At 44.2% G+C, this 72,089-nt stretch overlaps 1 protein-coding gene across 1 annotated transcript; it reads right to left on the reverse strand.

The window, feature by feature from the left end:
* Positions 1-10,996: 10,996 nt before the first annotated feature.
* On the reverse strand, positions 10,997-45,577 carry lmo3 (LIM domain only 3). Its single transcript, XM_071917274.1, has 4 exons — positions 45,553-45,577; positions 43,001-43,214; positions 18,089-18,214; positions 10,997-11,102 (listed from the first exon to the last, which is right to left on the reverse strand). The coding sequence occupies exons 1-4, from the start codon at positions 45,575-45,577 to the stop codon at positions 10,997-10,999; spliced, it is 471 nt and encodes a 156-aa protein (XP_071773375.1).
* Between the last annotated feature and the right edge of the window lie 26,512 nt (positions 45,578-72,089).

The raw sequence follows: 72,089 nt of genomic DNA on the forward strand, positions 1-72,089 counted from the left end.
AGGAAAATCAATAACCTGGAGGCAAGCTAATTAACTGCTAATCATTCAGCGCCGTTTCAGCAAGACATAAATGTCGCTGTTATGAGTAGCCAAGTTAATAATAGATAAATCTGCCCATTTTTATTAAAGAAATTAAAAGCTTGCTTATCAGCTAGGTCAGAGGTTGCTGCAGGGAATCGGTGTTTAGCCTCAGAAATGATGTCCATATTATGCCAAGATTGCATTAAAAAAACTGATTAGGTATGGATAGCTTGTGATATCTTCTGGGCAACTTAAGGTATTACCAGATGTAGAAGCATATATCATCCACACAGGTACTTTCTGTGAGATCGAAGGCTTTGCTTAGATGTAAGTAATGGATGATGTCATCACAGGAGGTTGCTCAGTGTCTGCGCTGCAGTGATGTAACGGACTACAATAGCAGCTTGTGTGTCATCATTTCAACATTACACCAGGCCTAGGAGGCTTAGACAAATCTCTTCCTGGTAGGCAGGGACTCGGTACAGAATGATGTCAGCGCGCAAGTTGTGTTGCCAGCCCACTGACAGATCAGATTGCGGGGATGAGGGAGAAATCTGTCAGGGAAACATTCCTCATACATTGTGGAAATGTCACGTCTGCTGCCGGTGAGAGGCTGGGACCGGGATTCTGCGGCCGGGGGAGGGGGGGGGGAGCCCGGAGCCCGGAGCCGCCGACGGTTTCAGCCCAGTGGCAAAACCGGGATCTGGAAAAGGGAAAGATGGAGGCGAAGGCTAAAAAAAAAAAAAAAAAAAGTGCAAACAGAGATTTATTTGGCCTGTGCGTGGTGTGCTCTGGCTTTCACCCTGTGGCGCTCGCCAATCAATAATTGAACAGACCGAGGATAATAGCTACTACACACACCACACACTTTCTGAGCATGGCGAGAAAAACTCATTTGGAGGCAAAATAAATTGCCGCCCCGTATTCCAAAAGGTTGCTTACCTGTCTCCTTTCTGAGGGATGGATGGAGAGCGGTGTTGGTTGCGCACACATTAGCGTGCATGGCAGGCCTCTGTCAGTGCTTTACATATCCTCCAGCGCATAAACCGCTCATCTGCTTCCTCCTCCCACTTCTTGTCACAATAACTCTCGAAGCTTTGACCCGATCCCTCATCCTCGCAGATTAAAAAAAGCGACCCGGTCCGGCATCCCGGCGACGTCCCCATGGTGAGGCCCGCTTTACTGTGGCCATCCCATAATGAGATTGTGAAATACTGGGGCATAACTCCTTGGCAACGCACTCGGCTATGGAGTTTTTTATTTTTTTTCGGAGGCAGGTAGATTCTTGAGCTATATGTGCGGATAAAGATGGCACTGGAAAGGAGATGCTGAGCTGTTGGGGGATGACCGGCTGGGATTTGGTCGCAGGCTCAAAGCAACTTACAGTAAATGCGGTTGCACCTAAGGCTTATATGGCATCTGGGTGTAAGTCTACACACAACTTGATCAGGAGTCTCCCCCCCCAACGCCGCGCTGTAAAGTTGAAAGGGCAACACCAATTTACTCCCTCGACTGTACTGGCGTTTTAATCGAATTAAAACGCCCCTGTAGAGATTCATCAAGAAATCAAGGTTCGGCTTCGTGGAGGAAGAACCTGAAAGAAGAGAGGAAGACTAAGGGAAGGTGGGAAGCAGAGAGCAGAAGAGGGCTGCTCTCGCCGCTCTTATTTCTTTACTTTTCACCAACCTTGGCAGTGTATTCCAGTGAGCAAGGAGGCAGATTAATTTTTGACAATGGGATCGATAAAGAGATTTTTGCCCCCTCTTTCCCGTCTCCCTGACACAGACACATCTAATTTGTTGTTTATCTTGTTCTTATTGAGTTTTGAACATTGTTAAATCATACCTTTCAGCTGTTTAATTTCACCTCGCGCCCGGCCCACATACCCCATGAGCATACTGTCTTTTTTTATACGGTATCTGCACCGAGTACAGAAGAGACAAAGGTAAAGAGAGTGGAGAGAGAGAGAGAGAGAGAGAGAGAGAGAGGGAGAGATGAAGCCACCCACAGGGTGCTAAAAAATCTTTTCTCTCCATTATTTTGGTCTCTCCTCCCTCTCCTATGGCTTAGGTGCTCCTGCATGAAATGCTGATGTGGATCCCCCCCTCCCTCCCTCCCTCCCTCTACCTCCACCCCTCTCCCTCCCTCAGGTCTTTCTTCTCCATCTCTTCCCCGTGGCAATAGATCAGATTTCCTCCAGGGAAATCATTACTTGGCATCATTACCATTCCCAACACTTTTATCTACTACCCCTTGTTTCCTCACTCTATCGCTTGATTAAGTTTAGGGAGGGGAGGGAAAAAAAAGGGGGGAAAAAGAATACCTTTTAACGTCGGCCCCAATAAAGAGGTCTTCATGGAGTTGCTTTGATTGGGGTACTTTAAGGGCGCCGGTGTGTACGCCGTCTTATGGGACGGCTCCCTTTCCGTCAAACGTTAAAATAAGAAAAAAAAAAAGCCAATGTTTCCAAGGAGAGCCATGCAAAACTCCCGGTTATTGGTGGAGACGAAGTGCAGCAGATGTTCCAGTTCAACCTTTATTAGCAATGGTAATGAATTTAGCAGGCTGCTGACTAGGCGGAAGATGTTTGTTACAGCTGAACACCACTAGAAGGTTTATGAGCGAGGACTGGTGAGAGGAGGAAGTAACTGAAAGTGACTATTGTTCTCTGTGTTCTGTTGGATCTGGAGAACTGACTCTCCATCATGTACTGAATCCGAATCAGTTTTATTGGCCAAGGAAGTCTACGCATACAAGGAGTTGACCTTGGTGCTTCCATAGGTCACATTAAACACAGTGTATGATTTTGTGTAGAGATTTTGGGGAATTTGGTATATAAAAGCATAAGAATAGAGAAAATTCAAAATAGAAATGTAAGAAATAGGTCTCATTCTCTATAGAAGCACATGGTTCTCTGTTGGAACCTGACTGATTGCACTGATGAGAAGCTATGGATGTCAATAGAAGATCAAGTAGTCAATAGTAGAAAAAAAAAGGATACATACATAAGTATGTACAGATCTAGAGAATACTGCACGCTGCAAGGGGAAAAAAAAAGAAAAAAGCTGTAACACATGCTGTTGTATGCAATGATTTATGAATTTTATACACAGCACATACACACATTTTTTGGTCAAGCACTGATCGGCATTCAGCGCTTTGCCCGTAATTTGTGTAACATTTTGATTACAGTTCTAGCACAATCTGTGCTGTATTGTTAAGTAGCCCCCTGTTCGCTCCACATATATCTATAATTCATAAGCACAGTTTTGGGGTTTCTTTGTTGTCCCTGCAGGCAGTCCCAGGTAAGTCATCCTGCCTCAGTAGTGCTGTATGGGGCTGGGAGCCCCGGGGTGCAGCCTCCGGCAGCGACTTTGGCCCGGGCCGCTCTCCGGGGACGGTCCTGTTCAACCGGGCCGGTCCCTCTTTAGAGAGACAAACACAAACACTCCAGCCTCCTTCATCACCAGCCACTCTCTGCCTCTCTCTTTCTCTTTCGCTTTCTCTCACTTCCTCTCTCTCTCTCTCTCGCTCTGCCCACGTATCCGACCCAAAGTTGATTTACACCCAGGAAGTGCTGCATGTGGGCGTGCTTTTCCAAATTGCGCGAGCAGGGTCGGGGGTCAACGGCGGAGGCGGCCCAAAGACGCCTTTTCACGACTTCACGGATGTAAACACATCTCACCAAACAACAACACACACTCTGCCGGTACTACAGAGAGGAGGAACACAATAGGAGTCGTGCCGAAGCTGCTGAAGACAGATAGCAGCTGTGTAGCGCTATCAAAAGAAGCAGATTGTAATAGCTAATCCAAACATAGCTTTGTGATTTTACAATAGCGCAGACATCCTCCCTCCCTGTGGGACTAAATCAACACGGCAAAACAATCACAAAGTGTCACAACAATAACTCCCGAATGACAATCGAATCCGATGCTAACGCGAGCTAACGGTGCGGTTGTGCGGCGTTGGGGTGATTTCTCTGACAGCCACGCGATCCCACCGCCTCTCCCGCCACTCCCCGCTTTTGACGGATCAGAAATGAAGTTCCCTCAGCCTCTGCAGGGCCTCTGCGGGGCCACCTCGGCCTTTCAGGCTGGGGCTTGCCGGGGTATTAGGGGTGTCAGGTCCGTGACGGGACGGTGAGCGGTAATTACAGCGACGCCCCGGCCCCGTCAAGATCCCCACCCCCCACCCCCCTCCCCTGTGTCAGGAGGACAGCGGCGGGATTGGCAGGAGGAGCGGCAGCGCCCTGGAGTCTCCAGAGGACCCATTAGGACGGAGCGCCAAGCGGCCTGATCATGCCAACCCCCGCGCCTTCCACCGCGCAATTACCGCTATAGGCCCCCCGCTCATTTGTGGAGCTCACTGTTGTTGTTAGCGTCACCTCCAGTCCACAGCCTTCTTAATAACGCGCTCAGTAGCGAGAGCTCGCGGACCGGCAGTCAGGAGGGCGAGGCGTCGTGGGGCGAGTTAATGATGGGGGGGTTACGGCTTTCGTGTGATGTTACACGAGTTCTGATTGGTTAGAGGTATCCTGACCTTGTGGTGTTGTTGTGCACTGGAACTATTATTTGAAAAAAAAAAAAGAAAACATACTGCAAGCTTTGTAATTGCTTGAGTTTGAGCTCATAGTTTGGGTTGTCATTCTCTTCAATGCACAATCTGGAAGCATTGAAAAAAATGTATCTTCAGGACACAAGTTGCTACGGAATTAAAGATAGGACAATTTTCTACTGTTCTTTTTATTGTTTGATACTGACATTCTTCCATGCCGATTATGTGGTTTTATGTATGTATGTTGCACATATACCATGCGAATACATTTAATTGAAAGTTTGCGAGGGTGTGTACATAGGTAGGAGGCCTACTGCTTTCTGTAATTTCTCAAACTGCGCCTCTGTTTATCGCTGATACACACAATTCTCCTTAGATCGCCCATCTGCCCTGTTTGATTATTCTCATCCTCCAGAGAGAGAGAGAGAGAGGGAGAGAGAGAGAGCTGTGCCTTTGAGTCTCCTCCGCCATTTCACCCAACAAAATAAGACGTTTCATCGCGTGACGCTTCCCCGCCAAACGAGCTGGGTGGGTCGGAAACTGAGAGAAAATTGCCTTTTGAATAATCCGCTTCTTGATTTTTTCCTTTTTTCCTCCTGAAAGGTTTTCTGAAGGTTATTGTTGAGAATAATGCAGCTCCTGCCCCCCTGCAGATGACAATCATCTTTCCAATTTGTTTGAGATTAGGTCATATGGAAACGGCGCATCGTAAACACACAGGGTCGGCACGCCGGCGACGGAGGATGGGGAGGGTGGCACTGTTCCCTCTGCTCTGGGCGCATCCAGCCTTGATTGCCATGACACTGGCGGTGGGAGAAGCCAGGGCACAAACAAACAGAAATCCACAGATCTCTGTTACTAACTGGGAGAGAGAGAGAAGCCGACCCCCCACCCTCCTCCCGAAGCAGCATGACCAGATTGGATGTTTGATTTGCGGCTGGATCAGTAAACACACTACGGCTTCGGCTGTTTCTTTTGATTCAACATAAATCATATCTGAACAAACAAACAAGTTCTCGGCGTTTGAGATATCTGACGGCATTGACATCAGTACTGGCATCTGAGAGGAACATTAACATTTCTCTTAGTGCTACCAGAAGCCCCCGCTTTTATCAGTAGATTTAGGCCCGGAGACGCTAAAAAACAACACTTAAGCTAAGATTTTAGCGCGTGGTCTTTGTTGGTCAGCTGTGTGTGTGTGTGGGAGGTGGATTGCAGGTCCAGTAATTTCTCCTCGCATGGTTGGGCTGGTTGACCGAGGCCTTACGTCTGCATCTGGTAGAGGTTACCCTGCTACATCAAAAGAGAGACTTCAGAGACCCGGGAAACTGCGAATGCCTCCAGAATCCTGCATCTCCCCGAGCCATTTGCCACTCGCTATGCATCCCGAGTACACTGAGGCTAATGACAGGCAGATTCCTCACTGGCGATAACACGGCTAATGCATTCTCTGAATAGAAGATCAGTTGACTGGGTCAGATTAGTGCTGGAACACGTGTTTGAGATGCAGCTACACAATCAATGGTGTGCTAATTGTGCGTCTCGGGGAAATTTGCATCTTCTGCTATCTAGAATGTCAATAGTCACTGGGTTAGCTTGTCACGCTGCATCAAATGTCTTTATTTCACTGCGGAGGCTGCACGGCGCTATGAAGTTATTGTTTGAGGATTTCCCGGGTAATTAGACAAAATAATATGTTTGTGGTGCTGCTAAAATCTGCAGAGAATACATTTAAACTTGAGCAGAGTTTTGATGAGTGATGCTGCAGGTAAGCAATTTGAAAAAAGCTGTTGGTGAGACTTGTAGGTATTTCAAGCAAATACATCGTGAAACACTATGACCACTGCAAACAAATTTTGCAGCTGTAAAAAAAGAAGCAGCTCGAAACTGTTGATCGCCTCCAACCAATCGGAGCTCAACAGCAACTTCAGAGGGACATCAGCTTGGTGCACAGCAATCATTATCCATCCAATTATATATTCATTTCACTTTTTTCTTTTCTTTTCACGAAGCAAAACATGTCACAGTTTATCGGCGCTACCAGCCCGTGATTGGCTGATCGGCGGCGGCGAAACGGGCATTACAGCATCATTACTTAGGGCTGACTAATCTTTTGGAGGGGTGTTCTCCGTTGGGTCGTACACTCAAATCAGACCAAAAATACAAAAGTCCATTATCCCTGCAATAAAGAGCTAATGACCCAACAACGGGAATATATTTGCCAGAGCGCCCATCTCCTTGAAAGGGCCAAAGGATAAGGAGTCATTAAAGCAGTGTTATCTGGTCCAGATAGCATTGGCATGTCTGTAAAGATCATTATTTTTGCCCCTGGAGCCGTTTGGCGAAGGAGAGCGGGGCTAACTGCACACCCAGCGCTAACTCCAGGGTCAGCTGTAGCGCGGGGATGAAGACGCTAACGATACGCAGCCTGGCAGCTAATGCTTTTTCTAAATGCTCCTAATGACTGCGGAGCCTATTGTGGGAAGAGCTCGGGCTTTTCTGTTTTTCTTTGTGCTTCGTCAGCTCGCCGTTGCTGCCAGGGAGATGTTGCTTTTTTCATTTTCTTTACTTTTCTCAGGGTTTTTCTTCCACTTTGATTTTTTCGGGGGTGGGGGGGAGAGGGAAGAGGGAGGGGAAGAGCGGCACATCTCACCGAAGGCCCCCGTGAGCCGTGAGCTCGCCTCGATATTGTAATAAAGACTCTTAAATAAAACACAGTTTTTCGCAGTGTTGTGCCTCCCAGTTCAGCATCCCTTTGGTAAGGCTTGAGTGTTTATGTGAAGGGGATACTCCAACTTTCAGACAGGCACAAGGGAGCCGGAGGAGGCTGACTCAAGCTCAGACACAAGTAACTTTTTCAAGTCCGCTCGCTGGAGATAGAGGAAATCTTCAGCGTGGTTCACTGCACTGCTGTCTATTGAAGTCTGATAACCAGCAATGGAGTGGTAAATAAAAAGCGGGGGGAAACTATAACCTCCAGTCAGCGATCATCATAAGGGAAACAAGCACCGTAGAAACAGTAGAAACAAAAATAATTTATATCTTCAGAAAAGGATTCATTTGTGCTGTAACTTACATCAGTTTGAGACTAGTTAGACTGATATATGGGGCTGATATTGACCTTTTATTAAATGTCAGATATCAGCCAGTCAGTGTCTTCCACCTCTGACATGATGGAGATTCTGATATCAACTCATTTAATTGCTCAATAATGTTTTTTTTGTAAATGAATCCTTCATTTTAAAGCAATGTATCCTAGAGTTTTCCCTACCATTGAATCGGCCTTAAAGAGCTGCTAACCCTAAAAGTATTTCATTAGTCTGGATTTCACTGGAGAGTTTTAGTGTCCCATGATGGTCTAAATGCTGTTTCAGAGGCTTTTTCAGCCTGGCAAGAACAAAATTCTGAGGGAAATCCTGAATACTTGAAGTTTTGGCGTGAAATTGATCAAATTTGACACTGAAAATCAACAACTTCAGGGTAAAAATATCAGTATCGGCTTCCAAGAACCCATATAGGTCAAACCCTACTTGCTCAGATGTATGTCATATATACAGCGTATTTTTATGTCAGCCTAAAGAGGTGGGTAAACTGCTTCTATGCTTCTCCTGGGCCAGCAATACACATGATGACATGCACGCTTAGGCTTGTGCAACTTTATTTAAACGCTACCTTTATTCATCTGCTCGCATCCTAATGGGACAGACGCAGTGTGTTGCATCATTCCAGTGACAACAGCCAACGTGGCGGTAATGAAGCCAGTTTATCAGTGCGAGCCTCCTACAGTAAGAATCGGGGGTTAACATCTGACTCCAGAGCAGCCGAACCATAATAACACATGACACGTCTGCCATTACTGCGATTTCTCCCTATGGTTGCCACGCTTTCTTTTAATTTGACTAGGCTGTAATCTCCATCTACTTTGAGTGTTTTCATCTACTAAAGGACTTTCAACAGCTTGAGTCTAATCAAAGAGTTTCTCTCCCTTCTTTGTGTCTCTGGATAAGGAAATTCAATTAGCTTAATTGGCCTGGATATTATGCTCTGTAATGTGATGTGAGCATTGCTGTCGACAAACTTCACAGGGCACTTTAGAACCACCTCGCTAATTAGAGCAATAACTTTAATCCAAATGTTTTACCTCGACATTCCAGATGATACTAAATCGAAATCCAGGTAATTAGTTGAAACAACCCACAAAGAGATAGCTGCTGCCTCGTCTTGAAGGCTGCTGACGGCAATGTATAAATGAAGCGTTGGTTTTTCTCTTGTTAGATGTTTGACACATGACAGTACTAAAATAGAAAATCCAGTTTCTTCTGACAAGATGAAAAGCCCATTGTGTTTTTAGAGCTGAACAAAAGGAGGATTTAAAAAATAAGTCAATATCTCGTTTAAATGAGGAATTTCAGATGCCGTGAAACCCCCGCAAACCGAGCCTCCTCGCTCTCCTTGAGGCCTTGTTGAGCTCTCCTTTATCAGAACCAAACCGAAAAGGGCATTTTTACAAGGAGTAGAGAGACAACAAACTGAGGAAATGATTGCACTTTAGATCAATCATATATCATAGGCTGCAACATGGTCTGCTGGTTAGGGTAATGGACAGGGAACAGGCTTTCTGGTGGCTGGTTTGCATCTAATGCTGTGCCCTTGAGCTAGACACTTAACCTTAGTTGCTTCAGCAAACACAGCGCCTTATAAATGGATATGTAAAGTATGAGAGTGTAAACTTTCTTCAGATATAAGTCTGTGCCTGACAAATAGCCGAAATAACGGTCAAACTGACGAGGGAGAGGACAAAGGGAAAGGAACGACACCACACGCAACGGTAACACAATAAAACTGTATTACATTTGTGCTTAAAATTATTACAATTACAATATTTACAAGCGTTGTCCTAAAAATAAACATCTCATGCTGGATGACACATAGAAAGAAATCATTGTACAATAGCAAGCAAAAAAATGAATATTTCTTTTATGTACACCCACGATTTACAAATCAATGAAGGGTTTTCTTTACTTTTTTCCGTCAGCTGTTTTCCCAGCCGACAAATGATGCTGAGCCCTGTTGCACATGCTCAGATGCTTAATACTGAAAGATCAAAAGATTTTTCGTCTCACAAGAAAAGGACACAACCCCTCCGCGGCAGGGAGCTGCCGCGACCGAGATGACCGGGTCTTGAGGCGGGTGACCTGCCGCGGGAGTTCACGTGAACCGAACCGAAAGCCACGTTGAAAAAAAAACAGGCAGCCGTCCCGCAACAGAAGCCGGATGGCGGTTGAGAAAAAAACAGTGACTGAATTCAAGTATCAGCATGTCAAACGATGCCAATTTTTTTGGACAACAGGTGACGCAACTGAATGCTTTTATCAAATAAATACAGTGTACAAAAAAGTGTAACCAACCCCCCAACCAACCCCCCTTAACGCCTCTATGACGACCCTGCCTCCGGGAGCGCTTCCCCATATGTCGGCTTGACCGGTGTGAAAAGCAAGCTTTTTTTAATAAATAGAAAGACTGTCTCCAGCAAAAAAAATACACAGCCCTCCTTGACCGGAAACCCAGTCCAAACAAGGGCTGCACCCAATACACTTACAAGTAGGCTTGAAGGAATGCATTTTAGTAATAGAACTGACCCTGGTCACCCACCTGAAGAGTGACGCCCACAAATATTAGTACCGCCCCCGCAGCCATATACTGATCATCCCATAGCATTATTTTTTTTTTGCCGCTCTCCAGCTTACATTCGTTGTGTATTTACTTTGAGAACACACAGCAAAATGGTCATTATCTCAAAATTACATTGATTGACAACAACACCTTCCGCATCTTCGGTGCGTTTTAGATTCAAGTACCAGTCGCTGGACTGTGCGGTCGGGTGGGAACCCCGTCTGGCCTCGTGGGCTGAAGATGAGACAGGACTTGTTTTTGTTAAGTTATGGATTTTCCTTTTTTTTAAAATATTTTCCCCCCACACAATCGGTAGCAGCCGTTGGTTAGAAATCGCTGTAAAAGGCCGGTGTTTGGCGGCCCGGCAGGGAAGAGGCAGCATCCTTCAGTCACAAACAAACAAATGAACAAACTTTTTTTTTTTTTTTTCTTTGCTTTTGCGGAATTTTATACATGTAGTCCGTTGTCGGCTTCCGGGGCCTTCCCCTGCCACACTGCAGTCTCTATGGCTATTCTGTACAGCAGAGTGTCTCCCCTCCGAGGGAAGCTTGCTTGGTTATGTACATGTGGGGGGACAGAAGCTGGACAGGAGGCAATAGTGCTTTTTGTTGTGTGATTGCAAGCTCTCCTCCTTCAGTTTCTCTCCGTCTCCCACTCCCACCGCCGCCACATCCTCCTCCTCCTCCCCCTTCACCTCCTCCTCCTCCTCCACCTCCTCCTCCTCGTCTGCGTTGGCCTGCAGAGGTCAGCGGACCTGGGGAGCGTAGCCCTCCTTCATCAGCCCCTCCTCGTAGTCTGTCTGGCACAGGATCATGTTGTTCTTCAGGAAAAACTTGTCTCCCACACAAAACCTGCACGGCACAAAGAAAGAGATGGGGGGGGTTTATATAACCATCAAAGCAAGAATCTCATCATTAGTACTGAGCTGTAGGCTAAGTCCTAGCTTGGCCGCGTAGCTAGCTTGTGTAGTGTAAACTCTACCTTCGCGCGAACATAACCCCCCCTTCAGCTGCAACGCTACTGTGTGCACACCTCAAGAAAACAGTCAACTCATTTACAGGGGGGGGGGGTCTGGTGTATACAGTTATCTCCATTCCAGACTGCTGGGGTTCCTTTTTTTCGCACCTGCAGCTGTTACAGAAACCCCCACCGACCTCAGCGGGGCCCTTCCTTGCTCCAGCCACAGGTGGGGTGGGGGTGGGTGTGTGTGTGTGTGTGTGTGTGTGTGTGTGTGGGGGGGGGGGGGGGCGGGGGGTGGGCAGTCACGCTTGACCTTTTTGCACAGCGGCGAAGTGGAGATTATGTTGAATGGGGGTTGGGCGGGGGGGTAAGAGAGAGCGCTAACTTGCTGTATTGTCCTGAGGGCCGCTTATCTCCCGCACCGCGCGGGTTGGACAAGGTCGGACAGTGTTTACCGGGGGAAGGGAGGAGGAGGGGCGAGGGGGGGCGGACAAGCGAGCCTCGCCTCCGTTTCGACTTCCCCTCGGATGTCGAGAGTCCGGTGCCTGTGAGCTGCACACAGGCGGCGCGGAGCTTGGGTGACTTGACAAAACGGCGGGCATTCGCGGCTTTTATTCCGAGTTCACGGGCAGAATTTGTCGGCTCCGTTTGGGACCAATTAGCGGGATTCAAATACACGGCAGGTATGTGGCGAAAGCGGCGAATCTGATTCACGCCGGGAAATAAAGCAGAATGTTTCGAGGAGGTAGCACTTCTTTTGAAAGGAAGAGAAAGTTAGCCGGTAAACCTTTTAGCGGGCATTATACGATTTCTCTAAAACTTTTTTGTTTTGGCTAATGCTAGGATGCCGGCGCACCTCTATTACCGAATCAAATGCAGACGACTAATATCCATTCATCTAGGCTGTTGACATGGTGATTAAGCAGAGGCAGAGGTGCGCTTTATGTAATGGTGTCATCCACTCTAATAAAAATGTCCTGTTTAAATGACACATTCTTTCCCAGAATCCATTAGTGTCTGTCTTTACTGACACCGCGCCCACTCCCACTTTCGCTCTATCTCATCCCTCGTTTTTTACCCTCTCTCCGCTAATAGGATTCTTCTCTGTTTATTTACAGCCCGTGTTGCTCTCTCTCTCCCTCTTCGTCGTCGTCCTCCTCCTCCTCTTCGCTCTCTTCTCACGGCTCTTAGCCTTGTCCTCCACTTATTTCACACAGCCAAATTGTTTCTGCTCGGTGAAATGTCAACAGCATATGTGACATCTGTGCACCAATTATGATGAGGATATTACACTGGGACCGTCACAGGCGTGTCTAATAAAGGACCTTGTGTTGCCCTAGCATTTCCACTTCCTTAAACGATTGCAGGGCACATACTGTATATATTGCTCTCTATTAGGGTTAGACTGAGATATCGGTTTGCTGATATTGGCCTTTCAGTAAAAATCTAATATCGGACAGTCTGTGTTGCCTGTCGCTGATATGATGGAGGTGCTGGATGGGATTTTTCTCAACAGCTTCAGGTCTGCTAACCCACCTCAAGCAATTTTATTAGTATGGCTTTCAGTGGAGAGTTTTAGTGTCCCATGATGGTTTTTCATGAGGCTTTTCTGCCTTGACAGAAATAAAAATCTGGGAAAAACACATTTTTGTCATTTTTTTTTACATGAAAATTGTCAGAGTTATAGGGTTATATATATTGTCAGAGGGTTATACATATATATAACCCTATATATATATATATATATCAGCACAAACTATCAGCTATTGGCAGCTTCAATCCAAAAATATTGGTATCCATAAAAACCCCACGGCAGTCTAAACCTACTATTTATATGCATAATAGGGATGGGATATATCGATATTCAATATATCGCGATACAAAAATGGGACAATACGTATCGTGGGGCAGAAAAATGAATCGCGATATTAGCTCCATTTTATTCTGCTGTAGTAATCACAAATGAGACGGCTTGCCCATCACAATTTCCATCCAAATTATATTATCTGCACTTTGCAATGACATTTTTAAATTGTTGTTTACGTTCTAGCGAGCTAATGCCATTGCTAGAAAGATTTGTGGCTCAGAAATAAACATAATTCTGCACAGTCACTTTGTTGTCATTGAACTTTTATTTATTACATCGTATTGTGGTTGTATTGAATTGTGAACCCCATATCGCGTATCGAATTGTACCGTGAGACGAGCATTTTGTCCCATCCCTAACGCATAATGAATTCATAATGCATCTTGCGGGGCTCAATAGTCGTCACAGAAGCTGTAGCTCAACCTTAATAAAAGCTGTCCTTTAACATACCATCTATGATCAGAGGTAATTACCAATTCTATTTATATCATGGTTTGCAATCATATCAGGGATTCTAACTATAAACTCAGATGGCTTCTGCTTGTGCTGTGCTCCTCTCTCCCTGCACTGTCTTCACTTTCTTTCTCCCTTCCATCTTCCTTCCTTTACTTAGAGGTGACTATGAATAATGAGTCTTTAGAGACCTCTTGTTGTAGGAGGAGGAGAAAAAAAAATGGCTTCCACAGGCACACACTTAAAAGATGTATTGCGATGCCAGCTATTTGCCTCGGAGGCCTGTGTTAACTAGAGTAGTCACTTTCCACTCAAATGAAGAAACAGGGAGATTGTCAAAGAGAGAAAATAGTCTCCATTGCACCAAATCTAATTACTGTTAGGATGCAGGCAGGTTCAGAAACACTTGGCCCTGTGATGCCGATGCTTAATTGTAACAGCATGTTGTAAATCTTCTCTGGCGGATTGCTGTTGGGCAATCAGACGCAAAGCAGCAACACAAGGACATGTAAAAAAAAAAAAAGGGGGGGGGTGTTTAGGTATGGGGAGTGTATGATTTCACATCTAGAAGCGTAAGATCCTCAAGTGTTTTTAAATCTTGTCTCCATCTTTGGTGCTAAGCGCTCATCGCTGTGGTGTTTCTGCACTGCATTTCCCAGAGATCACCTGTCAATCAAACAGTGTGTCCAATACTATGGCATCTTTTCTTGGATTTTCTGTTGATGCAGTTTGAGTTTCTGTAGGTGGCACTCTTTTCTTTGTCTGTTCAGCCATGGTGGCTAAACTGCTCATGCTAACTACCCAGCTACATAAAACGCATCACTGCCTGTGCACCAGAGGATTTTTCCCATGAAAGCCCTGCCCTGCTAGAACAGCAAATGTAAAATATTTCATGAACTGGGTGTAGGTCACTATTGTGTTATATCAATAAGAGATAGAGAGTAGCAAAACGGACATTTATTTATATGAAAATGTCAAAGATTATTACTTTAAATTGTGATTTCTTTTTGCTTCCAACAGTGCAAGGCTTAGGTAGTTGGATTGTGTTCTCTACTAGCCTGGCTGCACAGGCTCCAAGTTCTCAACACCAATCATACACAAAGTGACAACTGTGTCCCTTATTGCCTATTAGGCCCCTGTCTAACAAGCCTAACTCATGACATACAAGGCACCAGTGGCTGAGCTTAGCTGTGCTGAACCCAATTGGTGTCAGTCTCTCCTTCCAAGGCTCCAGTGTGGAGACTCCCCCCCCCACCACCCCCCCACCCCTTATCAGCGCTGACCTTCCCCTGGCACTGTCACCCCACCCTGCTCTCCTATGCTCCCCGCTACTCCGGCCTCCCTCCAGCCTCCCTAGACTGTGGCCTCCAGCTCATCAGGGGGAAATTGGGCCAGCGCTGGCTAGATGATGAGGCCGGACGACAGCCCCATCGATTAGCTGTCCCCCAGGGCTGATCTGTGGCTAACTGCTTGCTGGATGGAGTCTCATCTCTCCTTCCCTATTCCCACCCCCTTCCCCCTCTCCTTCCACCACCCCCACCCCCGCCCCCGCCTCCACCTCCACCAACAACCCCTCTCTCCTCAGAACCCGGCCCCCCGTCCCTTTGGCCCTAAGTCCACGGCGGCGCTTCCTCACCGCCGGCTCAGGAGGGGAAAATAACAGGTCTGGCTGATGAGAAGGTCATGACAGTGGATTTATGTCCAGTTTAACAGAGTAAGGCCACACTGGGTGCAGACATGAGCAATCAGAGCCAATGTAGGATCCTATATTTTCACTGATGGACCGGGGACAGGAGCTATTCACTCGCCTCAGCTTGATACCATTACAAGTCAGGCACGGAGCGAAGAAAGAAGAGGGAGGAAAAAAAACAAAAAAAAAACCCTTTTGCTCTCTGGCAGATACACAAGTAAGATAACTGGTGAGGCTTTTTCCATTTATCTTATTCCTGAAGCAGGTTCAGCGCTCAATGCTTCTTTCGTGGCAAGCGAGAGATTGCTGCCAATTTGACGGTGATGATGACAAAGGGAGAAAAAAGAAGCGGTCGCAGGTCATGATCGCGATGACATGTCCACTCTCGGGCTAACGGGCCGGTCTTTCCGTCTCTGCCCCGCACTAATTGGCCTATCACTTAAACAAGGCCCTTAATGGCTGAGCATGGGGAGGACCATTAGAGTCCTGCAGTGAGTCCCTGATGAAATCAGAATAATCACTGGCTTCAAGTTCCCTGTCCCTGGTCTGTGGGATACAGTGGGGTGGATTTAGCCACAAAGCAACCAGAGGAGTGCTGATGGCATGGGTGGCTGGATAGACGCAGGGGAGGGTGTGTGAGTGTGTGTGTGGTTGTTGGGGGTGGGGGGTGGGGGGGTTGCTGTACATTCATACTTGATTGTAGCAATTCAACCTTCAAACGGCAACATGGGCTGCGGCTGACCCGCAGGAGCGACGGATAATTACACCGCGTGACCCCTGCCGACCTCGCGATCGCCTGCTCTGTTTATCAGATTTCACATTTTCTGACGATGTTCCGCTGAGAAATCTCTGGGCCATTTGCGAGATGGATTAGATTGCTTTATTGAAGGCTGGGGGAGGGGGGGGGGCTTTCATGTTTGTTTGAGGCTGGGAAATGAGAGGGGACAGAGCCGGTCGTGGATGAACAAGGCGGGCCAGATCGGTATGCCAGACAAAGAACAGGAGCCCATTTCCAGGCCCGGGCCACAATGAGACGCTGAGAAACTATTCAGGGAATCTTAAGTGAGATCTCCTGATAGATCTCAGGCTGAGGCTGAGAAAAATTGTGAAAGGTCATTCTATTAATCAGGATATAAATGTTGAGAAACCCACTTAGACTAGACTTCAGATTTAGTAATGTTCTGGTTGTCACTTAGGTTTTACTAAACAGTTAATCTCGTTCTGAATCCCAAATCTGGCAAATGGCAGCAGCTATGTCGGCCTGTGCTGTCATAAATGTTGCGGAGTAGAACTGAACAGTCATACTGTAACACGAAAACTCTCTCAAACAACTGCCGAAAAAGATAAAATCTGAATTTGCCAAACAGCTCCTCTCAGGGCAGCAGTCTGACTGTAGTCTGACTTGACTGTAGCTGTGGAAAAGTATCAGGAAAGTACCACAGTGAGGCTGCTATGCACAATTCTCTCTTCCATTGTGCAAGCTTTATGTCAAAGACTTTATCCTTTATAATTGAACTTCTCAAAAAACAAGCTTGAAAACAACAACATGCTCCCGACAATTCAGGAGGCATGTGTACGTACAGCGATAAAGCCTGATCACTCGAATGCATTTGTCACTTGACGAATGAATTGTCATTCTGTCTAATAACAGAGGGGATTTGGAACAGGTGGAACTGTTGATTTGCATATCACGAGTTTTTCCTGCCATAGATCCCCCTTCAAACGTGAGACATCCATTATTTCAGCCACTTTTTGGGCGGTGGAGCTACTCACGGTTGTGAGTTAGGGCAGACAGAGGCGTCTTCTGACTTATATCGCGGCGCAGGCATCTCTCCTCCAAGAGCTCCGCCGGTGTCAAGAAACAAAACGGAAAACAAAAAAGTCAAAGCTGAGGAACAGCTTCAATTAAAGCTGGCGCCACGCCATAAATCTTGGCCCGGGCCCCGGCGAAATTGTGATGGGCAACCGAACGGTGCCGCGGGGCCATGGCGGACCGCGCGAAACGCACTAACGTCGATTTTATTCAACAGTTCATCAGCTGGCCTAATGTAAAAAGAAAGATTTGCTTGCGCTTAAATGGGTTTTAATGTGGGAGAGCAGAGTTGGCCTGCCTGGGCCTGGCTGATGAAGATTAGCTGACTTCTTGCATTAGGAGAGGCTGTCTGGCGCAGCCGGCTGAAGTGGCAAGACAATAACCGAGTGCTAATTGTGCGTAACCAGGCCCTTCGCCTTTAGTATGCGCAATGTGTCTGGTGTGTGTGTGTGTGTGCGCGGCTGTTTGTGTCTGCATGTGTGTGACAAAATGAGAGAGAGTCAGAGACAGAGAGAAAGAGAAAGAGAGAGGAGGAGATTCATACTATATGTGTACTGTAGAGGTTCAGTGAGGGTGACACTGTGAATAAGAGTTTATTAGAGTAAATTAAGACTTTTCTCCCAATGAGTTTGATGCCACCAAACTGCTGTATCTCCTCTAGCATAGTGGTACCATGCGGCGTGCTCGAAATCTCCGACCACATCTCGTCTACAGAATGCAGGTGGAGGCCCGGTAATGAAGACTGATGGGAAGCGTGTGTGTGGAGATGTGACTGTAACCTGTGGCTCTCCAGGCTGACACTGTACAGTAGCGGTCCAGGAACATAATCACTGTTCTGGGCTCAGCGGGCGTCCCTAAGGCCCCCCGAGTCCATCCGCTCGGTCGCCGGTTCCAGTGATAAATCTCTGACACGGGATCTGTCTTTCACTATCGGCAACACTAACGGAGACTTGGGATTCACGCCTGCCGCTGCCGCCGCCCCGCTTCCCCCGACGAGCCGTCTGATTGGACGGAGGGTGTGGCAGAGGGGCAGGAGTTTGGTCCAATCACTCACCTCTGATTGCAGAGCTGGCAGGCGAAGCAGTCCAGGTGGTAGACGTTCTCCTTGGCCCTCATGACCATCTCGAAGGCTGGGATTAGCTTGCTGCAGGCCGCGCAGTTCCCTGTTACGCCAAACAACCTGAACACAGACACACACACACACACACACACACACACACACACACACAGGAGAGGAGACACACAATGTAAGTCAATAGTACCCCCAAACCACAGAATCCAGAGTTGTGATTACAGCAGCAAGGCACATTTTTAATTGTATTTTCAAAATTCCATTGCTTTTACTTCCTGGAAAACAGTTTATTGCTTACTGCTTGTTTATATGCTTACCCACTGAATTTATTCATTTTGAAGAGTCCAGAATTTATGAAGCTGAAGATTACGAGCAAAGCATTTTGGAACTTTTGAACAGTCACGCAGTCCTTCCTTCCGTTATGTCCGGCCCCAACATCCTGGACATACGTTGAATTACGGAAGCAAAACCACTGAAACGCCGCTTCCTTGCCGCTTTAAGAGCGCGACTGACGGCCGCCAAAGGGCCGCGGCAAACAAACTAACGTGAGCCACTGAGACAGATAGTGTCTTCGAATCAGTCACAGAAATAGGTTGGACGGGGGCCGGGGCTACTGTAGCACAGTAAAAATAGCGAGGCCGCAGCTTGTGCCGTAGAAATAGATGGGACGCGGCTAGCGCCACTGCCCAGGGAGGACCCTATTATTTCTACGCCTGCTCCGGGGACATTAGTGTGAGTATTCATTAGGGATTCAGGGCTGTTACTACACAGCGACCTAGACCGGGCTAGCAAGGAAAAGAAAAAAAAAAAAAAAAAAAAAATCTGATAACGAAATCATATAACAAAATAACCTATTAGGCCGACTTCTTGAGGCACTTTTAGCCATCGTTGTTAAAATGATAAAACGGCATGCCACTCTCAGAGTCTGTAAGAGATCGCAATCTGATAAATGATCTCAGGGCTTGGGATATGCAGGGTTGTTTATTAACCTTCAGAAAGTATGTTTCCCAGAGGCAAAGGAAGCAGATAGATTGTGCCCTCATGAATACCTACAGAATTAAGGGCCACTGTCAACACACCTTGAGACAATGAAGGATATCTCCCGTAACATGGTAGGTGGGTGAAAACAAAGACGGCCGATCCGATGGATCAGCGCCGACTTAATTAAAAGAATTATGCCTTTCCCTTTGAGCCATCTAAATTTAGATACATTTGTGTTATCTCTTGTCCTTGCTCTTTTCTTGCGCAAATGTGCATTGCCTGAAGGCCTTCGCATGAAATAGATGAAATGATGATTTCTCTCCTTACAAAGCCAAGTAATTGATCTAAAAAAAAAAAAATCCTTAAAAAAAAAAGATAGATCTTAGCATGAAATAACAAGCATGAGCTTTCTGAGCGGAACAGCAGCACTTTGTATGGCAACTTGACAAAGAGTCACAACACACAGACTGCTCTCAGTGCACAGGGGCGAATATCCTCGTCTTCCACGTAACCTGAATCATTTTCAAATAGCATGCACTCAAGGCTTTGGATTATAAATGATGGAAGATATTCGTGTAAAAAAAAAAAAAAAAAAAGCGATGTTTTAAGCTTTTCGCCTGTCACGTCGAATCAAAACGGTGTTCTGTTTCACTGTTCACTGTATCTGTCCGTGCTCTTTTCTCATCTCTTGCAAATTTAAGGTGGCCTGCACCTCTGAACAGGACTGTCACGCTGGTTTGCTCTGAACAATTCAAGATTGGGGCACAAGTCCTTGTATTTGTGAATATACAGTGTGTGTGTGTGTGTGTGGATGTGTGAGTCTACCGCCTGGTGCTTGAAACGATGATTAAGCCCGCTACTTTCCTTTGAGGTCGATTATTGTAAGCCATTATATGGCGAAGTGACAAAAGTAAAAAGCCAGAATAAGGCCACTGACAAAACCTCAGTGGTTAGGTCAGAGCAGAAGAAAGTTCCCAGCAAGCGTTTGATTCAGGAGTTCAACGTCAACCCAATATATTATGGCACGGTAGAAATTCATATTAAAACAGCTATTACTGTAATTACCATCTACCAACTATTTCGTGGCATTTCACATACAGGATAGCTATATCAGGCAATGTTATGGCCTCCAGAAAAATACGCTTTCGTAGACACCAACAGTCTACCGTTAAAAGCTGAATTATTGGACTCTGAAAGTGAGAAATTCTATCTTTTTAGAATATTTTTCAGCCAAAACATGCATTGATTTTTCCTACTAAGGAGATGGATTCCATGTAAAAGACACCTTCAATACGATAAAGCCGAGAAAAGTTGCTTTGCTCACGGAATATGAAAAAATCCCGGAGACCCCTGGGTTCCAAAACAGAACATCCAAACTCCTGCCTGCTTCTCATCCACTTGTTTGCTGCATAATTCATAACACGCAGTCCTGAGCTACTTTAACCACTGGTTTAAATGATTAAAAGAATCTCCCAACCTGCGCCGACTTATGGGAACAATACGTACGTCGGCGCCTCAAATCAAACAATCTTTTTAGCGCCTCCGACGCCGGGCTTAGAGAGGGAGAAGTTGGGGGGCTAACAATAGTCTTCAGAGATTTTACCCAGACTGCATCTGTGGCAGTGCCAGCATCCAGCCAGCCAGGCAGGCTCGCTCGGCGGTTGTGTGGGCAAACGCTTCAAACCTCCCAGCGCACGGAGAGCCCCGGCGCGCCCTGCGGGGAGGGAAGATGGATGGAGCGTACCTGCCACTCGTCTTTCGCCGCTCCGCCAGTTTGATGCCACAGACGCTAATGGCTCTCGAGGGAGGCGGCAAATTAAGCATGGTTTGCTTGTAATGAATTCAAAGGCGCAAGCTCCAACACGGTCTCGGGGTTTAGAGGCCTTGCGCGCGCGGGACCTGGGGCCCGGGACTCTCGGCTTTCCCGCGCCAGATTATAATTGGTAATAAATACATCAATTTCTAATGCATCTCTCTCAAGCTTGACGCTGGGACGAATGTCTCGCCACATCTGGAGGGCTGCGCTAACTGTGGGTCTAGTCGAAAAAAAAAACACAGAACGCAGAATAACATATGTAGAATAGAGGGGTTGACATACACTTCATATCCATGGCTGACAAAATACCATGTATATTTAAAGAGGTTGAAGATACAACATGAAATTAAAATTCATGCTTTGCTCAAATCTGAATTTGAAAGAGAACGGAGACGGTCGGCGCCCGATACCTTGTTTCAGTCAAAAGGCATTCACTGTGCATTACAGCTGGGTACGGCTCAGTGGTACCTATTTGATGAGAGAAAAACAGACACCAATTAAATTATTCCACAAGGCTTTAGCCCAGTGGACCCCAAAACCCAATCTCAGCCTCTGAGCGCCCGCCCCCTTTGGAGAACGCAGTGAGTGGAGTCATGCCAGTGCTTTTCTCTCAGCTTTGTCAACCTAAATCCAAAATCCAGCGACCTCTTGGTGATTACTGGAGTGTAGGGAATGAAATACATTAGCCTGGAATATATATACATGTAACCGCAAAATAAAAAAGGATCTGATGGTGGAGTGGCTCTCCAAAGTCCTTCTTGAAAGAAATAGATGTGTTTTTGTTAGCGATGGGACGATATATCGAAATTCAATATATCGCGATACGCAATACGCTGAAAAATATTACCTCCATTTTATTCTGCTGTACTAATCCCAAATGAGACAGCTTGCCCATCACAATTCCACAAGTTCTTTGGAGTGACATTTTTAAATTGTTGTTTACATTCTAGCAAGCCAATGGCATCGCTAGAAAGATTTGTGTCTCAGAAATAAATATAATTCTGCACAGTCATGCTTTGTTGTCATTGAACTTTTATTCATTATATCGTATCGTGGTTGTATCGAATCGCGAACCCCATATTGCGTATTGAATCATATCGTGAGATCAGCACATCGTCCCATCCCTAGTTTTTATGTTATTATGTAAATATTTCATCGAGTGTTTGCTGGTGTAAGCCTATCTAATATCTTCTCCTGAAAAGCTGTAGCAACAGCAGCATTAAAGGCTGAATTAGCGTGCGAATGCTGAGCGTTGCTTACGGACCAAACTCTGACCAATAGGATCGGCCGTCTCCTCCGTCATCCACTTGATTGGGTATTCCACCGACATCAAGGGCGACAAATTAAGCGCTACTTTGTTTTTTGGTGAATCCATTTTTTTGGGAAGGGATGGGGGTGGGTGGGGGTGTGTGTGTGGGGGTGTGTGGGGGGGAATGATAACACCGGCACCTCCAGAGCCATTTGGAATTCTGGCGGTGGCTTCGCTTCCCCCCCCCCCCCCCCCCCCCCCCCATCCCTCCCACCACTTCAATTGCTCCAGCCTCAGCGTGCATTCATCAGCTGCCGGATTAGAATTTGTTTCCTCACAAACCATTGATCATCGGCCTATTACTAGGCAAATGACAGTTAATTACCCACTACATTAACCACCGGGACCCGGGGACCGGCTCCCTGTGCCATCAGTCAACATGATGAATGTGGCAAGTTCAGTAATGCACGGCCGTTCCCTCGTCCGCCTGCCATGCCGAGAGCAACCCCTGGATCTCACTTCCAGGCACCCAGGGAAAATCTATGGCAATCTGCATAATTACAGGCTCAGGGTTAATATCAGACAAATGATTTGTTGCATCTCAACATAGGCTTTTTTTTTTTAAACAGTACTGCCGCTTTGTCCATTTGCTGCTCCACCCCGGCTGGAGCCACAGCAGTGTCCGACTTTAAATTTAATCAGAGTGAAGAGCGGCTAAAGTTTGCCTGTGGTCCGCTAACCGAGACTCTGTCCATGAAAGGGACAAGAGACCCAAATTATTCAAAATATAATTCGGTCTGGAGTTGATAGGCATATGGTTTGCCTGTATCTGGCTTTATGTCATGACACGATCTCGACATGAGTGAGCAGAAAGGAGAGGCTTTGGAAAACCGAAGCGTCGACGCGGGGCACTGATGGGAAACAGGGGAGGCAGGGGGGGGAGGCAGTTAAGGGTGGCAGATGTAATCAGACTTGTGCGTTCTTCAATTTAGTCCCCCCTGCATGTGTGATTGTCAGTGATTAAACAACTCTAGGGGCAAAATTATTTCAATTACCGCGGGCGTGACCTGGGAATTGTCCCTGGGATAAGATTTTCCTCCTTGAGTGCCCCGACTTGCCTGGCTGCCGGCTCTATCAGTTCTCATCTGCACCTGGACTCTGATATCCTAATGATGAATTATGGCCTGCTCTCTGAGAGACTGCCGACCATACAGAGGAACATTCCCCTGAACTGTCAGCCTGGAGAGCAGCCGCAGCGCGCTCCCTAATTAGCTCCTATAGAAACTCTCAAAAAACACCGGGCATCCCACGTTAAAGATACACTGACACTCGTGGCTACTATCCTCTTTGAAACCGCGATAGCGCAGCGGAGAAGAGATAAAAGTTGAGTATTGGTGGCTGTCATGTCCTACAATGCTCTCTATGATCCATTATTTTCACCTAAAAGTGCATCTACAAAACCATTTGCAACGTGTAAGTCATTTCAAAACCAAACGTACCCCGATTTAAATGCATTTAGAGATTAACGCACATAAGATTTCATACTTCGCAGTAAAAAAAAGTTACACAAAATGGCACCTCGGTTCTCAAATGAGAAAAAACTCTCTCTCAAAAAATAAATAAATAAATGAATACTCAAACAAAGTAGCCTGGAAAAGGCTTTCAGCACAAATTTTTGGCAGTGGTGTGTGAGGATTTTGGGGCCATTTTGAAGAGGGTGTAATGAAAGTTTTCGACCCCCGCGGGGGCCAGATGTGCAGTTCGATAGGCACTTCCCCGTGCCAACCCACCTGCAATCCCAAGCTGGGTGCCAGGCTATGGCACACTAGCCCTGCAATTATCTGCACCAAACATGCACAGTCCCACGAGTCATTGCTCTTCACAGCTAATTTAGCTAATCTCAACTGGAGGGGACTGTCCAAAAAAATAATGTGTCCAGGCGACTGAACTCAAAACCATTTAGTTCAAATGGAAATACCGGCGTCGCGTTGCACATGGCAACAAAATGGCAGCCACGTCGCTGGGAGAGAGCGAGAGAAAAGCAAGTTTCTGGAGAGGGGGGCCAAGAGGCATCTTTCCGTGCGACTGCTGCCTCATTCAGCCTTCATAAAAGGTAATGCTTTGGCTTCTCAAGGGGAAACCCGCTCCCGGTTTTTATCTCAATATACTTTCAGCAGAAATTCACCTCTTTAGGTTTTGGGATTACTTGGCAGTGCCTTTCATTATCTAAAGTGGCATTCGACTATTTAGTAATGGGACAGCTGCTTCATTCTGGTACACTGGATATTAGAAATGACAAAAGACCACTAAGAGCTCTGGTTAATAGCTTTCATCGCAAATCGCAAAGGCTATACTTCAAATAAAGGCTAAATGGCATTGTCACTGGAGGGCTGTCATTTTTTTCCATCGCATCACATTCCTTTTGTGCTTTTGGAAAACAAAGCAAAGCCACCCTACTCTTGACCTCTTCCCAAGGAAATGTGACCCCTCTCATCAGGACAATTAAGCGCCGGGTGGAAACAGACACTCCAGTATGTGTGACCCTACTTCAGATTCAATCGCTGATGATTACCGGTGCCCAGTTTGACCCCGCAGCATTTTCAGATTACATGTGAAAAGCCCAATTTAATTACAGGAAATCAAGAACACACGCATTTGCAAGATTGGGCATTATTGGCGAGGTAATTGCTAGACGTGTGAAGTGAATTGTATTGTTGGGAGGTTAATGGCAGCCAAGCTTTCCTAAGCACAACATAACAATTATAGGGTGCCTTCAGAGCTTTTAACACCCATGTGCCATCTCATTAAACTGAAAACAGAGGTGGAGGCTGGAGAGGTGCGGACGTCACGTTTCTTTGTCTCGTATTTTTGTGCTACTTGGGTCTTTCAGAGGCAGAGATAAATAAAACACGTACACGGGAATGAAAAAAAAGAATAAAAAAAGCTTTTATATATAGTGTGGTAGCTTGACTCAAGTGGTAGAACATGCATCGAAATACTGATTTATGGCTTGAAAATGTCAGATCTTGCTGCTTAAACTCAAAGCTGATATGTTCAGGTCTTAGAATGTCAACGTTCTGTTTCACATTACACAATAAAAAGTCGTTTTCTCCCAATAATATCTAAACAACATGTGGTACAGTTGAACAATTCCATTCTGTCAAAACTAAGCAGAGTAGAAGCATGTTATTATATGTGGAAATCTGCATTTGGGAGGGGGGGGGGCATGACACGCACACCATCAGGTGAAATATGGCTGACTGACAAGTTGTTGAAACACTCACATGGGTAGGGATATTATAAATATTCCCACTGCTGCCTTCAAGCCAACTGTCACAAGCTGTCAGCAGCGACATCTATTCATATACTTTCCCTTTTCTTATTATCCTGTCAGCTAAGTATCAGAGGAAATATCTTAACAACAATCCACCATCAAAAAAAAAACTTCTCCAGACAGTCATTCTTTGACAAATATGTTTGATTATTCTTTCCTTCAAGGAAACCGCTGGAAAGTAGAACTCTTACGCATCTTATTCTCAGCAGCGCTCCCATTTCCACATTCCCGCTGTTAAGAGGACTTCAAACCTGATTTATTTCCTTTTTTTTCTCCCCACAAGTAAGTGAATTAAGAGATACTTAATGTAGAATTTTAATTAGACTCGAATTCCAAATGGCACCCTGTATTCATGCTGGAGGGTTTTTTTGTAGAATATAATGATTGAAATATTTTAGTCACTGATAAAGTACAGATTGGGATTTTTTTTTTTTTATAATTCCCAATGGTGCTGGATTTAAAAAAAAAAAACTCCACCTTGATATTACTCAGAGTAATTAGTGGAATAAAGATGAAGGCAGATGAACTCTCAATCAATATATTTTTTTCCCCCTACGTATTAGAAAATCAAATTAATTATTCACATCTCTCGGTATCAAAAGCGGTGCTGCTTTGTGACGGCTACATATGGGTATCACAGCGAGGCATTATGGATAGGAACACCTACATTTCCCGGGGTATAATGACTCTTTATTGTTCTGACGGGTGGTGCTGAGGCAAAAATCTGTGAAAATGAACTCGCTACCCAGGCCCAACAAAGGAGGTCTCGCTAATGAATGGACCAAGTGCAGCCAATTAATTTAATGAGAGCCTACAAAAGCCTCAGGTCTGGTGAAACCCAAATATCTGAAACCATTAAAGCATGAGAAGCTTTCTATACCTCTGATGTATGCTAACTTTTAACTATTTGTGTGACGACTGAGGAGAGCCATTTATATCAGGAGACTATTCCTTTTAGACTACTGAAAATTGGCAAAGTCTCAATGTAGTTAAAATTAGGGTTTGACTGATATGGGATTTTGAAGGCCGATACCGATACCAGTGTTTTTGGACTGAAGCTGGCGATAGCTGATATTTTGTGCCGACTTTAAATTTGATTATTTTCACGTTCAAAACATTCCAAGTATTCAGTGTTTCCTTGTATTCTTGCCAGGGTGGAAAAGCCTCTGAAACAACATTTAGACCATCATGGGACACTCTCCATAAGGTAGAGATAGGGGAAACAGGAGATATATTAGGGGATATTAGGGGATTACTGCCTTTATATGAAGGATTAAGTCATAAAAAAACACAGCTGAAGAATTAAATGAATCAATAGAATTTGCAAAGATAATAAAATGTCATGTCAGTCTGTTTTTCTGTAGCTGTGGTCAGGGAGGAACCTCCATCATATCAGAGATGGACAACACTGACTGGCTGATATCTGATGTAATAAAAGGCCAATATCAGCCAGTGTTTAGGAGAGGAATGTAGGCTAATTGTCACCACTTCAGAAAGCTTTTCCCAATCCTAAAGCAGTTCATTTTGGTAGAACTTCTTTAGCATGCATCCCTCTAAATGAGTTTACAAGCGGTCGAGCACCACTACTGGCTGCCGGGGCATCTACAGTCACTCAGTTCACACTACAGTCACTAAAGCTTTACTTTTTGGGGATTTTTTGTTGATGATGTCTGAGTTTCTGTAGGTGGCGCTCTTTTCTTTGTCTGTTCAGCCATGGTGGCTATCACTGCTCATGATAATTACCCAGTTCTTCTTCTGTTTATTCCGAACAAACCGGGAACGTAAAACGCATCACTTCCTGTGCGCAAGACGGTTGTTCCAAGGTAAGACCTACCAGACATTGGGTGTTGAAAACAGCAAATGGGTGTAGGTTGAATCACTATTATGTTATAGCAATGGGCGATAGTAGAAAAATGACATTCGTTTATATTAAATTAAATATATTAAATGTTATTTAAATGTTACTTTAAATGCTGGAAGTTACCTGTTCATGAACTCTGCAGGTTTGCATACAAAATGTGAATGATCTATTGATTATTTAAGTCTAAATATAATAATACATAAATAAACTAACCTGAATCTAAACCTAATCTAAAAAGGAAAATGCATCACAACCTCAACAGTGCCAGATCAAAACAACCATACGAGAAATGAAAAGGTACTTTTTATTTTGGCCCTGTATCATGGGTGAAGTCAGCCAGCAGGAGGATTTCTGCATGCTAAGCAGTGCAGCACAGCACAACCTCTGTTGTGCACAACACCTCTGTGATGCAATATAAGGCCTGGCCCTCCCACCGATTGATCAGGCCTTCTTAATGCAGCGGAGGTGGCTGAGAAATCACCAGACTGACACACGGACGGCGCTTTGACAGCACAGCCGCAGATCCCTTTGATTGCCTCTTTAGCATTTCAGAGAGATTAAAAGTGTATGGAAAACTGGTGGAGAGTGCAATCAATGCACCAACAGCCCCCCTCCTACCGCTGCTGGTGTAATCCCAGCCTCTCATTGCTGTGTGTTCAGATATACATTTAATGAAGGGACAGGCATGACCTCAGGAACACATTGATTCCCTTATACCCCCCAAAACCAATTATAGATTGGATGTCTTCTCAATAATGGGACTTTGTATGGATTTCGCCTGAGTGGTTCCTTCTTACAGATGTCTTTCAATCTTCAGACGGCCTTGGCTTGGACAAACGTCCTGAGACGATGCTATGAAATAGCAGTGAAAGTTAAAATGTTTAGAGCTCATGATGATGAAAGTCTCAAAATTAGTGTTGGCTCCTTCTGTAGCGTTAGATAGCTCTAGCATCAGCCAGCACAGACAAAGTGATGCAGCGGTGGATGTGCCAACGCTGTCAGGTAACTTAATGAAGTTGTTAATTCCTTTGCTGAGTGACTTGTTTGTCGATGTGCCCTGGCCAAGGGCAAAGCAGTGTGTAGCATTAGCATTCCTCTCTTTCTTTTGGCTTCCTCATGAATAAATCAGGCTGTTAAAATTGCCGCATTTACATCTCATTTTACACAAGCGTAGCACAGTGTCTGCGACTGGCTTGGCTTGGTTACGCAAGCCGTGCTTTTTCCTTCCTCACTGTATCATGTGTTATCACAGAGATTCAGGTTCAACTAGTCACGAAGCATCAGACACTTCGATTCTGAACATACCCAAGCGCTGTCGTTATCATGAAGGCTAGCGCGACATCAAAAACAGCGTATTCTCTTAGCGAAGCTTTTGCACCGAGAAAACAACGAAAGCCCGATAAGGCATTTTCAGTGCTTTCCCTGAAGCTGGTTCACAGTGCGTTCCGGTTTAGCTGACTGACCATGAAGCGAGAGGCTTCTATCACCCCATCTCCTTACCAAGCCGGGATAGAATAACTTGACCAGCGCCTGATCACTGGAGAGATCTGGCTGCCATGTGGCCTGGGAGGCAGCGGCTGGATCAGGGCTGGGTGGGGGGAGCATACAATAGTGTCTGGCAGTTCCGCTAGGCCGCGCACTAATTGAGAAGTCGCTCAGGGGTTCAGCGGGGGCCTCAGAGCTCTGCCTATCCCATCCAAATAACGCCTGTAAGTGGGGCTGACACCGACCAATCAGCATTTTGAAATCCTGTCCTCCATAGTCCTGCCCCCACCCCCTTTTCCCCTCGCTGCTCTAACAGCCGCAGCCAGCTCCAGTCTCCCCGGCTCGCACTCGTCTCCAGGTCCTCCTCTCCTACACCCCCACTTCATCTCCATAAAGGCCTCATTAACCAGGGGTGGCACAGAAGGCCTGGCTGAAGCCCACCGACTCCACACACACTACCACACTAATTGCTGGCGAGCTGAGCTGACTGACTGCAGCTCAGGTTCAGCATAACGTCTGCACAGGTGCTGCTTCCCTGCTTCCATAATAGAGCTTGACTCTATCTCGCAGCCCTCCGTTAACAATTGGACGGTTTGGGCTGAGGTGACCTCCTTATGGTGAGACGCCGCACCTCTGACATGAGCGGGCTGCAGGATGGCTGCTACATTACCGGCATCGCTGGAAACTGCCGTGCACTCTTTTTCTTTGTCTCCGGACAAGTGCGATGCTCAAACTAATCCAGCTCCTGTCGAGGCTTCACCCCACAGCAGTTATTGCAACATCCCCGGTGAGTCTATGGAGTCTAAGCCCTGAGCAAGAATGGATGGCGAGAGAGAGCGATGGAGCTCTGAAGCCAGAATCCCTCACTCTTTCCCTCCTCCTTCGCTCTCTGTTTCCCTTGAACATCCAGCGTCGGCCCGGTGGCGCCCCGGGCCTCATCGGCCTCAGCTGATCCCAGACCAGAGCGCTGGTCTCTGGGCTGCACTCGGCCCTACAGCTACATCTGGCTGGAGGTTTACTGAGCTGTTAAGTACTCTGTTTGCACAGACACCTATACACACACACACACACTCACACAGAGGGTAAAGGTCATACCGGAGGGGGAGTTGTTTGACTAACAGGTGCTCTCTCTCTTTCTTTGTGTCCTCCAATCTCACCCTCTGTCTCTCTCTCTCCTCCTGTCTCCAGCTTTCTCCTCTCCCCTCATTCCCTCGCTCCAACCTCTTCTTGACGGGCACAAAGCCAGACCCTCGTCTGTCTTCATCTGCTCCGGCGGGCCCCATTAATCATGCATGGCTGCATTTGATCCCACCCGCCACAACACATCTGCTTTTGTCACTTGGAGCTATTTAGCATTAATAGTTAAAAGCGCACAGGGCGAGAGAAGTGGAGATTCACAGGGGGGAATGTTGTCTTCCTCTCGGGCATGAGGCAGGTTCCTGCCTTGCCCTCGGCCAGGCTGCGCCGCCGCCGACCGCTTTATCACAGGTAGGCGGGCGGCTGGAGTCTGGACCACTTTGCAGAGGTGTGGGGGCTGAACGGGAGATGGGGAGGGTTGTTTTTGGACAGACTATGCGAGTGTGATTGCATACAGGGCGAAAAACTGTGGACGGTTCCCAAACACATAGCCCTGAAACAAAACAAAACTGATGTCTGCCAAAGCCTCTGGGGCGAAGAGGGGAGGGGGTATTGCATATCACTGTGTGTCAAACAGCAGGGCTGGTTATCATGCTCTCACATGCCTGCAGAGGAGAGGTGGCAGCCAAATATGCAGTGGTGGTGCAGCCAGCGGTGAGTTCCAGGCGAGGCTGGGAATTGGGCTACAGATGCAGTGACCAGAGAGGTCCCTTCACTAACACACAACATTAAACATGACAAAGGAATCACAACACGTGGGGGATCGCTGCTGCAAGCCACAAAGTTCAGCGGTGATGAAGCTCAAAAAAAAAAAGAATTCCTTCATTTTCTTTCATGACAAAAGGGAAAGGATTCTGAAGACGCTAATGTCACTTTTGTCCTTTTTCATCTTGGGGAGCGATGCTGCACATTTTGACACGAAACTACAAGATCATGCAAGAAGAAGCTTGTCTAAATGTTTAACCACATAACCTCAGCTATCAAATCATGGTGAAAATCAAACAGTGCAGTGCTCGGCGCATCTCGAGGAACAGACCAGAACTTAATTTCGGCTGTCCCTTAACCATTTCGACGACGGGGAAAGTTGGGCAGCCTAAAACATTTTGCTTGTTCTCTGCGAGAGAATTTCGCGCATAGCAGATTAAAAAAAAACGAGCAATATTCTTGAACCAAACCTCTCCTTAATCTGTAAAGCCTTGTGGATCATTGCCAGAGAGGAAGGAGGGGGCGAGCCAGTAATATATGCATGGAAATGACCTGCGGCACTCCTCACAAAGAGGGGGCAGCAAAGGTCAAATAGCCTCCAAACTGCGCTTGAGTTTAATTAAAAAGACAAAGAAGAGCATAATTTCTGAACGGACGGGCACGATTACTGTTCGCTGAGACGGGGAGCTTGGCCCAGGCTCTTTCACCAGGCCCCTGTACCACTTCCCATACGGCACAGCGCCATCTTCCCATTCCTTTGATGTCAATATAGACCATTTATTAGGGCCATAAAGGTTAATCTCGAAGGAGAGAGGATATCAAATAGTTGGGAAGAGGGGAGAAATCCACATGAGCTTCCACTGTGGTAGAAAGTTAAATTTAGCCTGAGTGTTGAAAAAAATCATCTGTGCTTTTTTTTGAGTCCAGTCAGCAGGTAATGGATTTAATTTCATCATCAAGTTATACAGTGGCTGAAAATTAAACGAAACCTTGAAAAAAATGAAATGCTGACACTTGCCGCCTGTGACCGAAATGGGGCATGGTAGGTTTCAGGAATTTCAAAGGCTTGATTTGCTTGAATGAATTTAACGCAATGCGAGTCAATATTCATTACAAAGAGGTCTGCTTGGTCAGAGGGGGTTCACGACTGGGACGGTCACATGATTTCCACTATTACAAAGTATCGGGAGATGATGGATGTGTTCAATTGCACAAAGTAACTGATTCAATGAATTTTTCATTACCCTGGTTGATATGTTTGGGACACAGAATTAGATAAGCCAACCGACGAAACACAGAGCTGAGCCTGTGTATTAGTTAGCCCTCGGGGCAATATAGCATGGAATAGACTCATAGCATCTCAATGGTTAAAGGAATACAGTGAGTTTTTGTAGATTGTGCACTATGTTGAGTGACAGTAGCCTCCATGCTAACAATTTAGCATACACTGTGTTGACTGATAGTAGGCTCCATGCTAACACTTTAGCATACACTGTGTTGACTGATAGTAGGCTCCATGCTAACACTTTAACATACACTGTGTTGACTGATAGTAGGCTCCATGCTAACACTTTAGCATACACTGTGTTGACTGATAGTAGGCTCCATGCTAACACTTTAACATACACTATGTTGACTGATAGTAGGCTCCATGCTAACACTATACCATACACTATGTTAAGCGATAATAGGCTCCATGCTAACTATTAACATACTGTACACTATGTTGACTGATAGTAGGCTCCATGCTAACACTTTAACATACACTATGTTGACTGATAGTAGGCTCCATGCTAACACTATACCATACACTATGTTAAGCGATAATAGGCTCCATGCTAACTATTAACATACTGTACACTATGTTGACTGATAGTAGGCTCCATGCTAACACTTTAACATACACTATGTTGACTGATAGTAGGCTCCATGCTAACACTATACCATACACTATGTTAAGCGATAATAGGCTCCATGCTAACTATTAACATACTGTACACTATGTTAAGTGATAGTAGGCCACTAGCATTATCGCAAAAGTGAGAAAAAGAGACCTCACAGCAGCCAGAAGCTCAAATACGTCAAATGAATACGTTTTGTTCAGGGGATTAGTACATTTTGCATGAAATAGGATATAAAAATTACATGATGTTTCAAACTACCAAGAACTACTTTCCTGTTTCCATAGGAAGTGAAAGTGGTGGGCAGTGTGGATAGAGATGAATACGTGAAAATACGTGAAAATACTTGAAATAGTTCCAAAAATAAATCTGGCTACATCAGCTATATTGAGTTAATGACATTTAATTGTTTTAATGTATGAATCTAGCAATGAAATAATGATAAAAACACACAATTTTATTACTAAAAGGTCAGTCTTCTTATTTAATAATAATACTATTGGCCCACTATCACCTCAACATAGTTTATAGGCTACTATAGTGTTAACATGGAGCCTATAACTCAACATAGTGTATGGTGAAGTGTTAGCATGGAGCCTACTATCACTCAACATTGTGTATGCTAAAGTGTTAGCATGGAGCCTATAACTCAACATAGTGTATGGTGAAGTGTTAGCATGGAGCCTACTATCACTCAACATTGTGTATGCTTAAGTGTTAGCATGGAGCCTACTATCACTCAACATAGTGTATGCTAAAGTGTTATTCCTGTATTCTTGTAAGTCAATGATACATTATAAACACGCTTCCTCACCCTCATAGCATACATATACAGTTCTCAATATACAGTTTCATCTAATTGCTGCTGTCAGTTGGTAGGTGAGGAGATCTGAGCTTGATGACACCACCGGTGAAGCTGTGTGATCTCAAACCTTGGAGAATTACATAACTCTACGAGGAATAGGCGGCTGGGAGGAATCGATACTACAACAACAACAGGCACAAACTGAAGGCTGGAGAAATACAGCCGCTTCTAATGCTGAACCATTACAGCAAACATCGCACTCAGCTAGCATGAGCTGTCTGCTCACCTATGAGTAATCTTCATCACCTCACCTTCTGTTCAGACTGAGGAACAGGAGAATAAGCACAGCATCACTTTCATCAAGGGATAGTTCCCTGTTTTATGTGAGTCACGTGTATTTTTGGCCAGAGAGTTGTCTAAAACCATGTGAAAGCAGAGTGTATGATTTGGTCATTTTGAAATAAGTGATTTTGGAAAATTCTGGTAACTGCTACACAAACATCAGCAAAATGTATCCAGCACTAATGCTTCAGAATTCTTGTAAAATCACCCTAAATCAATAACAATTATTTGTTGTATACTAAATGAGGATCAACATATTTTCCTGTTACCGATTTCCCTCTAGTTAAAATTAGGGGTGACTATAATTATTAGATTGTATTACAAGAGAATCAAACTATGCGTAGGTTGTGTGTATTTCCTGGTTCTTCGAAAAAAAAACACACTGAGGCTGAAACACATCTGAAAATCACAGGGAGAGAAAAAAAAAAAGACAATTACCGGGTCAGCGTAATGCCTTTCCAACAACTACAATAATGTCCGTCTGATTAAATGATTGAAAACAAAAGCGAGATGGCGTTGCCTTTTATCCTCAGGCAGATTCGTGGCTGACAAATTTCCAGGCTACTCTACAATGTATAACGGCTAAAGGGCATGTCTTGACTTGTGCCAGTGCATGCGTTATATTATAGTGCATGTTGTTTGCCCCGCTGAATGTTTTTAACATGAGCTGTTAAACCGGCAAGAATATCAGATTCTTATAACAGCTGCTCAGTCTCTGCTCTTGAGGCTAAGAGCAACGTGATTTAAGCTTAAACAATAGTGTTGTGCGCATAAGCGAATATTCGAAATGGTGAGGGTGATATAACACTTAATGAGTGAAATATTTTTGAACAATAGCACATCAATTCCTTATTTAGTTATGTAGCTGTTCATTAATCAAGTAGAGGGGAGAGCAGATCGCCTCAGAGAAAAACACAATGCTGCTGGACAGAGTGGAGTATCTCTGCTTACTGGAGGACATCAGAGCTGTGCACTCATTACCTAACTATGCTACGCTATGGGCGTGTGCCAAGCTGTATCATCACTGGTAGAGAACACAAACCCAAATGGCTTTCTTAGAGAGGATCAGACGCCATTCACTGCCGTTTTTCAAGAACGTAAGCGCCGCACGGTAAATAATAAGCTCGGAGTTTTCCCTCGGACGATCTGTGAGATTATCCCTCTCACTGTAACCGCCTAAACCGCCGCCGCCACTCACTGGCTGCGTGGGAGGAATCGCTGCAGCGGGACACGTCTCTGTTCCCTTCGAAATCCTAAAAACAAACAGGGGGGAAAGTCATGCCGCAATTTTAGGCCCTTACACTCCGGCATGAAAATGCGAAGCTATAGTTCTGATAGCTACACGGAGGGAGGGGATTACCCCATTCTATTCCCCCGCTCAGATTAGATAAAATCATAACATAGACCACTCTCTGAACCTTGACCCCACCAAAACCAATTTCATTTGGAGAGATTGGAGTGATGTATCGGGGATGTCTATGTGGTGGAGTCGAGGACATTAAAGCTGGATTTGTGATGCATTCAAACTGAGCAGAGCCGAAAAAAAAAAACCTAATGAAAAGGTTAGAAGAAATAAATTGCTGTCACATGTTTTTTTCCCCTCCTCACAAAAAAACTTCTAGAAACGGGAACATCTGGGATTCAAATATGTGTAGGAGTGAGAAAATACTGTAAAAGCGATTTCAAGGTGAGAGGAAGACTCTCTGCTCTCGATTTGTACTGGATCAAAACAATCACCTGATCAAAATAAACATCGGCGTCTATTTACTCCTAACTGGAGACATTTAGACTGTGCTTTCAAACCTTAATTACATCCACTGCATTTTCACTGAGGCTGCATTGTTGCGCTGCACAGCTAAAATGGCAATAAAATCCCCATGAATTCCGCTAACTAGAGATGTCCCATAATTTGATGTGGTGATTAGCATTTCTCCCATTTTTATCTCCAATCCCGGTGGCTCTGCGCTCACCAGCCATTTGAATTTAACACCGCCATCAGAGTGCTAAACTTTAATGACAATGCAGGGGTGCAGGAGAGAGAGAGAGAGGGAGAGAGAGAGGGGAAAAAAAAAAAAGGATGTTGAAAGTTATAGCCCCAACCTATTCATATTCTAATACCTCCAGCTCAGTGGTAAAGGTATGCTTAAAAGCGCCAGGTGGTGACATCTTAATTTTTCACGGCCGAAAAATGTGGCTCGCGCGGCTCTCCCCTTCTCTCCCATGCATTATTCTTGCTTTAAGCAGCGTGTCTCCTCCGGGGGAAGGGTGGTATTGTTTTACAACGCACCCAGCTGCGGCCTACTTGCCTCGCCGAGGGTTCTTTTCAAGGAGTTGTCTTGGGTGACCCCTCTCTCTGACAGTTATTAATAATAACACGTGCCGGGGAATAGTTCACCTTGTAGCCGCAGCGGCCGGGCACTCGCTGCTGTGTGTGTCTAGCCTCATGGAGGAGTCTCCAGGGGGGGAAGGGGGGGAAGGAGGGGGAGGAGGGGGCGGGTGTGGAGGGTGTGTGTGTGTGTGAAAGCTATAGGAGCCAGAAGGAGAAACACACACAAAAGACATCAAACAAAGTTTCCCCTTGTATGTAATTAGAATCAGGTAATCATCTACGGCCCCCTCTATGTGATGGAGAGCCTGATTAGCGGCATCAAAGAAGGGCAAGAGGGCTGAGACTTGAGAGGGAGATGGAGAGGTAGGGTGTGTGGTGGTGGGGCGAGGGGAGGAGATGAAGGAATAAGAAGGTAAAGTGGCGCGGACTGACAGACTGAGTGGTACATTCTCCACCTAGAGTCCCATTAAAAGCTTCAGCAGGAGAGCCCCTTTTGTGCGTGGTGAGTGGTCTATTGTAATAACAAGCAGCAGAGACAGGATGCAATCTGGGCCCTGAATGAACCAAGGCATGCCAGGCAAATTCTCCCCCTCGAGTGCTCAAAGGATTCGAAAATTGAAGGCTGCTTCTTTGACGCCGCAAAAAAAAAAAAAAAATTATTTCTCCCTGAAAATAAAGAACCTTCCAATTGAAAATGAAGACCTCCACATGCCATCTTCTACCTTAACCTTGGGGTAATTTTGGCGCAATTTAATTTATCCTGATGGATGATATGGACTCAAAAATCCAGGGGAAGCAATTAGTTTGGGAAATCAAATGAGTGGATGAGCTAAAGCCCTTTGGTCTGCAAAGTTTTCCTCCATGTGATTGACTTGGAGCTCCGGATCTAAACCGCAGCCTTTGATGGCGCGCTCTTTCTGCCGAGAGAATAGTGCGAGCTGCTAAAACATTGTCACGCCAGAAGAAAAAACAAAAGTGTTGTGAAGCACAAGGACAGAGTAAGTAATGATGGTGGCATTCACCGGCACAGTAGGCATTGTAACCTTTCAGAGAACCACATCCTTCAAAAAAGAAAGCCCTCCCCTTTCTCCTCCAAAAAAACAATTACAGCACAGGTGCAGTCATGGGAGAGGAAGGAAACAACATTATCTTTGGCGTCACACACTTTCTAAAGTTGACCTTGCAGCCGTTCCTCCAGTCAAACCCTGGATTGATAAACAGCGGACAAAAGAGGCCGCATCAAGCTACTTACATACTTGATCCAACGGAATGAATCAATTCTCTTATATTTACAAATCAAAATTTTGGACACGTCTACTGCTTTCTTCCTTCGCTTGTGGCACTGACAATGAAACACATCTTGCAAAACCATGTGTCAACACTAATGGAATCTTGAAACCAATAAGTGGCTGGCCTTCACAGTGACATGAAAAATTAGTTTTTACCTTGTTAACTAATTCTTCATATCATAACGTTCACCTATTTAACAGCGAATGCCAAAAAAATATTTTATTTTCTTGTATTTTTATATCAAAATCCCACTACTTACTGGAAAATGGTGTAGTTTTTAGTGTTTACTTCATGGTGTACCAGCAGGCGTAAATAAAAACTCCCCTCTCATTATATAAAACCTACAATTTAGCAACTTTCAAAGTGACAGAGTGGCAAAACGGCATGGAGGTAAAAACCCTGTTGTGTCCTAGTGGCTGGAATTTATTCATTTTGAAGAATCTGGAGTTTGTGTAGCTCAAGATAATATAAGCAAAGCACTGAGTTCTGAGTCACCCACTTTTGAACAGTCCCTCCCTGCATTATGTCCCGTCCCAGCATCCCGTTTCAACCACAAACACATCAAAATTCGGAAGCGAGACACAATCAAAACGCCGATTCTACGCGACTTTAAGCATCACATTTGCTGTTCTCTAAGTACGCCCTACACTGCAGTGGCAGTACAGTCCAGTAGAGTAAGCAGTTGTGTCAGAGTGACCAGCGGCCTGGCTGAGGATGTCCTGATGCCCTTCAGTGTTAGCGGGGAGAACAGCTGAACATCTGCGCTGGTCATTAGAGAAAGAGGAGCTGGCCTGAATCTTTCAGCCTGGAGAGAATCAGGGAGGAGAGAGCTGATGACAAACTACACCGAGCCTCCCTGCAAATCTCCCAGGAGCACGGCGATCCTGAAGCGAGCGGGATGTTGTGTTGCGGCTACTCCGAAATCACAGGGTTCGAGCTGTGTGTGTGTAGCCGATTACCATCCACTGCTGGCTTAATAACAAGCGATCTAGCCGGACGTCCGGCCTTTATTGTGAATCGAGGTCATGTGTAATTTGGGTAGAGCTTCTGCCTTCCCCGCTTCATTTGGATCCGCGCCTCGGAAAACTACGATTCGGCGAGCGGTCACGCGCCACGATACGCCTGTTTTATTATTTATGCAAGATATGACACGCGCTCATAAGGAAAGAATGTATCTAAATTAGATTTCTAAAAAGAATAGATGAGCTTCACATAGCCGGAGCCCTTTCTCTTCACTCCTCCCCGTTCCTTGGAGATAAAGCTTGACTTCATGTCACAGTCATGCCAAACTGACAATGTGTCATAAGCCCAGACGCGAGATGAAGAAAGAGAGATACATATTTCATTTACATTTACATACGTGTTTATACAAGGTGGCTGCGGACCACAAAGTTGCTTCTGAACGAGGGGAAAAAAATATAAGTTATTACACTGAACCATGCTCTACATGTTGGTTATCTTTCACTGATAGCCAGCTTTCCAAAACGGTAATAAATCCAGCCATGTTGACGGCTCTGTGAGTTTGCTTGCATTTACAATCTTAGTAAAACCACTGTAGAGGAAAATTGAAGTTGGATTAAAAAATGAATGAATAGATAGATAAATAAATAAGTGTTCTCCTGGTGCTGTCTTTAAAATGGATGCCTGGAATTTACAGTTTTCCATTAACTGATGCCCAACAGCTTTTTCACGCTTGCAACCCGGCCTTGGAGCCACCAGTTTTGTTGTCTGTGGTCGCACTCGGTAGGCTGTCGCAGTCTTCATTTTCTCCGCGTTTCTAACTTAAATGTGTCAGTCTGTCTGCTCTCCTCCCCGCTCTGGGCTTAAAACCTTATCGCTCTGTACTGTGAAAATCACACATCAGCATAAACAGTAGCATTGCCGCTATTACCAGTATCATCAATAAAGGCTTTGGGTATCAAAAGGATCATTTGTTGATAAAATGTTCCCGCTGCATTTCTCCATATTCGGAGGAGAGAGAGAGAGCAAGACACAAATCAAGCGCGAGGAGATAATACCTATAATTATGTTTGCAGTTGCAGGTATATGAAGGGACCGGGTTGGTTAGGGAGGAAAACACAGACATAAACAAATTCCTCTCTCCTCTTCCTCAGAACATCATATTTGATCACAAAGGAGAGGCAGCGACTGGTGAAGCTTACATTTTTTTTTTTCTCCCCTTATTTAATTTGTTTTTTTTTTCCACTCCCCTCTCTCTTTCTTTTTTCGCACGTGTTGCGATAGGGGATTATTATTTCTCTGCTGGTGGGATCACATCGCTCATGGTTGTAGACCCCTGAAGAATTCTATTAACCCTGGTTATGTCAGGCCTAATAACATGCCACCCTGCTAAGCAGATTGATTCGGAAAGGGGGGGGGGGGGGGGGGGGGGTATAATGAAGCCTCAAATAATTTACTTTTAAAACCAACGGAATATAAAAATGGACTAATCTTAAGTCATCCTTATTTTTCCCTCACTTGTCCCTAACCTGGGCTGACAGAATGAGATAAACAGAAGTAGAAATAATATTTTTTTAATAGTTTTTTTTTTTTGAGTGAGTGTGTGTGTGTGCGTGTGTGTGCGTGTAGTGTGTGCGTGTATGTGTGTGTGTGTAAAATGGTATTGCTCTGTGATGTTGCAGCCATTGATTGCTTCTCTGATGGAGCCTGGCCTTCTTTGTTGCTCTGCAGATCAGATGTGGAGTGCTGCGGTTTGCTATATTTGCCATTCATTAGCCGGCAGTGAGGAGATGTCAGGGCGCATTCGCGGGCAGGCCACTCGCGTGATAGCAAGCATCAAATCAATTCAGTCACCTTGAACTTTGAAGATGAAAGAATAACATGTTGGAATTGGTCTCCCTCTTACCCTGCACGCCTATTCAGAAATGCTCGCCCGGGCCCGACTGCAACTGTATGCATTGGTGTTGGGCAAACAATGTCCACATCAACTGATTCAGCGATGACATTTACAGTTTTTGTTCTGATTCCCTGCTACACAGGCTACTAGCAGCCACCGTAACAAGAATCATCTCTGATGGTGAGGGGGGACAAGTGTGTGTGTGTGTGTGTGTGTTGAGTCACACTCAGGCTGAGCTTTGTTATTTATTATATGGATTAGGGTTGTGCACGTCATGTGGCTAGGTACAGATGCTTATGAAGTATGTATGGTGTGTAATCATTGTGTATGTGTGTATATGTGTGCAACTATGTGAAACTGTATTGCGTAGGATGCAAGTTTCTGAGAAATAGTAAAGTATTATCGTATCGTATCGTATCGTATTGTATCATATCGCAGTGATTCTCAACCTTTTTCACATCAAGGACCCCTAGTTTAGTCCACTTCAGGGCCACGGACCCCCATTTGATGAGATTTTGTCTCTCGGACCCAAATCTGAGAATATTTTTATTGTTACATATGATTTTGTCCAGAATTCCATGACTATCTGTATTGTAGGTAGAGAGATAGTCATTCTTCTACATTCTCTAATTGTGTTAACTTCTTGTAAATAAAATAATGGTGAAATCTAACAATTCATCAATTTGCTGGGGACCCCCTGGAACCCCCTCAAGGACCCCTGGTGGTCCCCAGACCCCACATTGAGAACCACTCTATCATATCGTACTATATCATATCATATCGTGTCATATTGTATCGTCCCGTATCGTGTAGTGTTGCATCATGATGTATCGTATTGTACGGTGAGAAAACAATGGTAACAAAAGCTGCTGCAGCAACAACAGCGACAAACCCCTCAGCTCCAAGCCAACACACACAGCTGTAGCGTCGCCGCCGCCTCCAAGGGCCCAGGCAGCGTGCGGGACGTATTGAAGGCTTGTCAGGCCCAGTCAATGAGCCTTACTGCGGGATGGTAATCTTTGCCTTTTCGTTACCCTCTGGCAGTACTTCACAGCAGCGGCTCCCCAAAGCCTGTTTGTCTACTGCACCTAATAGCGACTCTCTCATCCCTAATGTGGAAATTAAATGAACTGTGCCACTTTGAAAAGCGCCAGTGCCTACAGGGGCCATACGGGGGCCCGCGCATCCCTGAAGCCTGCCATACATTAGCTATACATATTCCCAATGCGCCGTGCTGCACCCATCCAGCAAGACAGTCCAGAGGAGCTCTGAGTGCTGAACAGACCACTAAAACTACAAGTCCTGAGTGTGAAATTCAACTGTACACGTGCAGCTGTAGACTACTGAAATAGAGCACTAAGGTGATCAGCGTACTTGGGAAGCAAAAGGTTTATTCATGCTCAAATTATGATTAGTTATTTCCAAAACTGAACTGATTTTTGAAGTCCTAAAATCAGCTTAACAAGCACGCATTTGGAATTACTGAAAAAATTAACATTCAGTTGTGATTTTGAGCCTGCTGACACTTGCCAGATGAACTCACTGAAATTAACCCTTCTCCCATGTATTCACCCACTCTCAACTGATCTACATTTCACAGCTTACTGTAACATTTAACAACATCAAGGGCAAAAATATCCAACTGTCAGAAGACAGTCAGATCCTGCGGGTATCAATCGTGTAATCGTGTTTTTTAGAGCTTTCACAGCAGCCGAATGTTGGCAAATTTAAGTAACTGCGGTATATCGAAACGTAGCGAAAACTGCAATATACCCAAGAATCCCGATAGCATCAAATTGTGACCCGAAGAGCAGAAATAGAAATGTGTGAGCACCCGTCAATAGGAGGAAATGCATCTCCTCCACAGAGAGCTTTAGACCTGTCAAGCCTCCCTAAACTACATGGCTACTGTTTAGAATTCAGATCTATTTAAACAGCTTCAAAGCCAGCAGCTGTTTGGCTCCCAGCAGGCCTCTGTCACCCTGGGGAGCACTGGGACAGCAGGACGGCCACAATACTGGGGGGGCTGAAAAAAAACCCAAAAAAACATTGTGGCCGACTCATCTAGTGCCCGCAAAAGCCAAAGTGTGAGTGGCTGAAGCCAGGTTTGAACGAGTGAGGTGTGAGTCGAGGTGGAACTGGGTTTTCCATAGCAGCTTCCCATTCTGTACCAACGCAAAAATGACAAGAAGCATCTAAGTAACTGAGTATCCTACAGAATAAAGGCATAATTAAGATGCACTTAGTGATGTAGTGCTAAATAGAAAGGAAGGTAAACAACCACTAATGTGACCAAAGACCAATTATATTTTCAGAAATATAACAAGCTGCTTTTTTTTTTCTTAACAGACCCTGTCCTCATAGAACAGTTTGACCCTACTTACTACAACTTTAGGCGCTAAACTTTTATGCCAGCCTAAAAAAAGGAGGGAAAACTCTATTCCCGCAAATAAAAATAAAAAAAGCTTAAACTCTATTCCCGTAAATAAAAAGGTGGGGAAACTCAATTCCTGCAAATAAAAGAGGAGTTTCAACTCTACTCCTGTCAATAAAACAGGAGAGTAAACTATTCCCGTAAATAAAAAGGGAGGGTAAACTCAATTCCTGCAAATAACAAGGTGGTTGAGTCTATTTCCTGTAAATAAAAAGGAGGGTCCACTCTATTCCCGTAAATAAAAAGGTGGGTAAACTGGGATTTCGGTGGGTTCACCCCTGGATACACCGTGACCCAGCTAACCGGATGCTACCCGGCTTTTTTGAACACCCGTGCGGACGCTCTGAAGCTGGTTGCGGCTCTCTTACCGTAGGTAGTCTCTCCGGCACAGGATGAGGTTGGCTTTGGTGTAGAGCGTGGAGCCCACCTCGCCCAGCCGGCAGTCGCAGCAGGCGCACTTGAGGCAGTCCTCGTGCCAGTACTTATCGAGGGCCTTCAGCAGGTAGCGGTCCTTGATCTTCCGGTTGCAGCCGGCACAGCCCTTTGGCTTGGTGTCCGGCTGGACGGAGAGCATTTGTATACCTGGGTGGAGAGGGAGGAGGAGGAGAGGGAAGAGGGTTAGAACACCGGTGTAACGCAGGTATATTTACCACCGGGGAGGAATGGCTCAGTAGCAATGATTTCCAACTCCTCATACGGAAGGAAAAGCAAAAATTGAAGGTGAAACGTTCGCGATGGGGAAAACTGGGTCGTTGCAGCAGCAAGTCGTAACAGGATACAGCAAAGAAAAACCGAATAGAAAGAGAAAAATAGAACGTAAACATGAATATAGCAAATTAAGTAATACACACATAGGCAGCTGACAAATTCAACATGTTCAGTAGAATGTATGAATGGGATTTTACGAGGGGAAAGTGTGGATTACAGCATTATAAGTACAAAATAACAGTAGTAAGACTTGTTGAGGGGAAGAATATTCGTACTGGTCAGCTCCCAGTGGCTGACAGTAGGATAATGGACACAAAAACAAGTGAAGACACACACTACTCCCAACTACAGGCCCACACAGACACAAAGCCATAGTTTCAGATTTCTTCCTGGCCACTTTTGCGCTGACCTCCTCTCTGTTTAAAGGGGCGTGGCTACAGTGGAGGAGCTTTGTAGCAGCCTGTATTGTTTGGCCTGGGCTGGCTGTGGAAAGGCTTTGTTGGCCCATTGGGGGGGGGGGGGACGGGACGACAATGTGGCTTCGCACCAGGCTGGAATTAGTATTCTCCTTCCATTCCCTGAGGAGAGGGACACCCCCCACTCCCCTTTGTCCCCCTGTTCACCACACACACACACACACACACACACACTCACACACACACTAACACCTTTTGAAAAGTGTTCACATTTACAAATGTTATTCGATTGTAGGCTACTGTTCTGCGGCGGTGACAGCGTTTTGCGAGATAAAAGTTTGGAATTTGTGCCGCTGCTCCATGCTCCTTAGGGTTAGGGCAGCAGTGGAGGGTTCATACTCATTTTGAAATACTGCCTTTTAATTGCAACCATACTGTATCAACTTTTACCATTTTAACTGTAAATCCAAGCCATTTAAATGTAAGTAAATTCATTTCTTGGCATTTTGTCCTTCTTATTTCTCAGATTGTATCAATTCCCTGTGCCAAACTCCATTGTGATACACTAGTCTGTGACCTCCCAGTTTAACTGCATAGGTTACACATGAATGAACATTATGGCACTATACACATAAAGACCTTTTGCTTCTGCAAGACCTACCACACGCTTGTTCTATGTCATTTTGTGGGAGCATTCCATCAAAAAAAAAGGAGAAGTTCTTTATCTAAAATTCATACAAAAAAATACTTCTACTTCAAACTAATGCTTTTTAAGTCGGGGGGGAAATGGCAGGGACACACATCAAACAGGTTGCAGCGCCGTAATGAGCGAAGCCCATTTGTTCCGTTGCGTTGGAGCTGTTGATCTGTTAATTGGCTGGATAGGAGTGGGAACGGGGCGCGCGGCTGCTTGGCTGCTCTCCGCCGCCCTGTTCAGCAGCACTGATCCGTCCAGCCTGGTTAACACTACAAAGTCCCCGCTACTCATTACCAAGCCAAAGAAGGAAGAGTTTCGACTCACTCCCCTCAGTCTGCAATCAACTCGGAGCCGACGGGGAGAAGCATGGCAGGAATTTGGCCACTTCGCTCTTCCGATTGCCGGGGGAAGGGAGGGGGGGCGATGGGGGGGCTGAACAAAAGATTCATTTTCCATAAAGGAAGGGGAAATTACAGCTGCTCCGGGCCCTAATGATATCTGTTTTATTTGCTCGCTGGCTTGTATCCTCCCTTTCCTCCGCTCGCTCATTGTGGGCTCCCAGGCTGCTGCGCGTCCTCGGCCACATGTATCATCATCTCAGCCCGAAACGGATGGAGGATGATGGAGGGAAGCGGGCAGAATAGCCTCATGCTATTTGAGTCCCAGCTGTGCGGCAACAAGATGCTGACATTTCACCCTATCAGTTTAATTACTGTTGCCATGGCAGCAGAGTGCTGGTAAAGGCCAATAAGGGATTTAACACAGAGACTCAATTTACCATGCAGCTTTCACAAGCACACACACAACAGAGGCTGAAGCCGTTATTCCCGATGTATGTGGGGAACAGCTCGGCTATATGATAACTAACGCAGCGGTAGATCATGTGTCTTTCGCGTTTTTAGTAAAAGGCTATCGCCGAAATAACAGCATAACAGAAATAATCGGTCAGGTTACAGCGGCGTTACGCAGTTCAGATCTGGAGACGTCGCCCTCGACGCAAAACTGAGATGCTGTAACTTCTCGGCGCATAACAACCGAAATTACAGCAGACATGTAACGTGCGGTTCATATAAAGCAAAGCGCGTAGAAAGCCTCTTACCGAAACTTTTCTCCCTTTTCTGCATTTGTTGAGCCGCTTCAGCAGCCGAAGCACCACCATGCAAACCAGAGCCGCCTGGTCCAGAGAGCAGCTGTCTGCAGGCTGGCTGGGAGGCTTTGTTAGCAGGAACAATCCACCTCGGCGACCAGAGAGGAATGAAAAGAAGGAAAAAACACCGGGCAACAAAACGCAGGCGGAGGAGCAGAGGCGGCGGTTCGCTGCCGTCGAGGCGTCACACGGCGTTAAAAGCACGTTTATCGCCGACCGGAGTTGTGTGGAGAGACGCAGGGAACAAATGACAGGATGACAAAGAGATGCTTCCCCTCCGCGGCGCAGCGACCATCTAATCCTAGCGGCTCCCTCACCACGCAGCCTGCTAATCAGCGCTTTGACGTGCCACCGGACACCGTTCACACAACGACTGGAGGGACGGTCCCTCACCCCCGTTTCCCCCAGTTAGTGACCACAGCACCACCGCTCCCCAATAAGAACCTGCAATCCCATTTTGACCATTTTCTACCGAAACTGCCAGTTTGCACGCCCACATATTTTCAAACATGGACAGGAGTTGAAATGCCATATCGTGCATATCCCCGCATAAATAAAAGTCGAATAAAGATGTAATAGCCTCTGCAGTTTGGTGACTGATTTATATCATAACTGTTGTAAAAATAAAGTAGGAGCAGGAATGTGCTGCCTTTTCAATGTCACCAAAAACACCAAAAATGCCAAATAGTGGTGTGATGTTTTCTCCAGCTCACTCACCTTTCTAGAACAAGTTAAAGCAGAAGCCGAAACTCCGGGAGCGGATTCCAGCTACAGATCCCCTCTGAGCAAAAGTTCACCAAACTGACATTGCGCGTCGGACCGGAGTGATCTTCAGGATGGAAATAATGAGCTCCACATGGATCAGAGCGACCGGTTGTTGGCTGCCCAGCTACAGGTGTTCCTCCGCCCGCCGTGGACCAGGGACTCTGCGGGGCTCAGGCCAGCGTCCCCATCAGCAACTGAGAGGCGAGGACCGGCGAAGCCCAGCTTTATTATCTCCAAACCCAATCCCTCACCACTGAGACATTACACCGCCACGATAAGGTCATTCACTTATTACCAGCGGCTCCACTAACGGGGTGCGTGCACGCGTGCGCGCCCCCGGAGCACCGACTCTTTCCCAATGTCCTTCAATCGCGGAGTCGGGTGCGCGCAGACGCACGGCGGCTCGGTGCATCAGGAGAGAGAGAGAGAGAGAGAGAGAGAGAGAGAGAGAGAGAGAGAGCGAGGCACAGGTAGGTTTTGTTTAGAGATGCACAGATAGGAGCTTAGAGCGTCATGACAAGTCTTTACCAGCACCTTTTCTTTAGTTTAACGATCTAAGCTACCGTGGGCCAAACGCTGCTCTCCACGGCCTGTTATTACGCACGAACACCGCCGATTTATACACATCTCTCCTGCTAGTTCATAAACAGCGGATTATGATAGAGGTTCTTAAGAGCTATAACCTCTTAAGAATCCAAGCTATATTCAATGGGGATGAAGTCGTCTCCATTTGGATAGGAGCATAGTTCTATGGAGAGAGGTGACACCAGGTCAAATAGGCTACAAGCAAAACTACCAGGCTATGAGATAGAAAACCAGTCAGTCCCATCACAGGCTGATTTAAGTCATACTATGGCTTTCAGACTGATTGTTTATTACACTAAATCAGTACATACTAACTTTGACTTTGAAGCCTATCAATAGATGAATGAACGAATGAAACAATTAGGTTAAGAGTATAAAACAGTCAAGCGTTCCCACAAGAGCCAGAGTCATTTTGCCATTTTGTACACGTGTGTATTATTGTTACTATGTGGTATTTTCCTCAAACTCAGTACATGCTGTTGATGAGCGATGTGAAGTCTGAGCAGCTTAACGACAAAATAAATAAGAGAATAAAAGAGCTTCAAAGGGAACCAGATCTAATATGGACAATTAAATCAATCTTGTCCGAGGCGATTGATTCCTCTCTTTTTTTTCCACACTCTTTCTCTCTCTCTCTCTCTCTCTCTCCCTCACACACACACACACACACACACACACGCACGCACACGCAGGCGTCAAGTGAGGTCCTGGGCTCCACGGTGGAGTTGGGCGCCTGGACTGATTAGCGCTTCTCCGCAAATCTTTATTTAAATCATTCCTGTAATTAAAGGATGGAATTATTCCTCGCCCTGTTATTGCGCCAGTCTGCATCAATTAGCGTCCAGTTTGGATTGGATGAGGCCCAAGTTGCCAGGGCACGGTGACCACCAGCCCCCCCTCCTCCCCGCCCCCCTCCTCCCAGTCACACACACCACACACTGTTCCAACACATAGCCTGACAAGTGGAAGTTATTCTCCTAAATATTCTGGTAGGAAGAGGAGGGGAGCCTGTGGAAGGAGGAGGAGACACAAGTCAATAGTTGGCATGCGGCTCCAGCCTAAAATGCAGCGATAATGAGATGGGTCATAAAATGCTCTCCGCGCCATTATGAGTGATGAGATGCATTAAAGCTGACAGGGTATTACCTGCCAGTAATTAGGTTTTGTCATGGATTGAATTATTTCAAGGCGGCCTATCTTGGTAATCATGCAATTTGCGGCAGAGTGTGTGTAGTGTGTGTGAGGCTGCCACCTCTCTCCCGATGCCCTTACACCCTCCTTTCACTCACTGCGTTCCGGCAATTATTCATCCTGGATATGAAGGGAGGATGGAGGGAGAAGGTGGCGGCGGAGGTGGAGGGATGGAGAGGGGAGCAGCGCGGCATCACACGGCGGGATCAAGTGTCTCCATCCAACGGAAAACGTGAACCCCTCTCATATACAGTACAGTATTTACAAACGGACAGAGAAGCAGCTTGTTATTTCTTTGCACCTGACCCCCCCTCCCTTCTCTCTCTCTCCTCTCGCTCCCCTCTCTCTCTCTCGCTCTCTCTAATGAAGAAATAAAAGACACAAGACAAAAGGACCCCCAAAAACCACACAGTTCATCCTAAGGCAGGATGCGTAATAGGCGACAACACGGACGGCAGCTTCATTTACCCACCGAGTCTGAATGGCAGCCTTAATTAACGCACTCGGGAGAGAAAAGCCCCTTTTTCGGGGAGAAGCCAAACATATTTTTTTGTGGCGCGTCCACCGCAGCCTAAGCTGGTTTAATATATTCCTCCATAGCCTGTCCCGCTACTTTACGCACAGCCCCTATAATCCACAGCTCTGTGTCCATTAAACGGCGCGGAAAGCTTGAAACTCACAACCCAGAAACACAACAGAGGAATTAACACGTACCTTTAAGTAGAGCCAGGGATGGCCAGAACAAATGATCAAAGTCGCTGAGCGTCGTTTTATGTTCTGTATTCCCTTGACTGGGAATCAAAGTGTCCAAGAGGCTACTTGCACTTTCTCACAGCTCTTTCAACTCCTTAGTATATTATGTGCGCGCCTTTCAAAAAAAATAAAAAAATAAAATCTGGGTAAAGTTGTTTGGAAGGAGTTGGGAGTTGGAGGAACAGTCGCGGTCGCGTCTCGCTTCAAGTTGCTGGGATGAGAAAAAAAATCAGCGGCAGCCTCAGCTCGACTCCCCCCCCGGCTCTGTACGCCTCAGACCGGCTCCCAGGGCTTCTCTCTCCCCGCTGCTTCCTCAACTTCTCTTCCCTCCCTGTCTGTCTCTCTGGTTCTCTGGAAAGGAAAGCGGCAGAGAGCCGAGCCGCCTCTCCTATTTAAGCCCCTCCACCAGGTCCCCAGTCAGCAGCACACTCCAGCTCATCCAAGAAGCTGACAAGCACCGTTAGGGAAGGCAGCGCATGTTGCTCTAATGGACCTCATTAAGCTCTACTTACAGATGTTCTCTTAACATAATTGATCTGCAGCGAGTTGAGAGGACGGCAACCTATTCCCCAGCCCCCAATTATGGCCCGGTAATTAGATCCCCAACCTCCAGTTCTCCACATTCACCCTTCTAACATTCCGAAATATCAAAGTATCTCTTTCTCTCAAAGCGAAACCCTCCTGCCCCCCCACTCCCCCCCCCCCGCCACCACCACCACCACCTCACCTCTATGTCTCCTCCCTCCTCCCCCCCCTCCCACCCACAAGACACTATTGACAGTCAGATCTGCTAACCTTTGTAGTGAAGCCAGACTTAGTAGTGCACTCACTCCAATTGACAGAGCTCACTCTTCCACCACCCCCTCCACCCTCTCTCTCTTTCCCCTTGCCTTTTTCTCCCCCTTGTTGAAATACCCTGGGAGAGAGAGAGATAGAGTGAGGCACAGATGGAGAGAGAGAAAGAGGGAAGAGGGGAAAAAGTAAGTTAGCACTTTCCATAAAAGGTTGTAATGATAATATCTGTCAGGGGAGGATCTTTTTTCTTTTTATCTCAAATAATTCCTCTGATGGCAACTTTGAACAGAGAAGGGGGAGAAGTTGGTGCTGGGAACCGGTGAGGAGTGATAGTGCAGCTTTTATAATGCCAATCAGTGCCACTCCTATCACCCATCTAATTAGCCAGCATGCTAAAACAGAAAGCACTTGGGGAAATGGTAATGTCACGCTTTTGCACTTTAAAGAGAAGGCAATTTCATACTGACGTTGAAAAAACTATCTGTGATGGGGCACGATCACGTCCTTTCTGAGCAAGCTATGTCGGGTAAAATGTGCTTATATCTATATGTTGTCGCAGACATGCCACACACAATGTTTCTGGCTGTCTGGATACGTGACCCAGATTGAAGTGTTTCTTCATATGTGTGTTTCAACCTCCACAGGAGCACGTGGCATGATGTGAGACAGCAGCTACTTGTATGAGGCCTGCCACTCTGCCCTTGCTGTACATGACTGGAAGTGAGATATCTGCACTGCAATGGAAGGGTGCTGACAATATATCAGCGTGCATCATTTCTATGAGCCGGCCAAGATGTGTGTGTGTGTCTCCGTCTGTGTTGTTTTACTTCCGTCCTTGCGAGAACTAGTTTGAATTTTAGACCTTCAGAATGAGGATGGTCCTCACTTCTTCAAGGAGTGAGTTTAGGATTTGGGGGTTTAGGAGTTCCTTGGGTTTTGGGTTTAAGATTAGAATTAGGTTTAGGCTAGGATAAGAGTTAAGGTTAAGGCTAGTTTAGGATTAGGATTTGGGTTTAGGGTTAAGAATAGAATTAAAATTAAGATTACGTTAATGTTAGGGGTTATGGAATGAATGTAGTCAATGGAAGGTCCTCACAAACACGCATGTGTGTGTGTGTAAGCTTGTGTGTGCAAGTGATTATTTCCCCTATAAATCAACAGTAAATCTTTGTTCTTTAAAATGGCAATCTTGTTTTTTTGTTGTTTTTTTGGGCTAGGGATGGCAAAGTCAGGTCAGTCAGTCAGTTAGTCAGTCAGTCATCCAACACTTCAGTAAACCAAGAACAAGGAACCTATGTCACAGTGTCAGTGACACAGGTTCCAGCCAGATGGTCCAATCACAGTTTTGGACACTGATCCAAGTGGGGCGACGTAAGCAAGACGCGACGCAGCAGAAACGTAAACAACAATGGTGGCGATGGAGTATGGCAGCGTTGGCTGTGTCGATGAAGCAACATCCTCTGTTATTTCAGAATTCAAGGGTGTAAATGCATTGAAGGTAGACCAAATAGCTACGCTGAAGGCATACCTCTTTATCGGAGGAGAATACGTTGTCATCCCTGTATCTCAGTTGGTTGCACCCATGGAGGATCAGAACCGCAACTGTGCAAAACTGGGTATCATTACCATACAGCTTGGTGTTAATAATGCCTGAGATATCATCCATGGACATATTTTTTCAGTAGCCTGGAATCTTGATTGCGGAATGATAAATGGCGGAACATGCGCTCTACAACTACATTGTACCAAGAAAATCTGAATGGGATCACTGTGGATGAAGTCAAGTCACATACAAATGGTGAATATTACTCTCAAGTGCTAAGCCCATGGAAGAATGATATTATATTATATAGCTAAACTACGTAACATTTGGCTTGTTTGAGATGAGTTTCTCCTCGCCTCGACAGATCTGTGCTCATTCTAGCAATGGTGGACATTGCCCTTGAGTTCTTTGTTGCTGACTCAGTGGACGCTATAGAAATCCCGCTATTTTTACATGAAGGCTATATGAGAATTGCTTGAAATACTACACGTTACCATGGGAAATGGCGAAATCCAACCAATAGACATAACTTGATAGTGTAATTATTATTGTGCTATATCAATCAGCAATAGAGAATAACGAAATCGGACATTTATTTATATGAAAATTCCTTTTAGCACCAGTTTATGGAGGTGCGGTCGGTTTGGACCATCAGTAACATTTCAGATCTCTTGCTCCTCTGAGTGAATCTCTCCTCTGAGCGCTCTGACATTTACCAGAGGGCCCTCCAGTCCCTCACTGCTATCATTCTCCTCCTATAGCGGAGTTCTCACAGGCCATCCAGGAGCTTAAGGACTGGATACTCCACTCCGGTCCTCTAGCCGCCCCCCCCACCCCCAGGGGAATAAGCCAGGGGACAGTCTGCACTAACGACCAGCAGAGCCTCTCCTTAAAGACACACTCAGTAATTGCTGCCGGTATACGACCTTCAAGTGGGGTCAAGGGATACGTATTTTTAATGACAACTTTTCCTCTCCCCCGCAGGCCAATTTTGTCTTTTGGCAGAAAGAGAAGTGGCAGAACTAAGTTCCACAGCCATCTTTCCACAGAAAGTCTTGAGAATCACCTTTGGTAATAGGTCAGAAGGGAGCCCTCCAAATCTAAAGAATAGCTGGGCCAAAGAGTATTGACCCTTCTTATTACTCCACTGAGAGTTAATGGAGATTACTTAATTCAACTGCCTATTCATTTAGTCAGAATATAAAACGGGTACAGCAGCAGTCAAAGACCTGGGACTATGGTAATATCCAGGTCTTCTTCTCCCCATTAGCCTGTCTCATTCCCTCTGACTCTGAACAGGAAATAGCAGACATTGGCCAGTGGCAAGTGGATGATGGAAACAGCGATCAAAAAGAAGGTACAACTTCCATTTCACCTTTTGGTAACATTTATAAATTATTTTTATTATTTCACTGACAATGAATCTGATTCAAATCGAATTGAATATAATGTCATCCAGACACAGGGCCAGTGGTCTCTGTTGAAGAGTGTCATTGTAGATCAACAACACGGGTTCATCTTGTTCTAAGTTAATTAAAGAAATTATTTACTCACATGAAGCACTGTTGAAGGGTCAATGCATATTTTATTGGCCATGTACTGTTCAAACTAATATATACGTTCAATACTTAACATAGTATCTTATGTTCTCTGTAGTGTGAAAACTGTTGGAAATGGAAATTGTAGTCCTTTACCGAATTTTTTGTCAAAAATTCAACATGCTTTTAAGTTTCAACCCATAGAGAGCAGTGCAGCAGCAATTTTCTGCCCGATGTGATTTAGTATTGATTTATTTGTTAATGGAGAGCACTGTAAAGTTTTATGTAGTTAAGGGGTTAGCACCGTCAATCATAGACTACAGTATCACAGTACTTCTCCCTTTAGTTAGTTTCTCCTCAGCAAAACCATAGCAGGAGTTTGGCTCATTAGGTAAAGCATCAGCCTCTCATACGGAAGATTGTGGGTTCTTTTCCAAAGTCATAAACTGCCAAGAAGAAGGGTCATATTTTCCAGTAGAAAGTTTTGGCCATTGTGAATAACTTGAACAATGTGCAATGAACAATATGGTTCCAATTAAATAATAAACAAAAGTCACAGGCTAACACAAAATTAGCCATAACTAATCGACTGCGTGTTCCATCATCACAAAACTTGTCTGTCTACTTCTGTAATGTTTTGTCTATCTGTCTGTCTTTTCAAAGTGTGCTATATTTGGGGTCCAATATGTAGTGCTGGAACCCTGTTGTATGTGCTGCAATTCTGTCTTTCTTTCTTCTTTTTCTCCGCAAATAAGTGTCTGCAGCTCAGAAACCGTAAGTCCTACAGCATAAGGTTAGGGTTAGGGTAACCATATTTGGCAGGTGGGCTCCTATGGCACCCCACTACTCAGGCAAGGCAGCCCATGCATATTGGCCAGATGGTGGCGCTTTAGCACACGCTATAATTAATGGTCAAAATGTCTAACTTTGGAAGGCCGATTTACACAAAACTTGCTACACATATCAGCTATCTTTATTCTACAAATTTGCCTCAGAACCACTAAAGTCCATTTGGATATATTTATTTAAAAAATTTTAAAGTTTTTTTGATAGGCTTTTTTGTTTTTTACTTATTTGTACTTTTACTTTATCAAAAATTTCTGTTGAAAGAATTTAATTTGTATATTTTCCACATTACAAACTATGAGCAACACATTTTAAATTAAATTTAAGAAACTCAGGGCTACATTGATAGCGAACCAAACCTATTTCTGCAGTTTACATTGTAATTAGGGGTTTAAGCCCATTGGCACTGCAAATCTTTTCCATATTATTACCAGTCAGTAAAGGCTTGAAACCTTTACTTGTTTTTCTCAAATTTCAAAATGCAAATCCAGTTTAGTTATCCATTACTCTTACAGCGTAAATTCTCAGATTAATTGAATGAGTGGAACCATATGGAACCAGCTATTTTGAAATCTGGGTACTTTAAATGAAAGGCCAAAACACTTCACTTCCAGAACCTTGATGACATCAGGATTACCGCATGACTAGCCAGCTCTGTGGCACAAAAGACGAAGAGGGTACTGTTCTTCCAGTGTGAACGGAGCTAAACCTTCCAAATGAGCCACAAATGGCCCTTGTCTGTTTCTTCTTTCAGCTTCTTTGAGCTCATACTATTCATATCTTTTGATTTGAAGGGGAGGGAAGGTTCCATTCTTATCAAAACTACCTATATTCTCCAGGAATGATCTCAATCCATGGTAATTAGCTCATGTCCCATAATCATTTGTAATCCACTATCTCAGCCTTGTAAATGAACAATGATAGAATATCTTGCAAATCAACTTATTCAGACAGTATTACAGGTACAAGATGATTGCTGATATCGCCTTTGAAAAGAGATGGTTTATTGTACATTATGGACCCTTTTGTTCTTTTTAAAGACAATTTTCTGTTATATTGTGGCAAATCTCAAGTATTCACGGTTCTCAAAAGGAATAGCAATTCTTCTTCCATATCGTCTGACAAATACCCATGTGCTCAAATGAATTTCTTTTGCATTTAAAATTTAAATTTCATTTTATTGATCTGAACAACACAATAACAAGTTTTGCCTTCGCCCCGGTGAGTAATGAATGCAATCTAAAATTATGTGCGTACTATTGAATTAGACAGGGTGGACATCCAAACACCACTGTCAAATAGGGTGAATCTAGTGAATATGTTACGGACAAACAGGCCTAACAAGGTCAAGACATCCCCCTTTTACTAGAGTTGTAACAAAATAAAGCAAGGCCCGGGTATAAAATTAGCTCAAGAAGCAACAGAGAATAAGTATGAAATGGAGAAGGTAGAGGAACCGGGCTGAAGGCCTGCCTCACTTCACGTTCTTGCTATTCCTGGAGCCATGCAACATTCATCCACAAGCACTGATATACATATTAAAATGACATCTGCGATGAATACACATGTATGATACTCCTACACAGCTATGCCTGCACACACACACACACACACAAATACACAGGAAAGCATGAGAACAGATTCACACAAACTCGCTCTCTCTGTCTCAGTCTCTATCTCACACTAACACACACACACACACACACGCACAAACACTCGCTCAGAACCATAAGATGAGCCTTTGAATAATATTTCTCCAAGCCTTTAATGATAACCTTGAGCAATGCAATGCTGGTAACTGCTACATAATATCTATCGATTCCATCCGGTGCGATTTCCTTGAGTAGCTTGGGCTGAAATTACTTGTGTGTTCAGAACTGAGCATTTCAAACAGACTGCTGTATACCTCAGCAGCAATCAATCAGCCTTAATCCAAAACCAATTTACTCCGCCTGAAGAGGAAAATATCTTTTAATCTCTTGCCGACAATCCCTGATTGCGGTGCCTAGCATCGGTTGACAGTCAAACTGTGCCGCTTAGAATGGGACCTTTATATTGGATTTGCGGTTGCCATTTTTACATATACATGCATGAATAGGCAATTTAATACCTATGAGTACAATTTTCCCTCGCTCATGATGGGATATTCCTTTCCACGAGATCTTTTCCATAATCGTTTCCTGTTCTATCCTCCAAGACGCTGTAACAAAAAAGACAAAAAAGGTCATCACACAGGCCTTTTCTCGCATAAAGAAAAAAGGGGCTGAATTACCTGTGTACAAATTGAAGAGAAAAATGCCAAAGTGTGCCAAGACAGCATCTTTCCCCCCTTTTATCAAATCTCACTCTGCTTTAAAGCTCTCAATATGAAACAGAAATCTCTTAAATATTCATTGTACTTTTGACATTAAGCCATCTATTGTACAGAGGGATTGTTTGTATTGGACTCCGTCCTGCAAAGAAGAGGTGATCACCTCTCTGTAGAGCAGAGAACACTGAAACCATTATTCAATTTAAGGAAACCAAGAGTTCTTCCCCACCCAAACAAACAGTAGCTTCATGCCAATCACTATTCCTTTATAGGAGAGAGTTATAAGGAAATGAGTAGAATGGTTAGATTCTCATCAAAAGGACTGAAGAGTTAAAGCGGTAATCCGCGAGTTCCTTGTTTTTAAAAAAAATATATATATTTTGTCTCCATTTTTGGTGCTAAGCGCTCATTGCTGTGGTGTTTCTGCACTGCACTTCCCAGAGATCACCTGTCAATCAAACAGTGTGGGCGGAGCTTGGATTTTCTGTTGAGTGTCTGTAGGTGGCGCTCTTTTCTTTGTCTGATCAACCATGGTGGCTATCACTGCTCATGCTAACTACGCAGTTCTTCTGTTTATTCCAAACAAACCGTAAAACGCATCACAGATACTGGATGATTAGAATGCAAATGTAGAAGCTTTCATGAACTGGATATACGTTGGATCACTACTGTGTTACAGCAGTCAGCCATAGAGAGCAGCAGAACAGACATATGAAATGTCATGGATTATTACTTTAAAGTGTTTTCAACCAACTGCAGTCGTTCTTCAACACCGAGTTCAACATCAGCTCCAGCAGTTCCAGCACGGCGACACACTACATCATCATCATGCAGTGATTTTCTCTATATACACAGCGCTAATGAGAGGACAATAACAACAGTCACAATCTCCTCTGGCTACAAACAATAACGTGTCAGTCATTTGCTGTAGTACATTTTCCACCGCAGTCTTTCCGAGCCCCACGGTAACCAAACTAATTGAGGGCCATATGTAAGCAAGTAGTCCTTGCTTTAGAGTCGCGCAGGGAGGGAGTCTTACAAATGAGCCCCCCTGGAGGGAAGCACAGCTGAGCCACGGTCAAGCAGAACAACACCACGTACAACAAGACTGAGCAAGCCGGGGACAGCTCACCCAGCGGTTTCAGCAGCTGAAACTGAGCTGTGTGTTTGGCATGTGTAATACCACCAGAACGAGTGCTGGGATAACTGCAGTACACAGCAGTAATGGCTGGTTATTAGATGGGGAAAGGATCGCAGACATAGGAACAGTAAGATGACACTTTGCTTTGGAGCAGGGTTCGATTAACACCGCCCAAATTCGCTGGGCGGTGTTAATCATTAGCAGACTTTGCTAATAATGCGAGCGATGCAAGCTGTTAAAGTCGCAATGAAATGAAAAATGACCTATTTAACAATACATGCCAAACAATTTATGGTGTATTTTTAGTGGTTACTTCATGGCGCACCAGTGGGCGTATATAAAAAAATCCAACTAATAATACCAACAATAATATGCCTTTCTCAACCTTAAAGGCATACTGAACATGCTTTTCCCCCTTGAAATAGCATAAACTCATCCAAAAATGATCCTACTCAGTCATTACTTATGGCCCATTGGTAGTGTGTAACAGTGTGTGTCTGCAGAGAGCCTGCTGCCTTCTGCCTGGATTTTCTAATTTCTGAATGTTCGGAACATTTATGGGCGTCAACCTTTTGGCAGGAGGTGTGTCCTGCAACCAAAACCACTGCTGAATCCTTTTATCTAAAAGCCACGCTGGCTAGTGGTCTCGAACTCTAAAACAGAGCAACTGGTCAGAGCTAGTGTGTATCGTGACCTGGCAGCTAGCTACCGTTAGCGTAGCTTCGTTGTAGTAGAAAAGCTGATAGCTAAGCTAACTGCCACCTACCGGTCCAACAGAAAACAGGCCAACTCTGCATCGCTCTTCATCCCCATCCTCTCCTTCAATACTCTCCCACGGGTAAAAGCCAACCCCAGATTCACTCTCGTTTTGGAAGGAGTCTCGTCTGCTTGGCGTTTTGCCGCTCTGTACTTTTTTACTGGTTTTTACCATTCTGGCAACTGCAGGGAGGAGGGGTCATCTTTGAAAGTTGTGTTTACAAGCCACAAGTAGCAAAATCCTATTCAGTATGCCTTTAAGGATATCCCATTGGTTTACACTATTGGTGTAAACCAATGGGATATCCTGAATGATCCCTCCCTCCCTTATGTCCCGCCCCAACATCCTGTCTCACACTTAACGTTACTACTGTAAAGCAGCCAATGTGTTACAATTCATTTTTATACTGTGATTATGTTAAGAATTAAAGTAACACAATCCAACAAAAAAATCGAACATTAAAGTGTGACATTTTCATAAACAAATGTCCATTTTGCTACTCTATCACTGATTGATATAACACAATAGTGATTCAACTTATAGCCAGTTCATGAAAGCTTTTACATTTGCTGTCTGGTAGGTCTTTCCTGGGAAAAATCCTCTGGTTCACAGGAAGTGATGCATTTTACATTTCCGGTTTGTTTGGAATGAATAGAAGAACTGGGTAGTTAGCATGAGCAGCGATAGCCACCAAGTCTGAACAGACAAAGAAAAGAGTGCCACCTACAGACACTCAAACAGAAAAGACGTCACAGTACTGGACACACTGTTTGATTGACAGGTGATCTCTGGGAAGAGCAGTGCAGAAACACCGCAGCAATGAGTGCTTAGCACCAAAGATGGAGACAAAATTTAAAAAAAAAATCTTGCAGATCACCACTTTAGCCTAATAAAAATCAAAGCTCAGAGCCCAAACCAAAACACCACAACAACTGCATTGATTTTCACTAGACTGTAAAGCCCATTTCAAGACTGGGCAATCTTTGTTTTTTTGTTTTTTTTTGCATTTTTGCGTTTATTAGATAGTAACAGTAGAGGGATACAAGAGAGTTTGGGATGGCATGTGACAAAGGCCCTTGGCCATTGGTCAAACTCTGCTTTTAACGGGGATCGAAGTGAAGCAACCCTCTGCTAGCATAAACCCATCCACACGCCCATCCAAATACTTGCATAGTCTATGTAAAAGTGATCTTACTAAGTAGTGCAACTTAAAAACTAAGAAGATAACAATGAACTTTTAATGATAAAAAACCAAGCGACTACACTTTACCTGCACCTGTCTGTCATCCTAATTAGTCTAATATAAGTGGGTGACACTTTGATGTCCCTGCCATTCTTTGTGTTGTGCTTCTAATGCCTTTACTCCCACTCATGTCAGTCATCATAATCACAGCAGCTCAACACCCCCCCCCCATCCTCCCTTCACTCCCTTTACAAATTACTTCAACTCAGTTCAACTCTAAGAAAAAATTATAATAGAAACATAACAATTAGCATTAAAGTTAAAATGAAAAAACAACAACAATATATATATACACACATATAATAAATATATGTATATAAAAATCAATGAATCAGCCAGATGGGAAATCCACAGAAATCAGAAGACTCACTGTACTTCTAATTGACCCTATTACTGAGGGGATATATAGTCTCCTGTTAGCACAAATTGTCAACGCAGAGTCAAGTATTTTGATATTCACTGGTAGGGAACATCTTTGAAAAACCTCTATTAAGACTTGTCATAGGGTGAGTTTTGGTGTAAAAGGTTTAAATGTGTTGAAATGAAATTCATTCAGAATTGAGTCAGTCAAAGGCTCTGGACTGGACCTCTCCACCAATGCTCGCGTGTGGCTAGGAGAAACTGAAGGACTGCGGTGGTCAGCCCTCTATTATCCAATTAAATATTGCAGTATGCTCTCCATTAGTATTGGTTTGTGGCGGACATCAAAGGTGTTGACTTCAACAATGGCTGATCTAAAAAGCAAGAACCTTAACACCTATCCGTCGGATGATTAAATGAACGAAGCAGATGCCAATAGAGAGGGCAAGATGTCCTCTACCCTAAAAAGCCGGCCCACCCTCGCAGTCTTCCTGTTTTTCAGCCTCCGCGCCGAGGAACCGTCGATTGAGAGGAGGCTTGTGGGTGGCTATTGTTTTTCTCCCGATCGATCCTTGGAGCACAACTTTCCATCATGCAGAGAAGGCCAGGGCCAAAGACGACAGCTAATTAAGATGGCTAATCACTTCATTTCACAGCGGCTGCAGGCACTGTCACTCTTCTCCGCGGCACCTGGTGTTTGATATCAGTGACATGGTTTAAAAAAACACGCTGAGAGAAGAAGACGCTCTTGAAAAAACTGCCTCCCGGTCTCTTATGTTCATTCGGAAATGGGCCGGGCCTCGATGGTTTTTAGGAAATTGGGTCCATTTCTAACATTTCTGATCTGCGTGGATGTAGAGGAATGAGGGATAGGGGGGGAGGTATGGGGCTGAAGACAGGCCTTTGAATTGTGCAGGCCTTGCCTCTAATGAGCGGTTAAGCCACGCTAATGGGGCTTGCTTGTTATCTAATGCCCTCTGACAGCTTCGCCCTAAAAGGTGACATGGGTGCTAAGTTGTGCCAGGGTGAAGCAAGGTGGGTGCTGCAGACATGTTAAACCCAGTTACCCACCTCCAACACACACACACACAACAATAGGTGGATGTAGCATGGGTAAACATTTGGGTTGGACCAATATGAGTTTTTGAAGTCCGATATCACTACTGATATTTTTGGATTTAATTTGTTGATTTGTTGCTCATATTTTCTGCCAATATTCAATATCTTTAAATTTGAAACCCAGTATAACAACAACAATCATAACCATAATCATAACCATAAATACAATCATAATCATAATAATGCATAGTTGTGAGGAATCCAATAAAAATGCCTCATTAGTATCAATTCAGGTTAGGATCTTCCCATAGGCAATCATTGTAGTATTGATCAATTCTACATAAATAGTTCTGAGATTAATCTCAGAATTCTGAATTTAATATCAGAATTCTGACTTTAATCTCAGAACTCAAATACATTTTTCACATGTGGCCCTAATCCTCTTCCGTAAGACTGGACCAGATCCCATTTTAATAAAAGGAAAATATCGGCCCAATATATTGGTCTAACCTTAGTAAGGATGATACCATGGAAATACACGCTCACTCACACACAGTTACACAGACAGACAGACATATAGACAAATACACACAAAGGCTGCTGGAAGGGGCATGGGTAAACATGATACATTTGTCATTTCGCGGCCTCTCATGTAGAGACCTATGCGGGCTTGATGGGAATCCATTGTGGCGTCAAACCGCAAATTAGGCATGTAGTTCATACCGCTTTTGGGTTCAAAGCCCCTCAGGATGGAGAGGGTTTTAACTCCCTGTTTCAGACACACCACACAGCAGACGACGACACGGTTGATGTACAAGAAAACTGAAAGTCTTTACATCTCACCTCGTCTTCTTCTTTTCTTTTTTTTTTTTTTTTTAGTTTTGTAGAGAGCACCCGTCCTCCTCCTTCATGTTTTAATTGGCTGCTCTCTCTGAGTGTCGGGGGACCCTGCGGAATAGTCTGCTAATCCCCCTGTGATGATCGCACCCCAACCCATCCTCCGAGGGACTGGCAAACTTGGCGAGCATCTCTTAGATCATGCTCCATTATAGCTGCGTGTCGGTTATGACGCCATCTCCGTGGCAACCACTCTGAAATACACTGCAAGACGGAGCCAGGCGTTGCTCCGGCGTTTGCGCCGCTGTACAGTGTGAATCCGGGAGGAAGCGAGCTCGGTGGGCCACTCACCTCGGTCCTTTTCAAAATCACTCTCCGTGAGGTATTGGATGCTGCTCTTTATGTCAAATGGACTTATTCTGATGCTTAGTGCTGGGGAAAAGGAAGCTAAACATTGCTCAACCATAAAGCCAGTGAGGATGATGTATTTATGCATGGCAGGCACAAGATCACCTCTTGGTCCCATTATTCCTCCATATAAGCCAGTGTAACTGTGAGCTTTTCTTTTTTTTTTCAAAGTGATATTGATAACAAGGAAGTCCATTTGGAAAGGCAACCCCCATTGGATGGAGGGCTTGGCTGTGGCCTCAGCATCACTCCGATCATTTATTTGCTCTTTTGACCATTTTGAAAAGTGATTTGTGCACAGGCTGCACCAGGATAAACACAGCGGAGCTAAGCCCTGACGAGTGCTTATGAAAGGAAAGTGTTTGGGAATGATTTCCCATCTGGATTCAGCCTGGATAAGCAGTTTTAAACTGCAGCTGGCCTTATACTGTTGACTGCATTACGGAGTCTGTGTGAGGCCGCAATATTACATCGCTCCTTCATTGTCTGATGCGGGAGTGCCACTGCACCACAGCTCAACTGGAAAAAAAAAAAAAAAAGTCTAAGAAAAGAGTATGAAAAGTTGAGTTAAATCATGCCAAGTTGTACAACATACAAACTTAGCGAGAGATTAGCTGGAGTCACTTCACATCAGGCAGATCCACCAGGGAGCTAATATAGACAGGAGAAACAGGAAGAGCTGTCTCTTCTCACTCTTATCCATTGGGGGGATTGATATGCTGGAAAAAAGGAAGGGAATCACAAAGGATAAGGCTGAGAGATCCAGGCTTCGCAACACATTGGGCCTGTCATCTTCTGGAGCCATTTTGATATTTTCCCCCGTCTTAGTCTCCTTTTAGCTTGGCTAAGGGCTGTTTTCAAATGCACTCCACTGATCAGTCTGGGGGAGGATGAGCGAGGGAATCCGGCAGGTTTGGAAAATCCAAAATAGTTGACTGCTGAAAGCCGAATTTGATATTTAATGTCCTTACATGTCAAGTGTCAGTTGTCAACACACTGTAGCTTTCTTTGAATAAGAATTTATTTTAGTGATACTGTCAGTGACACATCTAATAGGCATTTAGCTATCATTGTTGCCTTGTGTTGCATGTGCTGCCGCTGATGTATAAGTTGAAATGTTAGCAGAATTGACAAATTCTCAAAACTGAATGAGACTGTGTAGTTTAAAAGACTCGGAGAAAGCAATATAATTGGACTCCTATGGATGGGGAAAACTGCAGGACTTGGCAAATCTGAGCGATGAGCCCTGTGTCGGGATGTATTAAATGGAGCCAGGTCGTCTGTAATTATGCCCCTGTTGCAAGGAGAAAGACATATGATCATTGTGTTTGAGTTTTGGGAGCTTTTCAATCTCCATTTTGATGTGAAGGCTTAGGCCACCAAAAGGAAGGCTACTGCTGACTCAGACCTACTCTATTGCTTTCCTTTCATTTTTGAGATTGTTTTTCTTTTCCCACCACTGTTACATTGAAAACTGATTGGTTTGATCCTCCAGCTCTGCATACTGAGAGTCTGGGCAGATGGCTTCCCCCAAAGTCTTGCCTCCTTGCTTTATTGGTACCGCAAAGAAATGGGATGTTTTCAGATGCCCTTCAGTCAAACGCATTCTCCAAAGCAAAGAGCAAATAATCTTCCCCCATTTGAGGGGAAAACATGGCAACTTCAGGGAAACAGCCGCCTCTGAATAATTGCTTCAAACAAATGAGCTCTTGAAGGTCCATTAGCCAAGTATTGTCCCCATCAAATAGTGTGTGATATTGAGGGTTGCTCAGAGGGCCTGCATGAAACAGATGAGGCCACACTGCCCAGATTTCAAATGAGAATTCAAACACTATCCTAGGCCTGTATGATTACCTGAGCTTAGTGATCGAGAGAGTCTGGATCTCTGCTTATGTCACAGGGGCAAATCCTGAATTGATCTGCTGTATTGTCAAGAGACCTATAACATTCTGCTGTAATTACAGAAAAAAAAAACATTATTCATAGTGTAACATCATTCACTAAATCCTCTTAGAGGTCAGAATGGTTTGCGCAGACAGAATCTCTTATTTGCATTGGTAAAAAAAGAAAAACGCACATGCTAAGTTGGAAAATAAAAGACTGCAAATGGTAAATTAATTTGGTGACACGTTAGATCAAGTGGGGCTCATTAGGAATTATAAGGCGTCATAAGCGCATTAGAAGCACATTGTGAGTGAATGATAATTATAATCAGAAAATGATATATATGCAAAAAATTTGAATACTTTATGAGGCAACAGTATAGTTAATGATATGATGATACATTGAATGTAGCTTTCTGATGTTTGTCTGTTGATTATATTGTAAGACAAGTTTATCTCTGCTTTTATTAGCATTATAATCTGCTTGTAATTCATCACAATGCAGTTTAAGTAAAACGGTGCCATCAATTCAGCATCGACTTCAACACGATAACAGAAGATGCTCTGGATTTGAATAGTGGAATTATTTCAACGATTGAGGAGAGCTCCTAATTGAAATGAGGTCAGATTTGAGAATCAATCAGGCGTTTTGGTGTTAGCCGGCCTGGCGCACCGGTAAAACATAATTCACACGAGGGAGCTCCACTTTATTACAAGAGTAAGAATCCTGAGGATTTCTGGGCCCCATGAAAATTTCATTCATTACTCCTGCTCCCTGGCTGTGGCCCTCAGGTGTTGAGTTATGTGTTGAGGAGGCGTTCCCTGGGGGGGGCCCTCCCTCCCGACGCCGCCGACCAACCGCCGTCCGCCCATCATCTAAATATCCCGCAGCCCAAATTGCTTCGGTGAGGAAGGGCAGCATCTCTGTCATCTTCAGCGCGTCTCTCCCCACCTCTGGATCCGGTCGCAGATTAATCTCCACCCCAAATATTTCATCAAATCGCATCCATTGACCAACAACGGGGAGCTGCTTCAGATACGATACGAGGGGAGATTCATGAGTAGGAGGGGGGATGAATGGGGGGAAAACAAATAGGATTTCAAAAAGAGCTTGGTTACACATGCACAAGTAAGAAAAAAAGGACAGTGATATGCGTGTGTGTGTGTGTGTGTGTGTGTGGAAGGTTAATGATTTTCAGAATTTCCCAGGGTGTTGTTAGGAAGGCAACAGAAGGCAGCCCTGGCAGAGTTCTCAGCTTCGATTATGTATACTCTTTTATTCAATCATTGCATTGCTCTATAGCTGACATTTGGTCAATAGTGCAATCTTCTAGTGATCAGAATACGCCAGACAGTCCGCTCCACAGAATTCCATTAGTTTTGCTTTCAAATTGATGCGCTAAAACAAGATATCGAGTGAGAAACAACAATGTGATGACTGTCTCCCCGTTTTATTCTGGCCTTTGAAGGATATTCCCCAACTCAATGTCAAGTGTTTACATATCCCCTGAACATTTACATATTTGGTTGTGCAACTATTTCGGATTTTTATACGAGATCTACCCAAAATACTCCATTTTATCAATGTGAAAAGATCTTAAATTCTTAAATTCAATAAAGGGAAAATCTTGTGTGCAAAATGATGCACACTCCTTGTTTCATTTTCTATTAAACTGTGTCGCTAGCAAATATTGTTCATGATTTCATATCTAGACTTCATGTTTAGGTTGTAGTTTTGGGCTTTGGACAATGTATTCCATTCAAAATTGTTCCTACTGATTTGTTTGTTGCCGACAAAACTAGGGCCAGATACATAAAAGTCTGTGTGGATTCCTTAATCTTGCATTGGCAACATCCTCTAACAGCCAGTGGAGCCATTTTATCGTTATGCACAGAAATTACGCATCACTATATATTGTGAGCCAAATTAGCCTATTGATTGATCACGAGTTGGTCTTATTTATGATCTGATGTGTGTTACTCTTATTCCCACATGACAATTTGTAAACCTATTTACTCGCGATAGACTAAAAACCATACATACTACCCAAATTCCCTCTTGGACGTTGTCCTTCTCTTTGCCACATTGCTATATCACACTTAGCTCAGCTTACTCTAGTAGTACATGTGTACACATACTAAATATGCGCAGAGATACGCACATTTTCACATTTGGGTTTTATAAATTCCAATTTTTGCGTGGAAAGTGGCGTGCATACTTTTGTATGCATGCATCTTTATACATCTGACTCCTGGTATCATAGTATAGCTTGACAGGATTTTAGGGTGTAGGAGCATAGCAAAGAATGTGTGGTTCAATTGATTATGGCAAAAAATATCATCCTCCCATTTTTAAATGTGAAAATACATAGGGTATTTACTTTCTGTGGAGTTTCTGCTTTCCAATGTCCCAATTGACTTCTGTCGCTAGTGTGCTGTGGCTTTGACCTCCATACTATAGAGTCTTTGCAGTTGCATCACAAATGGAAAACGAATAATGGCCCAATATGTAACAACCAGGTTAGAGAGAGATACCTGAAAAAGATTGCTGTGATGTGGCTGTAGATTGATTAATTTACGTTAGAATTAAAAGTGAATAGTCTGATAAGGTAGATGACCCTAGTCTCTACCTCAAAACACTCTGAACTGACTAGCTACAACTCAGTTGAAGTGAAATGAAAACTGACTTTACACCTTTGTAGCTCATTCTATCATACCATAAACCTATTTGACAATTTATGCCAAAAAAAATATTTTATTGTACTTTTATATCAAAATCTCATTACTTTGACTTAAAATGGACTGGAAAATGGAAAATCATTAGTGATGACTTTATCATGTACCAGGAGGCATACATAAAATTCCAACAACCATTGCAGATTGTTGAACAATCCCACCCCTCTCCCATCAAATAAAACTGTCTTTCTCTCTCTAACTGATATCCTATTGGTTTACAGTTTTGAATGATTTCTCCCTGTGTTATGTCCTGCCCCAATATCCTGTTTCAACAGGAAATGCATCACATTAAGGAAGCAAGATGCTCTCAAAATGTTTCATTAGGACTTTAACCTGAACAAATTGTTAGCTAGCTAACTAACCAGCAGGCTAATTTAGCAAAGCAACTGATGTTAATGTTAACATGCAACCACTAGCCACTACTAACACTAGCTTCTACTAGATAAGTTAGCTGTACCTTAACTAATCAGATGTGTTAACAACAACACAGTGATGGTTACTGTTGATTTAAAAAAAAAAAAAATTCTTAAATAAATGAATTCAAAAATTTAATTTGTAAGGCACAACTTCAAATTTAACGCAATGGTTTGAAATTACATGTGACAATTACTGAATTTAAGTTGTAACTATATTTTCAAATTCAGTTTTCCCATTTCAGAATCAGTTTTTAACTGAGACTTTTTCATCAAGTGGGGAGTATAAGGCTCAATCAGACAGCTGCCTTCCAGTCGAAACTCAGGGAAACTCCCTTGAATTAGAAGATTTTATTTGAATTGGGAAAACTGAATTTGAAAATATAGTTACAACTTAAATTCAGTAATTGTCACATTTAATTTCAAACCATTGCGTTAAATTTGAAGTTGTGCCTTACAAATTAAATTTTTGAATTCATTTATTTAAGATTTTTTTTTTTTTTAAATCAACAGTAACCATCACTGTGTTGTTGTTAACACATCTGATTAGTTAAGGTACAGCTAACTTATCTAGTAGAAGCTAGTGTTAGTAGTGGCTAGTGGTTGCATGTTAACCAATAATAATCAATAATAATCACATTCAACCTCAAGGCATTGCATTCAATTTGAAATTGTGCCTTGCAAATTCAAAGAAAGAAATTATTATTATTATTATTATTTTTCAACAGCTCAATATTATTTCTTTCCATATTTGAGCTTACTTTACTGTTCATTGTAAAGAATTCTGGATAAAAGCTAAAATGCTAAAATGTAAATGGATGCTCTTAAACCAAGGATCTATCTACTGTATTTCACCTACAGTATGTATGATTTAAATATTCACATGCTAAAGAACTGACAATCAACATGTTATTGTTATTCAATATATTCTTAATTGTCCAAAATTTTACGCCATACCTGTGAACTTTGTCACCATCAGCTGTGTAATTGATGCAGACCAAAACAATATTCCACAATACAACTCAATGTTAGCGGGTGTGAAAAATACACAAGATAGCAGATCAGCCCATCACGTGTACACAAGTCATTTTCCCATCTAGACAAGCTTTTTTTATTAGAGCAGATGGGCTGGGGAGGCGGATGGGCTTTATAATGATTCCATACTTCCTATTCTATTCAACCACACAGCCTTGAGATTTAAATAAGGCCCAGCTGAAAATGTATTTGACACAACAGTGGGGGGAAAGAGAGGTGAAAGCCTTCTTTCAGTCAGGCAACACATCAGTTAAATGGAGGTCATGTTGCCACTCCCAAACACCAACCTGAATAGCTGTTGACCCCTAGCACTGTTTTATTGTCTCCTCAGTTATTGTGGTGTTGATGTGCGCACAACATATCAGTGACCTGCCATACACAGACTTTTAAAGCTCAAGGCTCAGCCTCCTCAGAGGACCATGGCACATTGCTGATTATTTTTTGACTTATTTAATAATTAACTGCCCTTAGTCCTTTTCCTTTGGCTTTGCTTTGCCTCGTCTATTGCTCTGGAGACAGAAAGCATGTCTCAACGGATTGCCACAATGTGAATATTTAAAGAAAACACCATGAATAAATCAATGCCCCACAACTGGATGTACATATCAGCAGCCAGAGCTTGTGACAGACAACTGGATGAAACCCAAAGATCTTCTGGTTCAGATGTGCAACACTTGATTTGGATTCAAATCTGTCCCGCAGAACTGTTGGCAACGAGCACCTGCATTATGGTCGTTGGCAAACAGTGATATTAATTTCTACTTTTTATAAGCTGTTTTTATTAGGGAAATTCAATCTTGGCTGGTATACTTATATGCTGAGTCTGGCCTTTTTTTTTGTAATGAAAACATCACAAATATGCTACAGTAGTTGCAGATATAGAGTTGCCTAGTTGTCAAAATGTAGTTACAGTAAAAACCAACGGCACTGCACTTGAATTCAGGCCTCCATAATGGCTCCAAAATCGGTTTTAATTTTCACCCTCACTGTCAGCATTTCTCAGATGAGTGTTAACTACATTTTTTGCCCTCACCATGTGGGATTTGAGCCTGTATTCTAACTGGCTACAAAGTGTGTGATCATCTGACTGCGTCTCCACCCCCAGCTGTAAAAACCTGAGCTGCACCTCAAACACAGAGGCAGGAGCGATTCAGATCCAGATTTTACTCCAGAATCAGTCCAATCACCACACACACATAAATAGAATCACGCTCAGTCATTCCTCTGCTCGACATCAGTCCTCTTACCACTTATTTATGACAGCATCAAGCCCAATCACAGAGAATCCCACAGAAAACAGACTTATACGAGAGCCAATCAGCCAATCAGCAGCGGGAACAGAGAGTACAGGAAGCAGAATTAAGTGACAAGTGCTAATGAGCAAACAGTGTGCGGTGACATGTGTGCCACAGACTCAGATTCGCCATGGATTCACTATGAGAAAAGCCATCCAGCCTCACAATCAGCAACAAATGATGATCCAACCAAATCCATTCATCTGTTGGGCTGGCACATATCCTAGGAGCCACCGATGCACTGTCATGGGTATCACGTGGATATTATGTGGTCCTCATGTGTGCAGAGAGCGGCCCTAATTCTGTAGGAAAATGCGTATGAAGCTTCTAAACTGAAAATCTGACCTCAGACAAAAAAACATAGATAATGTGGTTTTGTTGTTAAAGGTGCTATGTGTATAACTTTGATCCATCATTGTCAAATTGAATGATATACTTTGGTGAGACCATAGTGGAGAGCCTCTATCTCACACCAGTGGTATTGTTAGCGCTAGTGCTTATCCAAATAAAAAAAAACGAAAATGTGGTAATGTTTCATTGATGGTAAAATGATACACACAGCACCTTTACCCTTTATTTAGTTTGCATGAGGTGTCTCTTTTTGAAGGGAGACCTGGCCAAGAAGGCAGCGCAAAGTCAAACGGAAAAAGTTGCAGACAAACAACAAACAACAATGTAAAAAAAAAAAGCAAAATACAATCAAAGTCATATAAAAGAGAGAGCAAAGTAAAATTTCCTAAACATATATGTGCCTCTGCGCTGTCTATGTGGATCTAATAATGAAGGAACCTTAGCCACCGCCGGTATTGCCTCACTCACAATCCCACAGTATCAATTGAGTCAATCAGAGCTTATTCCACAGGCTAGGGTAGGACACCAGGACCTTATTTCCAGATAGAGGCATGGCATTATCATTCATATTAAACAATAACCCAATGGCACTTATTTTCAGAGAACAATATCAGCGGTCAATCAATAATGCATCCAAGGTTCAATTTGAAATTGATATTCCGCTTGCAGTTAATATCATGTGGCTGCTCGGCTACGGCTCTGTGTCTATGAAGGAATTACCTGGCTAAATAATCAAATGCTATAGTGTGAGTGGCTGCTACACAGCAGATATTTATCTCCTGGGAGGATGGCTTAATATCGCAGGAAACATTAATATAAGAGGAGGATAAGCAAATACTTGTGGAGATAAGATGACTGCTATCAAGCAGCTAAACGATTTTAGACTACCACATGTCAATAATGGGAAAGCTTATGCATTTGTAAAAGTTCTGCTTTATTGCCGATTTACATAGAAATTGCCTTATTTTAGACTAAATAAGGACTTCTTTCATTCACTTATTATATCTCTTTATCCAAGGTCTGGAATAGGATATGGTATTGATTGAGAATGTTTCTATGCTACTGCACTCCACTGATGGAGCAATTTTCAACACTTAAGAATGGCCTTTCCATCCTATTGTTGGTGATATATTGAACTCCGGCTTGGACAAAACATTGGTGCAGACTTTTGGGCTTGAGTCTTTTTTGCTGAGATTTTATTCCTGAGTTTTAACACAGAAACATGGCGACTGTGCTCTCAGAGACAGATGGATCATAGCAGCCATTGATTTGATTTTGACTGACTGAAAAAAATGTGCAGGATTTTCGATGTTTCCTCAATCAATGACAGTGACGAGCAGAGCGGCAACACTTTTTTTACAGCCATTTTCCATTCCTCATGTCTTCTCACTCATCGTTCTAAGAAGAAATATGGCTGAGAAGAGATTGAACATATTTTTTGCTCAATCATGTCCAGTCAAAATGAAGGCTACAGCAAGCACAGCCCTCTAAATGTGGTCCATCATAAACCAGTGGGGTAAATGACTGTAATACTCCATGGCTGGAAATATGTTAGCCCCCTAAACAGCGAGGCTGGCGACACGCATGAAATACAGCTGCCTCCACAAACCCCCACAAACGGTTATTGATGGAAACATAATGGTGGATTCTGCTCTCCCTCTGTGGCTCAGCGTTAGCACACAAAGACCATAAGAATAATTATTATTTCAGGAGAACAAATATTACCCCTTGGGCTCCAATTATTTTCATGCATTAGCTCCTTCAATGTCTGACTAGATTCTTTTTTTCATGGCAAAAAAAAAAAAAAGGTGTTTTGCTCCCACCCTCTGTGTTAGAGCTCCAAAATTGAGCTGCCACGTGATGCATAATGAAGCTAGGTCATGGACACGATGTAAGGTTTGTTACTGCAGTGGGTCAAATGTCATTTGGACGTCAACTTTGTTCGAAGTCCGCCTATTTATGCATGCGAGAAGTTTCTTACACTATCTGACTAAGCACTGCAAACATGGAGTGGTAACACAGGGTTCCACTGGTACGGGTTTTTGAAAGCCAATACTGATATTTTTACAATTCGCCGATGCAGTAGCTGATATTTTGACGTTAAATTTCACCCAAAAAAATGTCAAGCATTCAGCGTTTCCCTCAGAATTTTATTCTTGTCAGGCTGGAAAAGCTTCTGAAACAGCATTACGACTCTCACAGGACACTTAAACTCCACTGAAACCCTGACTAATAAAATTCTTTTAGCAGCTCTTTAAGGTCCTTACCCACCCCCACCACCTATTCAATGGCAGGGGAAACTCTGGGTTACATTACTGTCTTTAAATGAATAATTAATTTACCAAAAAACACATTTAAATTAATAAATCTCAGATGCAAAGTGCAAAGAAAATCAAATGTCATGTGACATTTTCCAGGCTGTTTTTCTGCAGCTGTGGTCAGCGAGGAACCATCGTTACATCAGAGGTGGACAACACTGACTGGCCAATCTGAAATTTAATAAAAGGCCAATATCATCAAACCTATCATATATCGCCAAACCGATTGACCCATTTCACGCAAAATGACCTGACGCGACGCAGAAGACTCCAAGCCAACTTTTGCGCCGCGCAAAGACTCGTACCATCAAAGACAGAGTAAAGTT

The sequence above is a fragment of the Centroberyx gerrardi genome, chromosome 24 (genome assembly GCF_048128805.1).
Source record: "Centroberyx gerrardi isolate f3 chromosome 24, fCenGer3.hap1.cur.20231027, whole genome shotgun sequence".
In the NCBI taxonomy this organism is placed as follows: domain Eukaryota; kingdom Metazoa; phylum Chordata; class Actinopteri; order Beryciformes; family Berycidae; genus Centroberyx; species Centroberyx gerrardi.

Bases quoted from the DNA above. Each gene is read 5' to 3' on its own strand.
- lmo3 (XM_071917274.1), bottom strand. From the start codon at position 45,577: ATGCAGAAAAGGGAGAAAAGTTTCG. The intron at 18,215-43,000 runs GTAAGAGAGCCG...GTCTGTGTTCAG, and splicing joins TGCCGGAGAGACTACCTACG to GTTGTTTGGCGTAACAGGGA. The intron at 11,103-18,088 runs GTGAGTGATTGG...TGTGCCGTGCAG, and splicing joins TGCCAGCTCTGCAATCAGAG to GTTTTGTGTGGGAGACAAGT.